The 72,089-nt window shown below is 36.5% G+C and overlaps 2 protein-coding genes across 4 annotated transcripts; both read right to left on the reverse strand.

Moving 5' to 3' along the window:
• Window positions 1-19,279: 19,279 nt before the first annotated feature.
• LOC149209779 (uncharacterized) lies at window positions 19,280-36,406 on the reverse strand. 3 transcript variants are annotated; one of them, XM_089396510.1, is made up of 4 exons: window positions 36,211-36,406; window positions 30,994-31,237; window positions 19,965-20,041; window positions 19,280-19,648 (listed from the first exon to the last, which is right to left on the reverse strand). In XM_089396510.1, exons 2-3 carry the CDS (start codon window positions 31,219-31,221, stop codon window positions 19,982-19,984), a joined length of 288 nt encoding a protein of 95 aa, XP_089252636.1. In that variant the 5' UTR covers window positions 31,222-31,237; window positions 36,211-36,406; the 3' UTR covers window positions 19,280-19,648; window positions 19,965-19,981. The 3 variants fall into 3 exon arrangements, with proteins under 3 accessions (XP_089252636.1, XP_089252635.1, XP_089252634.1); XM_089396509.1 differs by having other exon boundaries at window positions 19,280-19,553; window positions 36,211-36,405; XM_089396508.1 differs by having other exon boundaries at window positions 19,280-19,722; window positions 36,211-36,405.
• Window positions 36,407-50,072: 13,666 nt separating this feature from the next.
• Window positions 50,073-53,759, reverse strand: LOC149209780 (uncharacterized). Its single transcript, XM_089398741.1, has 2 exons — window positions 51,926-53,759; window positions 50,073-51,763 (listed from the first exon to the last, which is right to left on the reverse strand). Exons 1-2 carry the CDS (start codon window positions 53,757-53,759, stop codon window positions 50,073-50,075), a joined length of 3,525 nt encoding a protein of 1,174 aa, XP_089254867.1.
• Window positions 53,760-72,089: the final 18,330 nt, after the last annotated feature.

The following is a 72,089-nucleotide window of genomic DNA, read 5'->3' on the forward strand; positions in this document are numbered from 1 at the left end:
TCTTTCCTTTTTAAAAAAATCGTTCAATTCCCATGCCAGTGATTTCAGAACCTCGGCCTCTATAAAAAAAAAAACAGTGTCGTCAATTTCTTGTTGAACTTCAACATTGACAATCTCTGCGTAGTCACCTTTCACAACGCCTTCATGATACATTCAGATCCAAAATCCAGTTAATATTAAAATTGATTTCATCATTCATAACCATACATTTGATTCAAACCTTCAGGCTTTTACACGGTTTCAATCAATCAAGTATCACAGTGTAAGTGAATTCAAAACCCCTCCGTTCATAATTCCACCGCGCTAACCTGGAAATCGACCTTCCAAGCCGATATACGAATACCAACTTGAATCGAACCTCGATTCAATCCTCCTCCAGAGTGATCAGTCCCTTTTCTTACATCCCCTTTAGCATGTGTAGATTTAATTCCATTCAATACATAATTTGATATTAATTAAGAACAACGCTTCCCTCATATGCTTTACACAGTAAATTAAACATTCTCTAAACAGAACTTAACCAAGAATATATATATGATTCACACAGAATTTCCAGAACAAATTCCTCGTCAATTTAGCCAAATGTAATCAATTACAAAAACTCACTTGGTTCATGGCCAGATTGTCGGATCGATGGCCCTTTTCAAATGCCCCCAGGCTTACAAACTTCTTGCCATCCAAAACCTTACCTCCCTCTCCTCCCCAAAAGGAAGTTATATCTCAGTCATACCTAACTACCCCTTTCCATACATGAAATAATTAGTTGCAACTCATTCTTTATCATCTTTTAACTAAACTAGACCACTTTTAACTACCTACCCTTATTGAAATTAACACAAATTTAACAACTAAGCCTTCCTCAAGTCTTGCGTTTAGCCACAATATGTGACCATCCCATCACATTGCTGGCCCGGTCTAGATGCTCCTGCATCAGACTCTCACGCTTGAAAACATTCATGATCTCTCGATCATGTGCTTTCAAAAAGAAACAAAAGGAAAATAAAATTCCTCCTGGATCCCAGACTTGTCTTGGAGTTGTCCATATGCTCTGCTCCTCCGTTTAGGTTGCATCTTCCCTCTCTGGTCACAATAGTTTGGTGCCGAAATAAGTTTTCCATCATGTTCAATCTCATAATCTTCTTCTTAAATTTCATGAGTCCTGACCACCTGCGCAAGATTGTTTTCTTGCAGAAATCTTTTAGTCACGTCTTCTCCAAAAGACAAACCAACCTCTCGTTTGCGGGGTCCACGCTCTGGATTGCTACAAAGTATTCCACACATCAAACCCTCTTTAGGGGGCTCGCGGAATCGAACAATTTCTTTGATACCTTCCAATATTATATCATCAACGCTAAAAGGACTTTTGCGGACAACAAAAATCTTATCATTGAGGACATGAGCCAAAAGCATGCGGCAAAACACTTCAGCGAAAAGCTCAACCATGCTTCCACTATACTTGGACTTGACTTCGCCCTTAAAGCTATGAATCTGGTTCATACTCTTGCTTTCACGGTTTCCTCTTGCAAGATAGAGTCCAGTTGGACACATATACTTGAATAGCGCAAGCATATCTTCAACATGGATGTCATCACAAACAGTGAATCGCTTTCCGTTCAGAATGTTGATGTCAACCAACGATGGCATCGCCTCCAGCAAATCTTTTACTTGTAATAATATTTCGGATGCACATCTTCCGCGCATATTTTCCTGATTCCTTAAGTCATCCATTACTGTTATATTTTCTCCTTCCTGCTCTAGCTGGTCGCTATTGTCCAGTTGCATCTTCCTTTGTCTCACACATCTACACTGTGTGTCTCCTTTCAACAGAGTTTCAACTTGTTGTGCTGGACTTTTTCCTTTCATCAACACTTCAGTGTGTTGATTTAACTCTTTCAAAGAGTTTTCAATTTTTTCCCCTGCATCATCTATTCCAATAATGCTCCTTTGCCTTGGTTCACAGTTGTGAACTTCCTCCCCTGCTTCTGCTTCTTTTACTGCAAACTTCTTGCAGTCTTCATCAGGTACTGGTGCTTTTAGCCATTTCTCCAGCAACTCTAACTCCTTCTCCCATACATTAGCTTCTTGATGGGCACTGTTTTCTTTTCCTCCTTGATCCTGTCGTTGACTTCTTGTTATTGTCAGCACTTCTTCCTTTTCTTCTCCAGTTATGTGAACAACAAAAGCTTTCATCATTTCATAAATAAAAAACTTGATTGCAGATTCAGGAGCTACTTTCAGAAAATTAATTCCATTCCCTCTGAAAAATCCTTTAAGACCACCTTCTCTAAAAATATTACTAATAGCTGGAATAACATGAGCTCCTGATGTCTGCACCTGCAATATCACCTTCAAACGGTCAAGAGGAGTTGTGGCGGTTCGAGACAAAGCACCAGCAACCCCTCCAGCAATAAGATAATTGGACGCTTGTGTGTACCTGTCAATACCTTCAGGAATAACTGCTTGCTCCCCAATATCTATGGGGAAAACCCTTTCCCAATACATGTATATGATTTCTATGGTTGCCTCATGTGGATATAAAAGGAGAAAATCCCGACACTCTTCAAATGTTATGATTCCATTATTATCCTTATCTATGTGCTCCAAGAAACGCGCAAGTTCTTCATCACTCATTTCAATACCTTCTCTAACGAGTGCTTCCCATAGCTCTTCAGGTAAAATGCAGCCATTGTGTTCCACATCTATCGCCTAAAAAATGCGATAAAGCTCGAGTTCCTTGTCATCCATATACCGCCGAAACTCCTGGTACTCGACACAGCCATCCTGATTAGAATCGCTAACTTGAAGCAGATCCTTGGCATACTTATATTCGGCCGGTATCCGCAATGCCTGTAGACCCCGCTCAATTTGCGAATTTTCAAGGTGCCCACTGTTCATTGCATCAAAGAAATTAAACAGACTCCGGATCCTCAATTCTCTCTCCTCTTTCGTCTCCCTCAGGCTGCTCTTGGAAAGTTGCACCTCCTCTGAACTTCCTTCGAGCGGCAACATCGTAGCCAAGGGCTTATGCAACAAATGGTCATCAAGCTATTGTGGAGCATCAATTATCTTATTTGCGTCTTTCCCACCAGTTTTATTTTTTGTCACCTGTTTCTCTAAATCTAGTCTTTGTGTCAACATTTCAGTGCATTGACGCAAGTTCTCTTCTGAACTTTTGAGACCCCCACACGATCTCACCACTTCCTCATCATCCAGAGATATTCCTTCCTCTGGCTTGCAGATAACTTCATCTGTTTCATCTGCTTCCCCTACTTCTTCAAGCATTTTCCTCTGAACAAATTTGCCTGCAGCATCTGCCATTATCTTTGTCTTCATCCTTTCTTCTTGAGCTCCTCTCTCTACTGCAACAGCTTCAAACGCACCGCTGCTTTCTTCTTCCGAGTATTTATCTCCTGAAAGATTCTTCCCCATACTTGTGACAGCTTCACAAGATCGCGCATCTTACTCAGTAAAACTTGTAGTCACAACACAATTGTCAGCTACAAAAATACAAGGTTTTACATTATCCAGCCGATCTGGATTTACCCAATAGTTCAAGAAATCATCAATGATCTCTTCTTCTGTTTCACCAATGGAAACCTCCGCTTTCAACTCAGCTGCTCTGAGTTCTTCACGACTCAACTGTATACTCATCATCTGCTCGAGCTTCCTCAGCTCTTTTGTTAACTGCATGTTCATCTGTTGATCTGCTTTGTGTTGTAGCCTCTGCCACTTCACTCTCTTCCTCATGGTCCAACCATGTCTCTAGTCTTTCATATTCTCCTGTAACAACTCCATCAATAACCCAAGTTGCACTGCTATCTCAGTTGTCTCTTTCTCATACTCTTCATCCGTCAACTGTTGTCTTATGCCACTTACCTTGGCATCCTCTTTCTCCCTCTTTCTACTGTGGCCTATTTCTGAACCTCTGCTCTCTCCTTTATGACTTTCAATAGTCATCTTCCTCACCATGAGTTTCTCACCCATGAGTTGCACCAAGCCTCTGCAACAGCAAACTCTTCTGCTGCCATTTGCCTCACTAATCCCTTCCTCCGGATCTGGTCTTTTGGTAATCACTGGTCCTCTACTGGAACCTTTCGAGCATTTCCCCACTCCTCCTTCAGGCTTCGCTCATCTGCAACTTTATTCAACCTCTATGAATCTTCAGGTTCTGCCACATTCACTTAGAATCCTCTGTTGGACTCCTCTATCACTTCTCTACAGCTGTGATCTGCTTCTTTCCGCTGAGACTTTCTTCAATCTGCTTGCAACCTGAACTCTGCAAACATCTTTCAAACCAGAGCAAATATCATCTAACAACTCACCTTCAAGATCCTGTTGATCTTGCTTCACTTCGTCAACTGCACTTGCATATCTGCGCTGCAATCTTCATCAGTTCCAAAATCTGGCATTCATTCATCACATGCAATTAATTTAACTGAAAACTTAAATCTCCACTCAGAGCTATTCCAGCTCGGATACCACTTGATGCAGGTCTACCCCTGCAAAACCCAGAATCTCTACTCTGCTATGCATACAAAAATGTATTTCCTGGCAATTCATAATAATATGAGAGCTTATCTCTATTAAATTCAAACACCCAGATTTCATATGCGCTCTTCACTGTTTATCACCAATCACAAGTAACATTTGTCTCATGGTAACCATTTTCCCGTTGTACCTATTATGCACCCAATTTTCGTTGGCTCTACAGCCGCTTCAACTCACTATGCACCTCTGACATTTCAATTCAGTCAAACTGCTCTTCGTTCTTCGATCATTCAATTGATAAATACCAGTCTGCAACTTTCATTTATAGCAATCACAGCGTTCAGATTTATAGATCAGTAAAACAAAAATAAATGCTTACAGATTGGTCTTAATCTCAATGCTACGGGTTCTGTCCTTTTTTTAAAAATAGTTCAATTCCCATGCCAGTGATTTCAGAACCTCGGCCTCTATAAAAAAAAAACAGTGTCGTCAATTTCTTGCTGAACTTCAACATTGACAATCTCTGCGTAGTCACCTTTCACAACGCCTTCATGATACATTCAGATCCAAAATCCAGTTAATATTAAAATCTATTTCATCATTCATAAACATACATTTGATTCAAACCTTCAGGCTTTTACACGGTTTCAATCAATCAAGTATCACAGTGTAAGTGAATTCAAAACCCCTCCGTTCATAATTCCACCGCGCTAACCTGGAAATCGACCTTCCAAGCCGATATACGAATACCAACTTGAATCGAACCTCGATTTAATCCTCCTCCAGAGTGATCAGTCCCTTTTCTTACATCCCCTTTAGCATGTGTAGATTGAATTCCATTCAATACATAATTTGATATTAATTAAGAACAACGCTTCCCTCATATGCTTTGCACAGTAAATTAAACATTCTCTAAACAGAACTTAACCAAGAATATATATATGATTCACACAGAATTTCCAGAACAAATTCCTCGTCAATTTAGCCAAATGTAATCAATTACAAAAACTCACTTGGTTCATGGCCAGATTGTCGAATCGATGGCCCTTTTCAAATGCCCCCAGGCTTACAAACTTCTTGCCGTCCAAAACCTTACCTCCCTCTCCTCCCCAAAAGGAAGTTATATCTCAGTCATACCTAACTACCCCTTTCCATACATGAAAGAATTAGTTACAACTCATTCTTTATCATCTTTTAACTAAACTAGACCACTTTTAACTACCTACCCTTATTGAAATTAACACAAATTTAACAACTAAGCCTTCCTCAAGTCTTACGTTTAGCCACAACATGTGACCATCCCGTCACATTGCTGGCCCGGTCTAGATCCTCCTGCATCAGAAAATTATTGAGATCACATTGGGTTGGTGCTTCAGTGATCCTCTTGCTTAGTTGATTTTACATTTAAGGTTGGATTTAGTGGGTCACTGATCCTCTTATTTGGTTGGTTTTGTATTTAAATTAAGATTTAAATTTTTGAGTTAATTTAGTTGTTCTATCAAATCAAACTATAATTTAGTTTTTCTAAATTTTAGTGGTGTCAATTTAACTCATCTCTAATTTAGAGTATTGAATGGAACAAGTTTTTTTAATAAAGAAGAAATGTATTGCAATAAATAAAGGATGTATTTTGTTTTGTAAGATAAAAAGAAAAATGTATGTGTATAAAAAATCAAAATATAATTACATATTTTTACATTGTTATGTCTTTTTTAAATAGTCTCAAATGTAATCTCTAATCGATTACTATTATATTTGAGAATGGTATTTCCTTACTTATATTTGGTGTATTTGTAACTTCTCTTTGCTTTATTTTAATAATTTAGACTCTCATGTGTTAATATTAAATTTGTTTTACTTCAAAAAGGGTGACAAGATGGTTTGAGGACATTCCCAGTGGTAGCACATGTAGCATGATCTAGTAGCCAACTAACAGTAGGAATAGGCAATGAAGGCTTACAAAAGGACATTTTAAAATTGCCCATCCACCACTATTAGTTTAACATTGACCAATGATATTTATAATATTTATTTTTCAAAACCAGATTGTCAATGGTTAGGAATAAAAGATTGAATCAATAACATGGTTAGATAGGTCATGAATTATTAATAGAATGTCTTAAAAATAAATAATTGAGTGGTTGAGGATGGGAGGCCATTTCTTAGCAAGAAAGGAATCAATGTAAGAGTTCTTGGAGTGAGAAGACATTATAGAAGGGTAGGGTTGTTTAGTTTTGTAGCTCGGAAGGTACTTCTAGTCTAGTGTCTTGACTAGAAGGACCTTGATTTGCCTCTTTAGGAGCTTGCATGCGACATGTAGAGTGTGTAAGTGAGTTGCAAGCATACAAATGTGTTGCATGTGACATCCACAAGATATGCTTGTAAAGAAAGCTAAATTTGTGACTTGTACTTGAGTTAAAGTAGAGAAAGCTAAAGATAGGATAGTTAACTAAAATTAAGTCACTTATCTTCAGTTAAGTTGATGAGCTAATTTTGGTCGTCAATATTATCTTAGGATAGTTATAAAATGAGCTAAGTGAGGAGCTAAGACACAACAAAAGCACAAGATTTAGAGAGGCTTCTCAATGAGTGTGTGTTGGGTCTAAGATAGTGCAGTTAGGTTGGTGATCAACTTTGTAGTTTGTATTTTCTCAGTTGGGTCATCGTATTAGGACGGGAGCCCAAGTAAGTTACGTGATTAATTTATTAATGAAGAACTATTGATTAAGCATAAATATGTTTATGTGTGTTATTCAGATCGAGTAATTTTGCTTCCATTGAAAATTTTTGGTTAGGAACTTATTCGTGTATTCATCGATTAATAATTGTTGGGAACCGATTACGAAGTGTTGGGTTCAAGAAATTATAACATAGTATTAAAGCCCCAACTCTGAATCAATCTCGGAATTATAAGTGTCGGGGTTCATGTCAAATCGTCAAATCCAGTTGGCTAGGTTCATATGAACCAAAATTCTTTTTTAAAGGCCGAGAGGAATTTCCTTTTTATAAGGGCAATCTTAGGCAAAAAAAGGGGGGGAATTTAAAAATATATATATAGGAAAAAAAGGGGGCCTCATTTTTTTTCAAAAATTATATATATAATTAAAAAAGGAGGGGCATGTGCTCGTGGTAGAATGGAGAGGTGACCTCACACATAGTGGAGTGTGAAGGGTCATAAGGGCGACAGTTCAATGTCCTATAGACAGGTATCATAGGTGGCTAAGAGAGCACAACTACCAGACCATATTTTCGAAGGGAGTGGTTGTGGGTCGAGTAGTGTCGAGCATCGGTGGATTCCGTTAGTTAACACACATTGGCAAGTTTAGCGTTGACAACAACTTGAAGGTGTGCCACGGGTTAATAGAGAATTGATGGAATGATTTTTTTTCAAACGAAAGCTAGGGATAGTTACAGGGGATCATGTTGCGAGCAGGGTGAAAGGTTGGGCATGATCGGAGAAACTACGAGATGCGATGACCAACAAGAGTCGCTAGGCAGGGAATCTACCGACACGAGCATGAACCAACAGTTGCTGGAAAAGCTAGTAGTAACCAATGGCATGTACGAAGGATGATACCAGTAGCCATTAGGATTGGCAAAGGTAAACCCTCATAGGGAGAAAAGGAGACCACACTAATTGGGGGATTGGAAACAAAACTTGTGGGTGTCTTAAACGACCGAGACAGACCCACAGTCGATGCTAAAAGGACTTAGCACAAGATCGAGCCTGGTGGACAATAGAGCTTTGAGTCACATGAAGGGGATGAGGCCATTGTTCCATAATGTTTTAGAGACATGCTTAGACTATAGTGTGTTTATTGGGACTAGTACCATGCATGAAGTGAAGGGGGTTGGATGTATCAAATTCTAGCAAGATTCAGGGGGATTTATGGAGGTGACAGATATGTTGTTTGTTCCAGCTTGATTGTACATGTGCTCTTCATATCATCCTTGGATTATGTTGGATATAGAGTTTTATTACAATATGAGCATGTGCTTTTATATTAAAAAGGAGTGACATTGAATGTAGTTGTAGTGCTTGGCATCAAACAGGGGCAATCATACAGGTTGTTGGGACAACCTATGGTTATATCCGAGGGGATCTTGGATACAAAATCTATGTTAGAGTGTTGAGAGGGAGAAGGTGGTGATGAAGAGTGATTTTTCAAGTACTCCCAGAAGCCTCAATTGGTATGATATGACATTGTTAAATGCTCAGGATTAGGTCCTTCGAGCATGGTTAGAAGGAACAAGTCTTCAGATCGAATTCTAAAGTAGGTAGCATGGAAGTCTTATAGTTCAAAGGGAGAAGCTACAACAATGGATGACATAGTGGTGTTGGAGACAGGTCTCTGTGTAGGAGGATTGAGGGAGTGTTGAGTTTTGTAGCTCGGAAGGTACCTTAATTTTCCTCTTTAGGAGCTTGCATTCGACATGCAGAGTGTGAAAATGAGTTGCACACATGTGAATGTGTTGCATGTGACAAGCATGAGATGTGCATGTAAAGCAAGCTAAATTTATGACTTGTGTTTGAGTTAACAAAAGTTGAGTCACAATCTTTAGTTAACTTGTTGAGCTAATTTTGGTCATCAATCTTAGCTTAGTAACGTTATAAATTGAGCCTAAAGTGAGGAGCTAGGTCACAACAGCAGCAAAAGATTGAGAGAGGATTCTCAATGACCGTGTATTGGGTCCAAGATAGTGCAACGACGTTGGTGATCAATTTTGTAGTTTGTATTTTCTCAGTTGGGCCATTATCCCAAGACGGGAGCCCAAGTAAGTTTTGCAATTAATTAATGAAGAACTCTTGATTCGGAAAAAATATGTTTATGTGTGATTCAAATCAAGTAATTTTGCTTCCACTAAATATTTTTGGTTAGGAACTTCGTCGTGTATTCATTCAATTAATAATTGATGGGAACCAATTACTGAGTGTTGGGTTTGGGAAATTCTACCAAGGATCATAAGAGGAATGGAAGTTGTCATAGATACATAATAATCGAAAATTATAAATGGCTTTGTGGAAAACTCACAACAAGGGGTTTTAAAATACAAAAACATGGTGTTAAACAAAGACCAATAAAAGCCACCAATATAAAATTATATTCAAAAGAAAAGATGTCAAACTAAATTATAATATTTTCGTAAATTTCAAAATAATAATGGTGTGAAAGTTGACAAACAAGAATGGTTGGTGGTAGAATCATTTCCAACCTAATTAATCTCACTCAAATACATGCATCTGGATATGTGTTCGTAGCATACGGCTTCATGTTGGTGACAGATGCTCAAGAGAAACCAAAATGTCTTTGAATGCATGTTGTGTATTCATCAAAGAATTAATATTTATAATATGTATTTATCATTGACACTTTCATAATGATGTTTTTTTGGTGCACTCCATGTTACTGCGATTATTTTGCAAGTGACATGGATAATAGTGATAAATTGCACAAACCAAAAGCCTTTAACTATACAATCACTACATGCATTTCCAATTGAGGATAACCTGATAGACTTCACTCTAGAGGCATGCATGATAATAAATTTTTATTTTCTAAAGTATCGAAGAATTGTATTGTTATTCAATTAACTAATTTTCAAGATGCTTGTGTTGTGAGAAGGTTTTTTTTTAATATTTTTTTTATTTTTTTATAATTTTATTTAAAACAAAATGCATATCAGCGAATTAGAAAATAAAATTTTAATTTAAAAAAAAAACAATTTGTAGTTTTCAAAATATTAAGGAAATATTTACTAAACTTTCTAAATTCTTTTGAAAAAATTATCAACAAATTAAATTTAAATTAGTTTTAGCTAGCAACCGATTACATCACTTGTATATAGGTAAATGTAATAAAATCTCAATATCATCTAGTAATTACACCCAATCTTCCATTTTAATTTGTAAATATATATATAAAAAGAGGTCATATCTCAACTAAAGCACATGACTCTCCCACTTAAGTGTATATATGGGGCCCTCAATTGTAATCTTAATGATAATATTTTTCATACATTTTATATATTTATTGTCATTGCATATTCATTTAATTTATTTTTTATATATATATATATATATATATATATATATATGGCTCTCAATTGTAATCTTAATCATAATATTTTCATACATTTTATATATATTTATTATCATTGCATATTTGTTTATTTTACAGATATTTTTTATATTTAATGGACGAGCAAAGTTTGATTATTACATTTGGTATTAGAAAATCTCGACCATTTACCACTTTATTCATGACACTATCTAATAAGAAAACAATAATACTACAAGATGTTACACTAAAGTCAGATTCAAGTGACACCAAAAGCCCATAAAGATATCTCAAAATTATCCTTTAGGATAATTAGAAAACAATATAAAAAATGCAAAATGAATTAAAAAAAATTCTCAACTTCACAATTATAGTCAAAACTTCATCCCACATATTAAGAAGTTAAAAAGTGGAAAGAAATCACAAGAACCAGTGATGCAAATTATCAAAAAGGATTCAATGATTGATAAAGAAATAATGGTCAATCTTGTTGAAATAGAGAAATCATCACATGTTAAATTATCAACTATGAAAAAAAAACCAATATAAATCTAGTTAATATCACAATTCAAGAATATTTCAGCCCAATTAAAGTAAAGACATACTCAAATGTTTAAGTAAAAGCGATAGAATTCCAAGTAAAATTCCAATGATAAGCAACATCAGTGCATGAAAAAGATTATTATACCAAAGGAAAGTCAAAACGGCACTACAGGTATAATATGGTGAATTCATGTTACAAAAATACTTTATCAAAACATCTCAATCACAAGATTTGGTATCTTAACCAAGTAGTAGATTATCTCTCAAGACGAAAACAATTAACTTATCTAATGAAGAATATGGTACCAATATTATTAAGTCGCGTAAAAAATGTCTTGAAAATCTGACATTACACAGAAGTTTACAAAAAATTCTTCGGCGGAGATCACATGAGACATCATTTGTCGACGCGTTTTGAACCAACCAGTGTGGTTCATCGTCAGGACAAGTTGAAGAAACAGATCCAGCCTAGCAGTTTAAATAGACAGAGCAAAGCCCCCAGCGGTTAAAAAGACTAACAGCTACTTTTGACTAGGTACCTTAAAAAATGCTACCCGGGGGGACCAGTCCTATAAATAAATTAATATAGTGATTAAAAATATATAATAGTTATGCTCAATTATAACTATCTTCATGCCAGTTCCCATCATTTCCCGGCTCAAAAGTTGGGTGTTCTCAATACCCTGGCTACTCGGGCCCTAAGGATCTCGGATAAGGAGAGTTTGGAGAAAGAAAAATCCCATCTCCTTGATGTCTTTGTTGAGAACGGTTATAGTAGATTCCTGGGTCAGAGGGCTTTCGTTAAAGCTTCGAAAAATTCGTTATCTCATCGAGAACCAAAGGAGCGAGTTCCTGGTGTCCTTCTTCCTTATGTGCAGGGGACCACTGATAAGATTGGTAGGATTCTCAGGTCGCATAATGTTCCGGTGACCTTTAGGCCCCTGAACACCATTCGCATGTCCCTCAGATCAGCGAAGGATCCTATCGACCCTAAAGATATGAAAGGTGTGTAGTTGATCCCCTGTTCTTGTGGGACCCCCTACATTGGGGAAACTGGTCGCTCCATTAATCAGAGGATTAGTGAGCATGCAGCTAATCTTAAGCATAGGCGTACTAAGTCTTCCGCTTTGGCTGAGCACGCCGAGAAAACCAATCATCATGTTTGTATTGAAGAAGCTAGTGTTATTGCTAAGGTTTCGCACTTCCATCATCGGAAATTTAGGGAAACGCTTGAGATTGAAAAGAGGTCGAGTAATCTCAATAGAGATGATGGCTAGAAAATCAGTCAGTGTTGGGTCCCAGCACTCTCGTCCTAGTCCTCCTTTTTTTCTCTGAAATATTTTATTATTATTAGTATTATTTTTATTTTTTATTTTTTTATGTATTTATTTAATTATTTAATTATTTATTTATTTATTATTATTATTATTATATATAGCAGTTGTCTATAACGTGACTTTTTGAAAGTCTTTCCGGCGGGTTTTTCCGGTCAAAATCCGACAGGAATTTATTGGAATCGCAAGTTTGATAGCTAGTTTCTGCACAATGAAAGCGTCCAAGGGTTTTCAAGGGTGCTGAATCCAAATATGCAGTTAAAAAACCATTTTAACTGCAACAAATCAAGATTTAACCTCCATTTCTTCCGTCGGATTCCGTCACCGGAATCTCCAAAAAGTCGCATTATAGACAACTCCTATATATATATATATATATAATATATATATATATATATATATATATATATATAATTATTTATTTTTTTTAATTTATTTATATATTTTTATATATACATATATATCTTTCTCATATTGTTTTTCCTTCCTATTTTTCCTTCTTATTTTTAATAATTCATTTGTAACAAAATATTATCACTAAGTATTTTTAATTACTAATTTAACTTAAAAAAAAAAAAATGAGCTATATATTATCATTAAATCATTTTATTTTGTAATATAATTTTAACATAATTTTAATATAATTTTAATATAATTTGATTTTAGATATAATTTAATTATATTTTAATTTTAATTTTAATATAATCTAGTTTTAATTATATTTTAATTTAATTTTAATATAGTTTAATATAATCTTAGCTTTACTAACTATTATCATATTAGTTTCATTAATAAAAAAGTTTTCACGTAATTATTTTTCTAGGGGATTGGTCCCTCTATAAGAAATATTTTTTCCTTAGATATGATTTTTTAATTTATGTCTAACTAACTATTCTTATAAATTATTTTTACTAATTGAACATTTTGTTTATTTATTTAAAATATATATATATATATATTATTTGAGGCCCTGTCCCCCTCTAGGGTAATTTTTCCCCTTAGATTTGATTTTTATTTCTTGGTCTTTAACTAACTATTAACATAAATTATTTTTAGGTTATAATTGAGCATAACTATTATATATTTTTAATTATTTTTAATCACTATATTAATTTATTTATAGGACTGGTCCCCTCGGGTAGCATTTTTTAAGGTACCTAGTCAAAAGTAGTTGTTAGTCTTTTTAACCGCTGGGGGCTTTGCTCTGTCTATTTAAACTACTAGGCTGGATCTGTTTCTTCAACTTGTCCTGACGATGAACCACACTGATTGGTTCGAAACGCGTCAACAAATTATGTCTCATGTGATCTTCGCCGAAGAATTTTTTGTAAACTTGATATGGATCACAGAAGCCTAAACTCTACTATTACACAGAAGATTGAACTAGGATCATTTTATGGAAGATTGAATTAGGATGGTCAATTCCTTTATGGTTTGATAATTTTGCTTCTTAGGCAAAGATTCATATCATTTTGTATCATCAATTATGACAGCGCCAAGAACAAAGAATGATGTGAATGCATTACAAGCTAGGGAAAAAGACGCCGATATATATATATAGAGTGTCACTACTAATAATCAAGCCATGCCTCACATGACTCTTAATGAAATAGCACTCCCATATATATAGATATATGTAGAGTATCACTACTAATAATAAAGCCATGCCTCAACAAAACAACATGACGCTTAATGAAATAGCACTCCCATGATACCTCTTTTGTAATCATATTCATACCATTTCTTATTCATTTTAGATATATATATTGTCCTCATGGATTTATTTATTTTCTAAATATCTTAGATATTTAGTTGTTGAGCTAAGTTTAGTTGTCATAAGATGACACGCTTCTATTGGGTCACCCTTCAACCAAGGAACCCTTTAAGAACGCTATTATACATCCAAAAAAAACCACAACCCTTTTCTTCAATACCCTTTAATCACTTAGTGTGTTAGGTTTCCAGAAAGGTTGCCTCCCCTCATAGTATCTAGTGGCTTCCCACACTCTAAATCCATCAAGACGGATCTTATGAGCAAACCTTCTTTCTAAGTTAGACATCAAGCTAGGTTGACGGAATTTTACATATTTTAAGCTTCCAAGTTGGGTACCCTTGCTCCAATAAGCTCTACAACACATGCCTTTATACATTCTCCTAGTATTGGCAGCGCCAAGCAAGATTCTCAAATCCATAAAAAAAGTCTTCAAAGATCCTTTGGAGAGGCCCAAAAAAAGATAGAAAATTGACCTTAGTGGCTTGGAACAAAGTTTGTCTTTGTTAAAATGCGATAGGGTTATGGGAAAAGGGTCTTTAAACTTTTATTAGGGTGTTAGCAGCAAAAACTTGGTTGTCATAGACAAACAACAAGGGGTAATCACATAGTCAAATATGGTGCCAAAAATAAGCAAAGGAGGAACAAGACATAATGGGAAGAAATGGACTCAAGTCAAGCTCATTGATATGGAATAATGCATGGAAGAACAAAAGCATAGTCCAAGATCATCGTTTCTACAAAATTCGAGAAGGGGCTTATCCACTCATTTGTGATGATTCTTAACAACAAGAAGCCAAATTAAGTGAGAATGCCACACATATGGAAACAAGGGACTCTTCCATGCCCTAGGGAAATATTGGGAGGATAACTAGATAGGATAGCCCAAAGGATGTCATTGGAAAACACAAGACAAATGGCCACCTACCATTCCCGAAAAGGCATTGACTCTCTTAGAGAAAGAACAAAAAAAATTAGAAGAAATTGATTCAAACATATGTAAGACACCATTATCCGTAAACAAGTGAAGGCACATTCTCAATCAAAGAAGCCTATAACTTGGAAGTCGTTGCAACTCTCTTGAGAAGATCTTGAAACAAATTTGAAACCCAAGGATATGGCCAAAAATATCTACATTCCTTTAACTATTGGCTAGAATGAAAATGCTAACTTGGGACAAAATTCAAATAAGGGGGTTTGAGTAACCATAATAATGACAAGTGCAATTAGGTGGTAGAATCATTAAAGCACATATTTAGTCAATGTAAATAAGTTCAGATGATGTGAAAGAGGGGTTATAACCTAATATCTTTTAGATGGATGAATAGAAGAAAGAATGACATTCTTGAAATTATGAAAGAACCAAGGCCCTCCCCCTTTAAAAATTCTATATTAAACAAAGTTTTGCTTTCAAGATTTCCCCTCTAGGGAATTTGGAAGAAGAGGGATCATCACATCTTCAAAGATAAAAAGGGAGATGAATGATCTATGAAGGGCAATATCCCAACACATTAAACAAAAAATAAAATCCTCTTCATGGTACATCTCAAGCACAACAAATTCTCTCCATTTAGGACCTAGATCTAAGGTAAACTCCACATTTCTTTCTCATCAATCCCAATCTCCAAAAGCTTAGCATTCACCTCCATCTAAACTTTATCAAACATAACTTCAATGGAACCTCAAAGGGAAAAACAAGGCCAACAAGAAAATTAGGAGTTTTCAAGTATCCCTTAAGAATATTCTAAGGTTGTATGCAAGGTTCCTTGGAACAAGCAAAAAAAAAGCAATTAAGTTTGTAGAACAATAAAATGGCCTTCATATTGCCATAGCCCAAAGATATGAAAGTTAATGGTGGAAGGAGATTCATTCATTGTAGTGTATACTCTCAAGTGACTATAGAATAGACCTAGACTTGAAAAGTTAACTAGTGTTGGATGTTCGCCTTTGGATGAGAGTCCACAATTCATAGCACCAATCATATTCTAGCTCTCAAACCCCTTCATGTAAAGTGGACCATTACATGGATGTCAATTGGGAGATTATGTGTCAAAGCAACCTGAAGGAGGAATCTCTAAGTATACACGGACCTTGTATATGGTGACAAGGACATGGACACTCAAACAAAGAGACACTTATCATACCACATAAAAAGTAGTGACAGGTATGCATGATAATGTTGGGTGATCCCAAGTAGGTAAGGGATTCATAATAGAATAATTTGGCCTCCTCATCCAAAGCTCTAATTTCCACCTATTCAAATTCAATTGTATCTAGTTACAATAATGTAGATGAATGGGGTTACCCCTTGAAAACACCATACTACTTGCTCAAAACTCTAAATGGAAGGTCTTAATAGTCTTCAATTGTATCTTGTTACAATAATGTAGATGAATAGGGTAATTGTATCTTGTTACAATAATGTAGATGAATGGGGTTACCGTTGAAAACACCATGCTACTTGCTCAAAACTCCAAGGGAAGGTCCTAATAGTCTCGAGGACAGTAAGAAAGGTTAGTAGGATTGAGAACTTTCCTTAGTTCTATTTGTGTTTTTAATGTTCCATGGGGTAGAGCATGGATTGCATGTAGCCATGGGGTAGAGCATGGATTGTTTGTGACTACCACTCCAAAAATGAAGTTAGTTATCAAAGAGATTAGGGACACCAAGAATTATAAACCTAAAGCTCACTGGAGCCAAATTGAAAAATCCAAGGCAACAAACACTGCACCAAGCCAAAAAGGAAGATATGGAGGGAATCAAACACTACCAAAAGCGGTTTCCAACCTCTGTCAAGGTTAAAGATAGAAATTGGGAAAAAGATTAGGAAAGAGGTAATACATCAACTAAGGAGGTAAGGGAGGAGCTTCTAAACTGGATTCTTGATACAAATTATAGCGAAGCCAAAATACCAAATTCTTCAAGATGGTTAATTACACTGACACAACAAAGCCTTTAATGTTCAAGTTGTGGAAGAGAAAGGGATGCCACAACGAGCAATCCTAGCAAGCGTGACTTTCTAAATAGAAAATATGAGACACTAGTAAAAAGTGTATGTGGGATAGAAGTGGTGGTTGATGAACATGTGTTATGAATAAAGTGTTGACTCATGTAGAAGCCACTCAACTTCCCAAGTAATCAATCCACATTTGTGTAAGCTCTGTGACAAACAGAGAAAATTAACATCAATGTGAGGTCTCAACCTTCTTTTTTGCATTTTCAATTTATCTTTGATGGAGAATATCTTCTTCGTGTCATAACACAGTCTAGCTTCGTGCCCATAACACAGTGTAGCCTCGTGAAATCCATAGTTACTAAGGTTAGCTTTTGTTTTTGTATGATGTTATATTAACACTATTAAGTACTTAAGGCAATGGTTACTATTTACAAGGGCAATGGTTACTATTTACAATATTGTCATATCAAGGCAAGCTATTGTAGTCATTCATATGAAAAGCTTTGATAACCTTTTAAATGGCAACTTTGGTCTAAAAGTGATGTAACAATTTGTATTTTATTAACAAAAGAATAACTAATATACCAAAAAAAAGGATGACAATCTATCAAGGTCTCACAACACACATTCTATAAGAGGGATCAACAATACATCTCCCGGACCACAAGGTCTCATGGCACATAGCCTCTTCAACAATACATCTCCGAACCACAAGGTCTCACAACACACAACCTACAGGGAGAATCAACAATACATCTCCCAGACCACAAAATCTCATGGCACACAACGTACAGGAAGAATCAACCATACAACTCCAAATTCTAACCATTTTAGACAAAACCCTAAAATTAAGGTATTAGCCTAATTTGACAGCGAGTGATTGATCATATGCAATTCATTTCCACAAAAAAGAATTTATGACACAAATATGTAGCAATATTCATAGAAACTAAGATGCCTGAAGAGGAAAACCCTTCAGTAAAGCATCGATTAAAATTAATTTAAAAAGTCCGCTATATAGAGGATCAAAGTGTGAAGTGTTTTTTTCCAAGGGAAATCAACTTCCTTTAATTTGAACCCGATCACCTATTAATAGCTTTACTGACTGGTTTTCCAAATAAGTCCAGACAATAAACCAGTTTCACTTTGTCCGAAACATCACACACAAATCTGAAGACTAATATGCGAAACCAATCAACTTAGAAAACTTAATTTTTATGTTTTAATAACTTTACTGATTGGTTTTCCAAAAGCATCTCAAGTCCCGACAATAAATCAGTTTCACTTTGTCCGAAACATCGACACACAAATCGGAAAACTAATATGTGTGATGAAAACCAATCAACTTAGAAAACTTAACCAGCTTCACTTTGTCCGAAACATCGACAGACAAATCTGAAGACTAATATGTGTGATAAAAACCAATCAACTTAGAAAACTTAATTTTTAAGTTTTGTGGATCTGAGAAAAAACGAAGCTCCAAATTCAACATAAGCTTTTAATACAGTTTAGAGCATAACATGAAAATATGAAATTATGTCAACTTTACACATCTCATTAATCCGCATTTAACTCCCTTTCATAATCATCCAAAGATCAGGGACCGGCAATCTAAGCCAGTCAAAACATTAGAATAATATAAGATTTTGATAAGTGTAAATTCTAAAAAAATGTTCGGTATGAAATATGAGAATGTCACATGGGAAAAGTAAAAGTGCAGAGATTTTTCCAAATAATCATAGGTTGGATATTGTTGATGAGCTATAAAAGAATAAATTCCGATGACTTAATTTCATTCTCAAGATGCTCCCAATGGTAACAACTATTGAAATGCACTCATGTGTTTCATGTTTAGCAATATTGTTCAAAATCAGCACCATTTCTAATAACGGAAACAAGAACTCCAAGATATTACAGTGCCTGCATCCAATGATGGGATTTTCATCCACATTAACACACGCTTTCCCTTTTGCTCCAGTCAATGCTAGGTCAAGGTGGCACGCTCATGAGTCACTATGATTTATGTCTAAGTATTGATTCCATTAAAATATAAGCATAAGAAAACAAAGTCTAAAATATTTACTACTACAACCTACGAGAGAATATGATCGCATTGAAACATACAATAAGCATATGAAAAAGTTATCATCAATTAAACGATGGCATCCTCATTATTTTACCTGGTTAATGCCGAAGTCCATAGCAAATAAAATGTCATGCTATACATCATCTAGTTCATTTTGAATATTCAACTCCAAAACACGCAGTACAAGGTTTTACCCTTTTCTAACTGTCAGTAGTACCACAAGAAGTTACTCCCAAGACTGCTGTTTTAACAAGAGTCGTTGCACTTCATAGTTGGCCTGGTCAAGCAACTCTTGAAGTACAATATTTCTATTGAACTGATACATATGGCAAGATCCAATACTGTCCTATTAGCGACAACAATGGGATCCCTGGGAATTATCTCCCAGCTACCTCTATCATAAAGAGCGTTCTATCCAAATGCATCCACAATATTAGACATAGCATGCATCGAAGTAGCATATATTTAGCAAAAAATATCTCTTCCTAAAAGTAAGAGACATATAGAAAAAATTAGTGTCCAACAAATATGTTATTTCTTTACTAAAAATAGTGAAAAGTACTAATTTGATTTTAGCTAATGGCCTCTTTACAATATATAATAACGTACGTTTTCCTTCTTGGGGATTCTACAAGAATACAATGACAACTGAATACCCAAATGATTTTTCACGAGATATTTAAACAAAATAAAGAGATTGCAGGGACGAGGAAGCTTAGTAACTTACTTCAAAGTTAATTATTCTTACAATGAAAGCCCAGAAAAGAGTAGCTCCAACTCTTCATTCTCTGAACGGGTTCTCATCTGTCAGAAATCAAAATATTAATAGTGAGGTTCTATCGATGACTTATAACAAGCTTAATAAGCAATTAGTTCTTTTTGAATCTAGGATATAATTAAGGTGCTCAACTTAGACGTATGATCTAGTTAGATATCATTATCCCTGCTTTGGGCTAGACGTTGATATTATGATGATCCCAGGGGCTTGATTGTCAGATTCTGTCTAATTGGCATCTTATACCAATTGTTTACTCAGAGCTGTTTACAAAGAAAATTGTAAGGATCCACATCCTTTCAAACATAATTGAATTTTAAGGATTTTATATAGTTTCTAGAAACACTTGCAAATTTTTAGTTGTAAAATAATTTCATTCTATAGAATTTTGGCAAATCATTTTTGAAAGTTTGGAAATTGTTGAATCATCTTTTGAAAAAAAAAAATATCTAAAATTAGCCTATTTGCAAAATTTAGCTGCTAAAATTTTTCTAGTTGTACCCTGAAAAGGAATAGCTAAAACAAAGTCAAGTCATTTTGTAATACAATATTTCTATCTGTAACCTGAAAAGGAATAGCTAAATGAAAGTCAAGTCATTTTGTAATACAATATTAGGTACTGACTGTCTAATTTGCATCTTAGAACAATTGTTTACTCAGTTGTTTAGTTCTACCCTGAAAAAGAACAGCTAAATGAAGGTCGGTTCATTTGTAAAGCATATTATTAAATACTTACCCAAATAAACAGAAACAGATGCAAACTTTAGGGAAGTCACTGGATATACCCCATGTAACCACAGTTTCTCACATGTTAGGAACTAACGACCTAGCTAACTTCCAAAACCGGAAAACAAAAAACACAAAAAGAGTTCTAATTGTAAAATTGATATATTGATATAGATGTTGACTTCAAAGTTTTAACGTATCTTTTAAATCTAATCTATTTTTTAACGTTGACAGATACCAAAAGTCCTGCAGCAAAGTAGACAGGGTTCATACGTGTGCAGGGTTCATACGTGTGGGTGGAATTCTAGGTATGTAGATGCCATTTATTAAATCAGCATGCATAGGGTTGTATATGTCTTTTATATATACAAAGCATGAAAGTAAAAGTTCTATGGAATTGTATGCTCAGTGTGTGTACACACACAGAATGCAATGTAGTAAAACTATTCCTTGCATGGTTAATAACCGTTGCCTATATGGGGCTGTGCATATATGCAAACAAGGGATTTGATTACATTCTAGTTTTGGGCTCTAAGTGTTTGGTGTGTTATATTCTTCGCACAATTATATCCATACACTACCACATATGTGCTGGGGACTGGGAAGCCCCTCTTGCTCAGGGTTCAAGGGCCCCATTTGTTTGGGGGAGGTGAACGCGGAGGTAGAGGGTGGAACCCTGAGACAAAATGGGTGGGTTTGGTCCATTTTTTATGGTTTTCAGCACACAGTTTCATCTCATGGTTAATCTAATCCAGGTTGATGGGTTAGGATTTTGTATGCCACAAGATCCTATATATTATATTGTAAATTGTAAAAGTTAATACAATGAGTTAAAGGCTCTAAACACTAGTTGATTTTCCCAAAAGGTTTTCAGGGTAAATCTCTGAATACTATGCATGAATGCTATTGCTTACTTTTCCTTTTTGTTAAGAATCCATGTGCATTGCTTTACGTAAAGGTTTAAAAATTAAAACTTACACTAGGAAGTGCCAGTAAACATCAGCAATCCTACTCTAAGGTTCCAAACTGTTCTTTGACTGTATATTTTTTTGTCTATAGAATTTCCTAGGTGCAGTCCGGGCACCTAAGAACCCCAAATTCCAAAAAGGTTGTTCCCTCTGAACCTGCAGTAGCACCCAAAAACTGCGATAATTATAGTTTGTAATGAATATTTTGCTTTTTGTTCAATGGGTTGTGGTTTGGCCGCAAGTCAGAGCACTTGTCATCAAGATGACTCAGGTTCAAAATTCAATTTCCTAAAAAGCTTAAACGATCGTAAGTGGATAAGTGTGAAGTGTGTGCAGCACTGAACTGTAAAGTGGATCTGATAAATGTGCAGAGTGGAACACTGAATTGTAAAGTGGCTCTGACTTGTCATCAAGATGACTCAGGTTCAAAATTCAATTTCCTAAAAAGCTTAAACGATCGTAAGTGGATAAGTGTGAAGTGTGTGCAGCACTGAATTGTAAAGTGGCTCTGATAAATGTGCAGTGTCTGCAGCACTGAATTGTAAAGTGGCTCTGTGGCTCTGATAAATGTGCAGTGAGTGCAGCACTGAATTGTAAAGTGGCTCTGATAAATGTGCAGTGCTAGGCCAAAGCATTTTTATAAAATGTGTGTGTTACACAAGTTTTAGGAAGGCGGGTAAAGGTGATGTAAGCACAAAATAGCAATGTAACTACATACATACAATAAAAGAAAACCCAAAAGAGAGCAAGCATGCAAATACAAAAGAGATTGCTGCAATGTACACTTGTGTGTCAGTTGGGTCTAGGCCAAGTGTTGTGGGATGGAATGTTATCTTCTCAACCCATGTTCTATTCCCATAAAGTGACATGTCAAGGTCATAATGAATATTGTATCATAATGGCTTTGAACAATGTTGTTGATGGCATTGTGACTTGAGAGTTTAGTGTTTACTCTAGGTATTATCCTCGAAACGAGTAGAACTGCCTAGCGATTTTCCCCGAAATATGTTACTTGGAAAAAAAATGTACACCCATGTATATTATCTATATATAATCTATATATAGGATTATAAAATTGTGGACGAGCAAGCAAGAATGCAAGTAGAAAGCAGATTGCCGCAATGTACACATGCATGTACGCTAGCATGTATTATCTACGTATAGGATTACAAAATTGTGGACGAGAAATCAAATTTGATATAAAGTCTCCATAAAAATGTCGTAAGATCAATTTGGACCAAGTCACCCAAGATAGTAGTACATTGAAGCACTACTTGCCTCTACATAATCTTTGGACACTATGATACATAACAATTGTGTTTATGACCAATGAAACACATTTTACTCGAGTCCTTTTCTAACTATGAGGCTGACTCCTCACTCTTTCCCTTACACTGGCTAGGACCTTTACCTCCATGTGTATTTGTCCCTCAAATAGGGCTAGGTTCTCATCACCACTCTTCTTGTTGGCCTTTATCTCCATCCAAATCTCATCCTAGATACAATCATCCCATAGCCTCTCATGGTTATGAAGGTTCTTATGAGCACAAATACCTTTGAAAATGGTTCCCAAGAGGCTGGGAATCCATTTAGTGCCATGTTCACCAACTCTGCATCTGCAATCTTCTTCCCAACTACAAGTTGATCATAAAACTACAACCACCTCAATAAGGTAACTAGTTACTATATCTGATTCGGTCATCTCCATGGATCTGAGTTTGTTTTGGAATATCACCTTTTTTGTTTATGTTCTCAAACTAGTACGCCAACTAGGGCATAAAACATTTTCTTAGCAATTTTCCTTTAGAATATGTGAGGAATGAAATGACCATTTGCAGCATCCATTATCATCCACTCAACCTTCACTTCCTATTGTGAGCTACCAACTACTAAGGATCTGTAGGCAAAAGCACAACATCCTTGACAATATCTCAAAGATCATTCTCTTCTAACAAGAGTGTAACCATCACTTTCCCTGACAAGAAATTTATTTTGTTTTAATTAATTATAGAAGATAGTTGTTACTAGTCCAAAATGCCAAAATGGTGAAAACACCATATAGTTTTATAATGGAAAATGCCCAAATTAAGCTATCAATTATTGCTTGCTTGAGGGTGAATTTGCCACATTTTTTGTGTTGTTGTTCACTCAAACAATGGCATGCCTTAACTGCATGGCCAATCAACCCCAAACATGCCTTAGTTACCCCTAAATATATGTCCATGTGTTGCATGAGTAGCATGGCATACCATTGTTCTCAACTCTAGTGCGCATATTGCAACAAAGTATTGTTTACATTTGTTGCTTCTCAAGTCCTGCTTAATAAGAGTAGAAAATAATTGTCAAGCTGATGTCATATGATGAGATGCCCCACTATCCATAGACCATGCATTACTAGAAATTGTGCTTGTAGAGAGGCAAAATACCATCAAGAAATCCTTCTTGAACTTGGAAGCAAACTAATTCATCTAAGTTTTGTGGAGGCTACTACTTGCTTCCGCATAATATGGACACTTTGATGCATAACGATTGTGCTTATGAAACATATAGTTTTAAACACCGGCCAGCTTAAACCAGAAACCAGTCAAACCGGTCGGTTCATTATGCGACCGGGTCAAACCGGCCAGCTTAAACCAGAAACCAGTCAAACCGGTTGGTTCATTATGCAACCGGGTCAAACCAGCCAAAAAAACACAATTTAAGGGTGCATTTTCACCAAATTTCACAAAAAAGGACCAAACCAATCAATTTATTGTCAGGGCAGCTATAGACCCCACAGAATGCAGTTTTGTGAGTTTTGAAGTTGTTTTAAGGGAAATTTGGGGATGGATGTTTTCCTCCAAAAATAGTCCCTCCAAGAAAAGCATGCCTACCCTCTTATTTCCCTGACACATCTCAACCCTAAGAATGTTGGAAATTAATGGTAATGTTAAATTCTTAAAGTAAAAGGATGATATTAAATGTCACTTTTACTTAAATTTTTAACATTACCATGAAAAGACTCTGGATGTTTGAGATTGATTTCGACCTCATTGGATTTCATATGGACAAACTAAAATTTTAGATTTCACTCAAAATACAGCAGTCTTAATGGTTTTCCCGATTTCGTGATTTGGGAGTTTGCAATGTTTCCATTTGATTCTATCATGCATGAGGGTATAAGATTGGCATTTGATCAAGAGAATAAAGCCCTTTAAGAACCTTGATGTTGGTGGCATTGATTGTTGAACTCTGTTAATTGATGTGGTAATACTGATTGTTGAACTCCTCTACCATGGTTTTAACAAGAATGTACCCTTCACTCAAAGGAAAAAAATTGGTTAGGCATGCTAATATTTTTTTGCCACATTATAAAGTTGAGGAGATGAACCCTTCACTCAAACCAAAATCATTGGTTAGGCATGTTAAACCTTTTCAATTTCTATTAGGTTATAAGGTTGAGCAATCCAAGTCTGAAGACATTGAGCTAGATGATATTTATGTATCTCTTGTTGATGATCCCATTTCTAGTAGCATTGAATCAATGATGAGTTTCATGAGTGACCATGTTGATCAATGATTTGTAGTTTTGATCAATGACTAGCCTTGTGCACTGAAGAATCTAGGGTTTACCTTATGTACCATCCTTGAAATGAAGGGAAGTAGTTGAACTTTCCCAAGCATGTAACCTAAAAAAAAGCAAAAAAGTTTTCCATTTGCAAAAGGTTTCAAAGATAGACTTCAAATTACTTCAAAAAATGCAGATTACTATAGCTTCTTATATCTTCAAAAATAATAATTGTGTTTAAAAATGTGGAAAACCCTGTTATTCTTTTATAACCAACGTTTCAGACTAAGTGAGTCCATCATCAAACTAACTAAGTGAGTCCATCATCAGGGGCAATGTAGTCTGCATTTTGAGAAGAGAGAGTGTGAATGCATGGAGCAATTAATAGTTAATAGTTTATTGAAAGAAATGTTTATTGACACCTTTTTATATGATTAATTCAATATAATTTAACGAGTTTTCAAAGATAGACTTCAAATTACTTCAAAAAATGCAGATTACTATAGCTTCTTATATCTTCAAAAATAATAATTGTGTTTAAAAATGTGGAAAACCCTGTTATTCTTTTATAACCAACGTTTCAGACTAAGTGAGTCCATCATCAAACTAACTAAGTGAGTCCATCATCAGGGGCAATGTAGTCTGCATTTTGAAAAGAGAGAGTGTGAATGCATGGAGCAATTAATAGTTAATAGTTTATTGAAAGAAATGTTTATTGACACCTTTTTATATGATTAATTCAGTATAATTTAACGAGTAAATTAATTATGGTTAATTTCAATTGGTGGATTATTAATAATATTATATATAAATGTTATAAATATTAGTTATGATTTAATGATTAAGATAAAAGAATATATCAATCTGAAATTAAATAATTAAAGAAGATTAAATTTCTTTTATTACTTTTAAATTTAATGTTATTAATATTGGCTTATTTATGTAGACTTTAATTAATTATATTTAAATGAGTAATTTAAATAAGGTAAGTTATTAATTATGATTAGGATTAATTATAATATTTATTTATGAATGCTTATTAATCATTAATTATGTTCTATTTATTTTTTGTTTTTAATAAGGGTTTCCAGGGATTATTTAGCTTTAGACCATCATCTCTATTCATAATGTTGGATGATTTCTCAATTTCAATGGCTTCTTTCACCCTTCTTTTTAAATAATAGTCCTCTTTGTGAATTAATTTTACATGTTCCATGCAAATGTAGTGTGAGGAGGAACATGCATGTTCTGCTAGGGCTGATTTTTCCGACCTATTCCTTGTAATATCATTTATGTGTTCTTTTAACTTTATGCCCAGAGATCTCCCTGTTTCCCCTATAATAATTGTGTACCTTCATAAATTGCCAATAGACAAATCGATTAGTAACTAGCCCACAGTTTTTTTTGGGTCAAACTATCGTTTTTTGGGTCAAACTATCGTTTTGTATGCTATACTCCTAATTAACACAAGTAGAAGTCATTGAGACACAAGTCTTCTATGTCTTTTTCTATAATTAGCCACCTCAAAGTTGCCAACATACATAGGTGTTGGTGCAATTCTTTGATTGGATAGTCGTTGTCTTGCATATCACCCACCATACATATATCATCAACTTTAATCAACTTTAAGGTGATATCATTATGGTTCTATACTACAATGTTAAGCTTTGAATATACCAGGCTATCAATGGACTATGTTATCGAGATCAATCTTAAGTTTCGCTATGGGTTTAGCGCCTTATTATTCGTTGTTGAACCTTTTTCGTACTCAAGTCAAAGCTCTATTACCAATGACAACCACCGAATGAATGTCTTCACAACCCCAGATCCTTCAATACTTTGTACCTATTATAATTCAATGTCTTTAAAGAAAACGTGGGCTCAAAGGGATTGAACTGTTATCAATTTCGTTTTGCCATGAGGTTGAGTTATTCAACCATTTTTAATAAATGTTTCATGGCTCCTCTTTGTATATGTCTTTCTTCAAATGTGCCAAACTTTGACTTCACATGATTCTTTGCAAACACCCAATGCCAGGTTCACTATGGTGGCTCTAATAACATGTTAAAATAAAATGTGGCGAATATATGAAGGGACAAACAAGATGAAAGGAAGATTCATATTACATCATGACACAAAGAAATGACATATATATAGAGCAAAGTTTTGTTATTCTTGTGATATCATATTATATCATGACACACACATGGCAAAGTTTTGTTATTCACGTGAGGAATCACTCACCTTGTATCATTAATAAAACATTAACTTAAATGTCACTTATATGTATAACGTATATCTCACTTCATTTCATGGCACCATTACTCTTATAGATACATTACATTACATTTATTTACCTTCAATAAAATAAGCATTACAATGTCTAGCATATCTTAGACAATATGGCAAAGGAATATAGAACATCATGAGGTTGATAGGAATCTCCTTGCTATGGTAAAGGAGATGTCCAGGTACAATCAGTGAAAGATGACTGTCCTTTTTGTTGAAAAATGGTAGCTGCAGTCGGTATTTTCATGGTCAAAATCAAAGGAGAAATTGATTTGTTTCTTGCTGTCCAAGCCAACCTCAATTGGCCAAGTCAGCCCCACCATATGAAGGGGTTTGACCTTTCATGGTCAAAATCAAAGGAGAAATTGATATGTTTCTTGCTGTCCAAGTCAGCCTCAATTGGCCAAGTCAAACCCACCACATGAAGGGGTTTTGACCCCTCTTCTTGGCTCATATATATTGGCATTCATTGGACCTCATTTGACATCATCATACACTCATCTATTATCTCTGCTTTGACCAACGGGTTTGACAATCTGTTGATCAGCATTGACTTGATTCATTTTTCTCTTGTTTGACCAAGCTGTTGACTGAAGTCTGGAAGCCAAATATTCCTTGGTTCGTTAACTGTTCATTGAACAAAGATTCATCTATATTCTGGGTCGTTGACCAAAGTTTGACGACAGGTCAAACCTTGAGATTTGACCAAATTTCTGTGAAAGTTGCAGGACCAAATTTCAGCCCTTTAACTAGCTACCTCAGGCTGAAATTCAGCCACTTGTTCAGACTTTGCCTGTGAACAGTTTGTTGACTTTCTCTCTCCCCCTTGACTGGTTTTGACTTGCCAATTATTGAGGTCAAAGATTGGCTTATTAACTGGACTATTCTGATTAATGATTGAATAAATAAGTCAAATTGTATCATTGGAGATAGTTATCAGTTTGAAAAAAATTGTACTCTTGTTTGTGCTAGAAAATCAACACTTTTCATTTGATCAAGACTAATAATGTATTAAAACAAAATTGGCAACTCAAGTCTCAATGAAAATTGGCATTTTCCCACACTTTTCATTTGATCAAGACTAATAATGTATTAAAACAAAATTGGCAACTCAAGTCTCAATGAAAATTGGCATTTTCCCACCATATGTTGGTGACTAGTTGTAATCCATTGGCATTTTCCCAATGGATATGTTTGTGACTAGTTTTAATCCATTGGCCTACTCTTCAGTCAATTGTGGACATTAATAAAATTATCTTATCTTATGTTACCTTGATATTGGGCCTAACGTGGATATGACAGCAATCCTTGCCTATGCACAAGGGGGCAATATGAACAGTCATAATCGAGATCAAAGGTATGTACACATTGATGTACTTTGTTTTTGTGCAATGCACACTTTGATGTACTTTATTTTGTGCAATGCACACTCTGATGTGTTTTGTTCTGTGCATTATGCAATACAAGATGCATTTTCAAAGGTTCACTATTGTCTTTTAGCAACAAAGTCCTAAATACCAAAAACCTGTCATTCTAGAACCGAATGTAAGGAAGACAAACAACTGTCATTCTAGAACCGAATGTAAGGAAGACAAACAAAAATCTGTTCCCATTTGTTGAGCTAAAAGAATGGAATAAACATAAAGATAGCCAACACCAACATATTGTGGTGGTTACATTGAGAGGATAGGGGCAATAAATGGATAACTATGCACCTAATCCACTTTAGTAGTTTGTTCAGCTAAAGAATGAGCTAAACCTAAAGATAGCCTGCATATCGTGGTGGTCACAATGGGAGAAAAGGGGCAACAAATGGATAACAAACGCAATTAGTGTTCAATAAATAAACATTGATAACATATCTAGAGCATAAAGATTACTAATCACTTTTTACGAACTACTAAAGTGGACTAGGTGTATCTGTCTTGTTACAAATTCAAAAATTAGTTGGCTACAAAGTTATAAAGAATCAAATATTTTGCACTGGTATTTCCATCCCTTTAAGACATGACTATATAGGAATGATATGAAAACTAGAACATAAATACAAGCATTTTCTTCAAAAACAGAAAGGTCGCCGCTGAAAACATGTAAACCTACTTTTTCATACCAACAGTTACAAAATAGTATGAATGCTAAAAACCTCACCCAACTCCCTTCCCTTTCCTTAGATGTTACGGTTTACAAGCTACAAAGTAATCTTCCCAATGATATATGAGACATCCGATACAAAGTTATAAACCATGAATTAGGATAGAAAGGATGGCATGTTGAAATTTGACTCAAAACCACTCTGTGTAGAGTAATGGCTAAAATGGGATTATCCATGCAATGTTAAGATGAAACTCCCATTAGTCTAGCTTCAAAAACTGTGCTTCTCTTCCTTAAGATCATTCCATCCAGCTTATACATTTTCTTTGTTCTTTCTTTGCAGCTATAACTCTGCTATGAGTTTCCCACTGCTATTTTCTCCAAAAGATTTACTTCATTCACTGTATGCCAAGTAAAATCTGTTTTTGGAAAGTGATAGTCACAACAAAAAATTTCATGCATCTACAAAACATATAGATCAAGTTCTTATACAATGTTGAATGTATAGAGAACTCAATTTCTGATGTCCCTATTGCAGGGTATACTGCATAGTATGAGACATCCAATACAAAGTTGTAAACCATGAATTAGGATAGAAAGGATGGCATGTCGAAATTTGACTCAAAACCACTCTGTGCAGAGGAATGGCTAAAATGGGATTATACATGCAATGTTAAGATGAAACTCCCATTAATCTAGCTTCAAAAACTGTGCTTCTCTTCCTTAAGATCATTCCATCCAGCTTCTGCATTTTCTTTGTTCTTTCTTTTGCAGCTATAATTCCGCTATAAGTTTCCCACTTCTATTTTCTCCAAAAGATTTACTTCATTCGTTGTATGCCAAGTAAAATCTGTTTTGGAAAGTGATAGTCGCAACAAAAAATTTCATGCATCTACAAAACATATAGATCAAGTTCTTATACAATGTTGAACGTATAGAGAACTAAATTTCTGATGTGCCTATTCCACGGTATACTGCATATTTATATAGGCTCAATTGTATGATAACTGGGACTAGTATGAGATAGAAACTATTTTACAACCCACATATTTTCTTATTTCGAGTCTAAAATGGTTCGACAATTTGTAAACACATTCGAGAGCATAAATGATATGGCTTTGTGCATTTCACAATCCATCTCTGCCGTGAGACTCGAGAGTGTAAGAATTTTGACTTTCTTAATGGTTTCCATTATTGAGATCATAGTGTAGACAATATCTCAGCTAGAAGCATCAACGTTTAGTTTGAATTGGACTACAAGCTCCAAATCCTCAAGACCATGACCAGGATGACGTGCAGTCAATAATCTCAAATAAATAAAACTAACAAAAGAACTTCAGGCAAAGGAGATTGTAATGACCTGTTTCGATACAAGTTCTAAAACTTTGTTGAGAACCCGAATGCGATGTGCTGCATAGGTACTATTTCCTGGTAGCACCTTCATACGGTCCATCTCTGCATTAAGTGTCGCTTTCTTCTCTGCATCTGCCATTTGCTTCCATTGATCACCGAATCTAGAATAGCTTTTAAGTCCCCCGTTGGTGAGATCCATGGTTTTGTCACCCCCTAAACGTCCGTCTGAATCCATCCGTTGGAAAACCACACTGCAAACAGAAGTCAAGCCAGATGAGCGTAAAGCACTGGTGCATATAATGCATCAAACAAACAGGTTCAAAAACTATTTGGCATTCATCTTCTTTCATAAATTCATTGCAAATGAAAATTGTAACACTGTACAGTGTAAGGGGGAGCCTCCCAATGTTAAAGAAGGAGAAATGTTAACTCCTTGCCTAATTTTTGCATGCCAAATATATTGCACCATTGGATTAACGTCGTGTGATCTTAACTTTGACCACTATTTTGCAATCACTGCCCAAAAAACTTTACAAAACCCACTAAACTAGGTTGAAACTGCTTTCCAATGAGGTATTTGTCTCATATGCATGTGCTATAATTCAGGGCCTTGTCAATCAAAAGCCCTAGATGTTTTTTAAAGAGGGAAAAGGCTTTAGTAAACTAATTGGGAGCTGTTCCCCTTATAAAATACATTTTATCCAACTAGTGTGATTTTCAGTTAAAATTTGAAAAGTCAAGCTCAGAATAATAGTCCGTTCGAATTTAAAGCCCTCATAACCTCTGGCGAAGTCCAAAAAAAATGCTTACCAACACCTCCTTGTCTTCTACACTATTCTAAGTAATTAGAAGCAAATAAAATCAACATGGTCACTTACCTTCACAGATGGGGCCACTGTCCACTGCTTGTTTGAGGCCTATCTTTGAGGATGGGCATGATTAGTCCGCTGTTAGTGAGAGTTGTTCTTTAACATCATATAGCCTTCAGCGGGATGATCTTAAACTTTCAAATTTGAAAAGCCTATTTGAGAATAGTTAGCTGCTTGGATGTCGAGCAGACCCTATATTAAGTACATAAATAATAACTAGAGGAGCTCCTTATAATTCAAAAACACTAACAATCAAATCAGCCATGTTTATAATGTTTTTGAAACTCGAGATAAAGTGAGATCAGCACCAATTGCTCATGCCTATGTACAATCTTAAAATTGTTAAAATTGGCAACTAAGACCAAACTCCACATTCGTCATCTTATTTATGACAGCTGATATTTTTCTTGGATTCCTCTCTCCGAGAGGTGTAGGATTAATCTAAAGATCATGATTCTGACATGTACAAATAAAGTTATGAATTTATTTTGATTATGGTCAAATTGTCAAGGTCTGTCAGCAAACTTATGTAGGCTCAAAAGCCCAACAGTCACATCTATTCATCCTCAACGTTGCATATAAATAGAAGGTGGCTTAGCCTCATTTGGACACACTCATCTTCACACTTCTCTCTCTCTCCTCATTGATTGGGTACGATTTCTAGCCCTCTCTCTCTCCACACGTCTAAAATTTCAAGAGAGCAAAATTTCAAGAGGCCGAAATTCTGGACAATTTGACCAAGCATTGACCAACATGCGTTGACCTCCTTTGACTGTGTTTTTGTGAGGGCTATCTCTGTTTGGTCAGGCCACATTTCTGGGAACAGACAGAAATAGAGGCTAAACATTGATTGTTGACCAGCATTGACTGCAGCTAGGGCTGACCACAGGTGGGCTGTTTGACCAGACTTTGACTGGGCTAAATTTCACTGTTTTGAGGGCTGTTTTATATCGCCGTTTGGAGGCTGAAGTTGACTGATTTGCTGAGGGTCAAACCTGCCCTGTTGACCAAAGTTGACTTTTCTGATTAAGACTCTTTTGCTGCTGTTACAAATTATCAGATTTGTAAATTGTACTATCTCTCTCTGCTGAACTATTGAAGACTAAAAGAAGATTTGATCAAGGGTTTCCCCACATTGGGGTTTGTCCCTGGCTGGTGCCACATCTTGTGTCCTCTTGTCTTGGCTTGTCTTCTACTGTTTATGTTTATGTTCTATCTACATTTTACTATCATGTTGATGTGATTGCTAATCTGAATATTGATATTGGGCTAATCAAGAAATTGAAGTAAAATTGCTCTAAAACATAGAACATACCATTGTTGCCCAAAATTAACAGAAATATTAACTCCTTGCCTAATTTTTGCATGCCAAATATATTGCACCAATGGATTAACATCGTGTGATCTTAAATTTAACCACTATTTTGCAATCACTACCCAAAAAACTTTACAAAACCCACTAAACTAGGTTGAAACCGCTTTCCAATGAGGTATTTGTCTCATATGCATGTGCTATAATTCAGGGCCTTGACAATCAAAAGCCCTAGATGTTTTTTAGAGAGGAAAAAGGCTTTAGTAAACTAATTGGGAGCTGCTCCCCTTATAAAACACATTTTATCCAACTAGTGTGATTTTCAGTTAAAATTTGAAAAGTCAAGCTCAGAATAATAGTCCGGTCGAATTTAAAGCCCTCGTAACTCTGGCGAAGTCCCAAGAAAATGCTTACCAACACTCCCTTGTCTTCTACACTCTTATAAGTAATTAGAAGCAAATAAAATCAACATGGTCACTTACCTTCAGAGATGGGGCCACTGTCCACTGCTTGTTTGAGGCCTATCTTTGAGGATGCACGTGATTACTCCGCTGTTAGTGAGAGTTGTTCTTTAACAACATATAGCCTTTGGCGGGATGATCTTAAACTTTCAAATTTGAAAAGACTATTTGAGAATAGTCAGATGCACTTACATATGCTTGGCCACAGAAGACTATTTGAGAATAGTCAGATGCACTTACATATGCTTGGCCACAGCTTGGATGTGGAGCAGACCCTATGTTAAGTACATAAATAATAGCTAGAGGAGCTCCTTATAATTCAAAAACACTAACAATCAAATCAGCAATGTTTATGATGTTCTTGAGCCTCAAGATAAAGAGAGGTCAACACCAATTACTCATGCCTATGTACAATCTATCGTCAAAGGTAGTCCTATGTTCTCTTATCAATGACAGCCCCTATTGATCATCAGATAAACCTGTTACTTGTCATACTGTAGAGCGTTATGACAAAGGATACATGGCAATCATGTTATATGATTCTTAGGCACATGACAGCCCTTATTGATCATCAGATGAACCTGCTACTTGTCATATTGTAGAGCGTTATGACAAAGGATACATGGCAATCATGTTCTATGATTCTTAGGCACATGACAGCCCTTATTGATCATCAGATGAACCTGTTACCTGTCATATTGTAGAGCTTTATGACAAAGGATACATGACAATCATGTTCTATGATTCTTAGGCACTGCACATGTTAAAATCCGTGAATACTTCTTTTTTGTGACTAGAGGTGATTTGAGCGTTATGACCAAGGATACATGGCAATCATGTTCTATGATTCTTAGGCACTGCACAGGTTAAAATCCGTGAATATTTCTTTTTTTTTATCTTTTTGTGACTAGAGGTGATTTGTGGCTAGAAGTGTTGCGGGGATCACATTTGCATGACAGGGTCAATTCCAACCAACCACTAGCACCACTATGACCTGACCTCAAGATACCATATATGGCCCTTCCACGATAGGGATAAGTCAAGGTTTGGGACAGTGACATTTAAACAAGGAGTACCTTAACACACCCCATCACCAACTCATCTACACCAGAGCACTCTTTTATTAAAGTTAAGACCAATTTTAAATTTACAGCACTCTTTTATTAAAGTTAAGACCAATTTTAAATTTACAGCACAACATTAAATTTACAGCAATTATGTGATCAATTATGTGGCAAAAGATGTTACCCTCCCATCTAGGTTCAAATCCCACAAAGTTCCCACTTTATGACAAATTTCTTCTTAATAAACTATTTTTGAATGAATTATATACATTGTGACATGTTTCCTCTTAATAAACTATCTTAATAAACTATTTTTGAATGAATTATATATAAATCTCATTTTGTGACATGTTTCCTCTTAATAAACTATTTTTAGATGAATTAATTACAATCCATTCGTATTTTTGAATGAATTATATACAATCCATACCTAGGTTCAAATATGTTAACTATTTTGGGATGAATTAAATACAACCCTTTTGGATGAATTAAATACAATCCTTTTAGATGAATTAAATACAATCCATTCCTAAGCTGTTGACCTTATGTACAATCCATTCGTAAGTTGTTGGCCTTATCTTGTGGTCCAAGTCTAGGGTTTACCATCCTAAAATGAGGGAAATGCTCACTTGGGAAATGTTACCTTCAAAAATATTTCCCATCATATAATGAACATGAAAGTGCTCTAACTCTGAGTTACATCCCACGTTCCTAACAAGGTTTCCCATCCCATCATGTAATAGGCATGGACTTGCCTTCCTTCTGAGCTACATGTCTGTTTCATTGGAAATCTTCTTTGGAAACCTTTCACGGTCTATCTTTCTTACCCTGTCATTATTCTATTACAATTGAACTCAAAGTCGCTAAGCAATATTCCAAAGCCACTTTATTATCCTAGTTCGGACCGGAGAGCTTCATTCGCAGGCACAACCAACCAGCAGCGGTAGAAATCTAACCTGGCGGACAAATAAACCTAACAAATACTGATAACAATGAATCTAAACCCGAGTTCGCCCATATGAAGTAAACCATTCAACAAACAGTCCAGTGCTCTCAAATCGTGAAAATCAATGAAATCGACTGAGAGAAAGATAAAAGAAAAAAAACAAAAAACAAAAAACCAATAAATAAATAAATGTGCCAGAAACCCGCATCAGAACCCCTGATATGATGAACTTTGTGCAATGAATCTAAACCCAAGTTCGCCCATATGAAGTAAACCATTCAACAAACAGTCCAGTGCTCTCAAATCGTGAAAATCAATCAAATCGACCGAGAGAAAGATAACAAAAAAAAACCAATAAATAAATAAATGTGCCAGAAACCCGCATCAGAACCCCTGATATGACGAACTTTGTGCACTGACAACAATCCTTGGGTTGCAAAATGACAGCAAAATGACAGATGTATTTACCCGAAATCAAATAAATGCAAAAATCCCTTGATCTCAAACTCACAGAAATTTGTATAACCTATTTAAAAATAATGCAAAATCACGCGAAAAAAACAGAAACCCACCTGGATAAATCCTGTTCGAACAGCCCCAATTTTTTCAAGTTGTAGAAAATATGTTGGATAAGGCACGGCGATGATCCAGAGGGGTTGTAAAGCAGTCCCTCGGGTGGAAACAAAATATTATAGCAATTTAGCTCTAATGGACCTGTAAAACATTGAAATCGCGCAAAAGACTAATGAGTATAAATTCAATAGGGTATTCGTTATTAAAGAAAGTAATTTTAAATACAAGGTGGGAATGTTTTTTTTCCCACTCGAGAATGTGGGAATAAAAATAAAGAGTTACTGAGGGCTTCGGGGTAAGGAAGCAAGTTGTAAGTTTTTTTCTATTTTGGTTTAAATTTTAATGAGTTATTGTTAGAGATCTATTTTGTCTCGCTTTTGATATTCTAACTTTGTTAAGTTATAATTTCGGTATAGTAAATCTATTAGATACATTATTTTTAAATTATAGTGGTAGTTAATTGGAGTTACCGAAATCTAATTTTAATTTTTTTAATTATAATTATTTATTTTTTAATAAATTATATTAAATAGATAAATTAGTAATTTCAAATCTTCCACAATTCTATAACCAATTAAATAAAAAACATCCCAATTGAAAATTCAGATGCATTCGTAAATTTAACTAATCACAAATGGTTTTTGGTTAAGTTTGAATGGGGGTTTAATTTTTTTTTACCTTTAATTATAATATAAGTTTTTAATCATTTAATCAAAGATTGTTTTTATTATAATGTAATTTATATAGTTTTAGTATTATAATGTAATTTATATAGTTTTAGTAGTCAAATTGTTATATAGAGTTGGGTTTTTTATTTCATAAATAAGTGGATGTGGGTTTTTTATTATACAAATAAGTATATCAATTTGTTGTGTGGCTTGGTCATGATTTTAAAATTAAATTAGTGTCATCACTAATATCATTTCCTTGTGGGAAATTGAGTAGTCAACACAACAAGATGTTATTCCTTCTACCTAGTTTCAAATCCCATGGGGAGACATCTTTGGCCCGTAGTTGTATCTCACTTATGGGCTCTTGGATATACTCTTTGTTTTATAATGGCAGCCACTAGGTTTGATCTTAGGCTCACCATGGTAAAAAAGTGTATGTGTGTGATCTTGGGCCTTGCCTAGATTACTCCAACCAATTACCAATTCACCATGGTAAAAACGTGTGCGTTATAGTGGCTACTAAGTTTGATTTGATATCCCGAATTACTCCAACAAATTACTGATTTACCATTGTATTTAAGTTAAATGTCCCTTAAGAGCAATAAAATTTATTTAATAACTAATCAATATTTTTCATAATATCATACATATTTGAGGATGGTGGATATGAACGTGCCAAAGTCATTATAGGGTTCATATGCTAAGAGCTCCTATAGATTAATTAAGTTATGAACTAAGTAAATTTATGTTTATATTATTAAAGTAGGGCATATTGAAAGAAAGTGATGTTTATCACTAATCTTCTTTGTGTCACATATTTTATACACACACTCATCCCAAGGAGTTTTTGGCTTAGTCCATTAACCAATTTCAATGTGGAGGACATGAACATCTCTCTTTATTTTGGCAAATACTCATTTTGTTTTTTAAATTCATAATATTATAAAAATGATTTGGATAAACCAAATTAAGATTTATAAATTATTTGTTGCATTTTAACTTCCTCGAAGCAATACTCAAGTTTCTACCTGGTTTCCTACCCTAGAACCCACACTCTATTTTTCTTAGCATTTTCTTAATGCCAAAGATGTTTAGCGAATATGGTAACTCCATCAAACCTACCCCCCTTGCAATATAAGTTGGCAATGAGGCACAAAAGCTCAACCATAATTGCATTAAGTGGAAAGTGAAGGAGACCAATTTAGTTCTGCGAAAAGACATACAGTTAAACGACATACACAAAATGGAGAATTTTGTCGTCGTCCGCAGGTTTGCAAGTAAAAGGTTATCCATTGTCGTCCTCTGTAAATGGAATGAGTCAATTTTCTCCCCTCTTCTAGGTTATTTTCCCTAAGGTCTTATTTTGGCTAAGGGATGGATGGGATAGATTGAAAATTGTTAAAATTAACTTGAGAGAAATAAAATATTTACCGAGAGAATTATTAAGCCAACTAACAACAATCATAAAAAGATAAACACAATATGCACACAATGTTTACCTTGGGAAAAAACCAGCTAACATGATTCCATTAGATCCCTTGGCCAAAACTCGTCCATGATGACCAAGTGAACCTTCACTACTCACATCCCCTAGTCCATTACAATAGAGTCTTCACCTAGCCTTTACAATAGAGTCTTCACCTAACCTTTTACAGGTTTCATTACATGAATTTCACAGGCACAAAATCTTGTCCCCAAAACCACCATTGTTTGAGTCAATTAACTTTAACTCTTTCCCCCAGTTAAGTTTACCTAACAATCCCCCCTTAAACCTTGACTTGGGTTTCCCTTGACCAAATTTAGCCAAACCAGCCAAGTGAGTCTGCACTGCTTACTCTAGTCCTTAGCCCCCCTCAAAGTTTATACACATGGTATCTTCATGCCCCCTATCACCTAGGTCTAACACCATACTTTACTAGCAATTTTCTAAGGGTATGCATGCCTTACTAGTTCTTATAATAGTATGCCCATTTACATGCAATTTAAACTTTGACTCTATTATAATAAAAAAAATTATAACTCTGGTATTACACACAATACAAATCTAAACTCAGTTCTCTTACTCATGCCACAACCAATGCCTAAAGACCAATGCTCTAGGAAATTTCCATCCACTAGATTCATTCAAGACATTAAAACTCTTGACCATTCCATGTCACAAACTCACATGGCTAAGGATAGCTCGAAATGCCATCACCCTGCCATCGTTCTAGGTGTTATTATTTTGTTGTTTTGATCCCTACGAGTAGAATCGCGCTCCCACCAATGTTAATTCCCTCGATAACCCATAGTACCAGTGTGACGCTACCTTGAGGGCATTATACTTTCATTATGCCTCCAACAATTCCTATTGTCACCGCCCTAAGGGGATTCTACTCCCACTACGCCTCCAATAATTCTAGCCACCACCGCCTCTTGGAGGCTCAAGAAACTCCATCATCCCTTCCTTTTCCTTTTCCTTCATTGAGGTAGAAATCTTTATCTTCATGTCAGGAAGCACATGCATGGTGCAAGATGCCACAAGCTTAGAACTCTTCTCGACCTCAATGAGACACATATGGAAATTTCTAGTGATGGAGAGGTAGGGATAATAGTAGAAGTGAGGGATATCGACCCCTACTAACTCATAGACCTGGAGCACCATGATTCCCTTTGCAATCTTGACCACGTGGCCATTCACAGTCACTTCAAGAGATTCATCTAGCTCAAGGATCTCCACCCTTGCTCTTAACACTGATTTTCTCTTCTTTCTGCTCACTTATGTTTCCCTCATTGTAGACGAAGATATTGCACACATCCACACACCAGCATTGGGCCCTAATGCCTCTCACTTTTGTTTTTGTACAAATAAAAGCACCCCACTAGGGATTTTGATCTCCCCATGGATGAACAATGTTGTGTCACCATCATCATCAAATATTAGATCAGGTCCACCACCTAGACCCTAGTCAAGATCCCTTTTAGTGCACCGCCAATGCTCTTGTAGCATCTCCCCCTTCCAAGAAAAATTGCAGCATTGTTGTGGGTCATAGTCATGGTAACATGATCATGCATGGAGAATATGTTTCAGGAGCATTATCTCACCTCAACACCCAGATCCATGAACATCTCAATGAGAACCATAGTGTACAAACCCCGAAGTGACAACCACTAGTGTCTCACTCTTATCAGTGATTTCCTCCATCTTTACAAGAATCCCTCTTATATTATTCAACATACAACAAAATTTTGTCCCTTTTGGACTTCTCATGTCTGCAACCTGCAACTACCACGTTGCTTAGAGCATACCACTGGTCTTCAAAATCTCCCAAATACGTTGCTTCGAGCTCATAACAATCTGAAAAACCTTAATGTTGCCAAGACACACTTTGCATCTTCACTAGGGCCATAACTTCAACCTTAGAGCCATTATCAAACCACTCTCATTAGAGAGTCCAGGCTAACCTTGGCCACAAAGGTGTCCCTCTAAATCCAAACCTTGGCTTTGATACCAATTGTTAAAATTAACTTAAGAGAAATAAAATATTTACCGAGAGAATTATTAAACCAATCAACAACAATCATAAAAACGTAAACAGAATATGCACAAAGTGTTTACCTTGGGAAAACCCAAACTCCAAGGAAAAACGTAGCAAATGGAATTCCATTAGATCCCTTGGCCAAACTAGCCAAGTGAACCTTCACTAGTCACATCCCTAGCCCATTACAATAGAGTCTTCACCTAGCCTTTTAAAGGTTGCATTATATGCACAAAACCATGGGTCACAAAGCCATGTCCCTAAAACCACTATTGTTTGTCTTGGTCAACTTTGACTCTTTCCCTGAGTCAATTTTACCTAACACAAACTTAGTGGAAGATGCTCGAAAGATCACGTAGGGACGTTGGTTTTGGGTGCTAGCTCTATTTGCAAAGAAATTGACTATTAACTTTGATGCTTGCTCAAAAAAAAAAAAAAAACATTTGTTTCGATTTGGGTTCATTTGCCAAGGTTACCACCGATTTTCTAGTTAAAGGACGTCTTCAAGGAAGTTGGGAACATTGTAGGTTTATTTTATGAGGTCGAACTCTCCTTTCAACAAATCGAATATATGGGCATGGCTCAAATTTCGGAAGGACTAAATCTATCCTCAAGCTATCTAGACTCAATATCTATCAACTTAGGGAAATTGGTTCATCAACAAATCCTAGACTATGAAGCCATTTTGTATAAATATGGTCATTGACATGCTCATAGCCATTTGGACAAGGAACTGCCCCTGGGAAAATAAAATAATAAGTGGGTCCACAAGGATGCTTGATCTGCTTCTCCTCCCATTCAAATTGTGCAGTGACCAGTACCCTCCCCTCTAGTCTCCCTGGTGGCAAAACACATCTCTCCTCTAGTGCCTGTAAAAGAGGTATTTCACTTTGAGGATTATCCACCTAGTCTAATTGCTCATCAGAAGGATGAGCCCTTAGTGTTGATAATTTATTCAGGGGGGCTTGATGGAAACTTAACTAAATTGAGAAGGCGGGGGGGTTGAATTGGTTTAGTACATTCTGTTGGAAATATTATTGAGAGGGGGTGGGGGGGGTGGGGGTGAATCAGTATTAGCAAATCAATAAAACTTTTTCATTTCCATACTTAGATACATATACGCTACTTCAGTTAATGGAACCCACGTGTCTACGCAACTGTGTCTAATGAAACTAGCATATATCCATAATACTTATGATTCAGTTAATCCATTAAATGTTGATCTTTAGTTAGTGCATCAGAACTTCATTAACCATATGAACAGTAAGTAGGTGCAATAAAACAGAACAGATCATCACACACAAGAAGCACACATGAACACCATGATATAAGGTGGAAACCCAATGTGGGTGAAAACCACCTGCTGCAAGTCGTCTCTATCTTCTTTTAATAAGAAACTTCATTTTACAATATTTTTGTACGGGTGCAGTCTTATACTAGTACACAGGTTTCTTCCTGCAGAAGGCTACAACCTTCTCTCGTTCTCCAAACCCTCCTAGAAGGGAGCTACAACCCCCTTAGCTCTTGTACTAGCTGATCCATTTACTAGTACGTAGGTGCCGGCCTACAGAAATGCTCCAACCTTTACTCGTTCTCCAGCTGCTACTGGAAGGGAGCTACCACCCCCTTTGCTCTTGTACTAGCTGATGTACTAGTACATAGGTGCCAACCTACAGAAGGCTACAACCTTCTCTTTCTTCCTCCAGGTACCACGTTTCATAAATTTTCAGACTGGATACTCATGGAACACAACATCATAATCTAAAGGCCACGTTTCATCTAATTTTCATACTGGACCCATCAATATCATTGAAGCACACAATCAATCAACACTAGCATCATCAATCTCTGAATCACCCAATACTGAATCACTGAAACCCTGTCAACAACACAATCACCAGAACACAGAACAGACAACAGAACTCTGCAACAATCTCCAGATCATATCTCATAATGTATACGCTACTATGATGAACCAAACCGGCGTACATACGCGCTTTTACCAAAGCCAACCGCGTAAAGATCTGCAAATTTTTTACTCATAACATTCTAGCTGTTCCAGACATCAGTCATACCCAGATCATAACATTCATATAATAAAACATGCGTCAATAATTCAGATCTAGACTATCCATGATTAAATCACATAATGATAATACATTCCAAGCCTCATGATCATGATCTATCCTTAGATCTCGTTCTCCATCAACTGCTGAGATTCCTCCTTAGCTCAGATCAAGCAAAGCATCATGAACCCATAACCTGCATACTGGATCTCATACATCATCAGATATTCAAGCATTTTTGAATCCTTTTCCTAATGATCTTCTTCTCCTTTTATAGTCTTAGGCCTTACTCAATACCATGGTCCAAAACCATTGAGAATCAATACTAGGGACCCAATACCTGGGTTCAATCCTTTGGACACAATACCAAGGACCAAAACCATAGGTCTAAATACCACGGACCCAAAAATAAGCTTTCCCACATGTACACACTTTTCCGTGCATGAAAGTGTGTGCATACGCATACGCGACTTTTGATCAGCAATCCCACGCGTATATGCGCCTTTGTATATAGTGAACCTGCGTGTATACCCTACTTGTTATGTAGCGAACCTGCGTATATACGCGACTTGGTACATAGTGACCCTGCATATAACCTGCATATGTACACGACTTGGTACATATTGAACCTGCGTATATACTCTTCTTTCTTCAATCTTTGTAGTCTGATCATCAACTCTTTGATACTGACCTGCTGCACTATGATCTGTCATATGTGAGAGTTTCCATCCAAGACAACACTTGTATCATAATGCCAACAATCTCCCCCTTTGGACTTGATGGCAAAGCTAACTTGTCATACTGAGAACTGTCATCTGATTCCTTTGAGTTGTCCTACATCCCATGTATTCTGTCACATCTTATATCTCTTCTGTAGATTCATCTAGTTATATATAAGTGAGTTGTTCTTCGACGTGTGGGTTGCCATCAAGTACAACACATGCATCATAATGCCAACAATCTCCCCCTTTGGACTTGATGGCAACAACACCAAATCACTCTCCCCCTTTGACATCAAGGGCAAAGGGCGGACCAAGATATTCTCTTTCCTTGATAAACATTCCGCTGTCCATACTCCCCCTGAGTACCTGCTGAAATCTCTGAATGAGCTCCCCCTTTGTATATGCCAAGGTGTACCAATCTGTCCATGCTCCCTCTGAGTACATGCTGAAGTCTCTGCTCTGCTGAAGTGTGTTGTTCATGCTCCCCCTGACTGTAAGCAAGGTCTGCAAAAAGATGTTCTACAAGAACATGACTCTATCATAAATGACCTTCCTATCACCAAAGACTCATACATACATCCATCTCCCATCAAAGTGGGGATATACCAAAAGTTTACACATGATAATACAAGAGTATAACATCCTTCATCCCAAGCATAGTGGGGAAACCAACATAGGTCGTTACATGACCTTGATAATAAAAGAAATACATGACATAGAGACCAAATATCAAGAGTATGATAGTATCAGCAACTATCATCAACAACATTTGTCAATCATCAGCAATCATAATGAACATAATTGTAAGGATAAAGATTAATCGTAAACTAATTAAACCTAATTAAGAAAAGATGAAGGTGAATTAAAATAAGATAATAAATTAAATTTAGAGAAGCTCCATGTGGCAACAACCAACATAAGAATATCCATCTAAGAGATAAACCTGAGTTAAATTAGGGAGTAGATTGGGGATAAAATCTTGACTCAATAATTGACTTCAAGTAATAAACACAATTTAAGGAATAAAAGGGGGGGGGATAAAGAGACAACTAGGAGAAGAAATAGGAATCTTGTGAGGTGAGGAAAATATTAGTTTTAAATAAAAAGTTAAGTAAATAATTTTGGGTGACCCTTGATGAGAGAGTGACACATGGGTAGGTGAATAATCAAGCTATTAAATTAAAATATATATATATAATTATGCATGACATGCCAAGTGTCATCTATCAGGACTCTTATAAAAGAAGGGGAAAGCCATGGGAGAGGGGACTTTTGGGAACCCTATGGTGGGATGGATGATATGATGGGAGAGCAGTGATTACGAAGCTATAGTGAGTTTGGTGAGGTAGAGGATTTTTAGAGAGGGGACTCTTGAGCCAAGGTGTGCTCTCCTCTGCCAGCTAGAGCTTTCCTCCATCATACAACCCCATTGCAGCTCGGGGGTTTGTGGGGAAGAAGAGTACCCAAGGAGTAGGTTGGGAGGTTAACCGGTGGGTCTTCGCATTCGGATCAAGTGCGTCATCATTCACTCGCAGAAGTGACCGACAACAAGGGAATACTAGTACCAGCAAAACAAGCAGAGTCTCCATTACAAATTGATCTTAGTTAAAGTATGTAAATGTTATGATATGTTTCCTAAAATGAGCGTCAGCTATGTGTGTGTTGAATAAATTTGAAATCTCAATGCGTTTCTTTCTGGTCGTATTTGCTGTTAAAAAAAATAAAGCCTTCCTAGAAGTCTTTGAGAAGAATGGTTACAATAGGCGCCTAGGTCAAAAAGCCTTCCTTAGGGCCAAGAAAGAGCCTTCAGTCCGAAGGGCTCCTAATGATCGTATCATGGGTGTGAACCTTCCTTACATCCAAGGAATCACGGACAGGATTGCGAGGATTCTGAAGAAGTATGATGTTCCTGCAACTTTTAGACCTCTCAATACTATCCGTGGCTCCCTCAGGTCTGTGAAAGACCCGATAGACCCTAAGGACATGAAGGGCGTCTATGTCATTCCTTGTTCCTGTGGGACCCCTTATATTGGTGAGACTGGTCGCTCTATCAATCAGCGGATTAGCGAGCATTCGGCTAACTTAAGACATGGTAGGACCAAGTCCTCGGCCCTGGCTGAGCATGCGGGGAAGACTATGCATCATGTATGTATAGAGAAGGCTCAAGTCATTGCCAACAGTTTCACCATCGCAAATTTAGAGAGGCCCTGGAGATTGAGAAAAGGCCGAACAATCTTAATAGGGATGATGGCTGGAAGATTAGCAGTTGCTGGGTCCCAGCCTTATCTTCCTAGCCTCCTCATTCTCCCTTTTTGTTTTTGTTTTGTCTTAGGGTGTCTGTCTCCCCCCTCCTTTAATTTTTCTTTTAGCAGGTTTGTCAGATTATTTTGGAGTGTTTAGTCTTTATTAAATTAGGAATTGGTTTCGGGCTAATTATTGTATTAACCTTAACCTGTTTATGATGTTATTGGGCTTATTATAATTAAATTTGATTTTTCCATTATTTCATTAATTATACATCTATAATTACTTCTATTATAACCTTAGAATTAAGTTTCCCTTTAACTAATGTCTAACCTTTTAAACCTTATTAATAATAATACATTTACCTAATGACATAGTTAACTTCAATATTTTTGGAATAAATAAATATTGAATATATATTGATTATTAATAGAAATTTGATTAATAATATACATGGACTTTATCAACCCTATAGGTATTAATATAATTACCTAAGGACTTAGTTACCTTAATATTTTTTTGGAATAAAAATATTGATCGAATATTGATTATTTGACCGGTAGGTTTAAAGGATAAATTAGGATAATATTAGTTATACTATGGGACTTTACCCTAAATTATGATATTTTCCTATTTTAACTAAATTCTAGGAATAATAAAGTTTTAACAAGTTGTTTGGAATTATAAATTAATTAGTAGATATAGAATATTAATAAACATATATTATTTTATATACCTTAGTATTTTAATGGACCATTATTTTAAATAATAAATATGATATATTTTAAAGAACTAAATAGTAAGGACCTAACTTACCAATGGACCATTAAATAATTATTACTCATTTACCTAGTGTAACTAAATTATCAAAAGAATAGTGATTTATTACCTTTCAATTGTATTTAAATAATATTGGAATAATTTATTTAATATATATTATGAGATATAATGACCATTATAATTAAAATATTAATATTATTTTTGGGATATTAATAATAATATATCTATTTATTTTTAATTAACAATTGAATTCCCTTATTTGCCTATTTAGCTATTTTCAGAAATATTAATTTACTAATTTAGTGGTTTGACCAGGAGCATTAGGTCAAATTAGCCGTTAGCTGTTAGCTGTTGGAGTCCTTGCACGCTCTATTTAATCAAGTTAAACCAGATTGGTTCTTCAACTTGTCCTGACGATGAACCACACTGGTTGGTTCGAAACGCGTCGACAAAAGTTTGATTATGTGATTTTGCCGAAGATTATCTAAACAAGATGTATATAGTCCTTACACTTGGTATCAGAGCCTAGGTTCACACACTGGGCCTAAGAACGGTTATTATATGATAGCAATTTTTTTTTTTATAAATTTGGGAAGAGAATTACTAAGTTTGATTACGAGTGAAACTGAAACTAAATCTATCTAGGGTTATTAGAAGTATGAAATTTCATTTTTAAATCTCGATTTCATTTTCAAATTTTTGTTGTTTCATTTTTAAAGTCCAGATTCTTCATCACCAAATTATGTAGGAGAGAGGGAGGTTCTAACCTGCAAAAATCCTTCTGAACTCAGTATCTATAAATGAAAACTACCGGACATCTGGAAATGAACAATTTAAAGTACCTGACCAAAATTGGTTGCTGCCACCTGAGCTCTCAGTTTTTTTTGGGACATTTTTTTTCTTTCGTCATGTCATGTGAATTTGGGAAGCTTTTCATTTACTGACTAATCTCAAAATCTTTGCGTCGAGAGGCAATAACCTCACTGACATGATAGTATTCAATTTTCCAAAACTTATGTATCACAAAGAATTTTGACAATGAGAGAACTTGTTAAATATAATATGAATCTCTGGCCAAAAACGACTGTGAAATTAATTCCCAGAATTCCATCGTATCCCTCACAATGGAATCTCATTGTACATTAATACTCTCCTTAGTCCTTACTGACGCACGCATAGCCTGCAATACCCAGAATCTTTCTTCAAATGCATTTGAACATGCATCTCGGCCTATGCTCAATCAGTACCTCAATGTCTGGCAAATTTCTACCACTGGCAATCTCAATTAATATGCGGAAGCTTACCTTTCAATTCCTGGCAAGTTCACATTTTATCATTTGCATGCATAAGCTTCTCAAACACCTGTTCACATATTTCATGGTTCATGAAAACTCAATAAAAATCAATCACTATATGTGAAGTTTCCTTCATCCTCATTCATATTTTAACTATCAATCCCATCAACTTCGAATGCTCTCATAATTCAGATCCATTACCACAATTACATTCACATATGCTGGATTCAATCAAAAGCTTGGCATTTCACTCACTCTTGGCCATTATCTATATGGTTTCCATTTCACATTAAATTGCACAAAGTTTTGTCTCAACCAAACCTCAATACAATAGCCCTTTTAATTCTGGTTTTAAGCCCAAAATCTTCTTCTTGAATCATTTCCACAATCATTTATATATGGATTTCAGTATCTGATTTCATATACTCAGAAGTCAATGAGACAATGCCCCATCATTTAATTTAAATGAACCAATATCAAATATATAAGTGCGCCCTTCCCATTCTGCTTACCAGCTCTTAAAATTGAATGCCAGAATTTCATACCTTGACATTAACATTACAGTTAACCTCATACGACTACTACAATACTGCTGTTGAGACTTTGCCAGATTGTAATCTTTCAGCGCCTTCATTTAATAACTTTGCCAGACTCGTTAGCTTGTGGTCTTTTTCTACAATTTCAAATGTTAATTCGTTGTCTAATGGCTCACAGGCAGAATTTGGATGGTGTTACCAACGCTTTTAGCATTCCATGATTCTGGATTTAGAATAGTGTTAATAGCAAATGAAATTTGGAACATTAAAACTTCATTTACCAAATCGATACATTCTTCAGCGCTGTCCAATCGAATTTATTCGATTACAGACCACCAAGTATTGTTGAAGTCTTCAACCCAATTTAACGCCTCCTCCATCAATCCTTCAAACGCTCTACTGCATTTCTTAACATTGTAATTCGATTTGCCAATTAACTTCTGCAATTGCCGTGGATATTACATCCCAATTGTGCGCTGTCTGTAATGTTCAACATCACATTATTTAAATAATATCAGAGTTTTGCCTATTTTTTTTTTTTTTTGACAAGATCGGCTGCTATATATTGATTGAAAAAGGGAATAAGGCATGAAGCCATACATAGATTGCTTCGAGAGCATTACAAATCCAAGGAGAAAGCATGAGGTTCCTGTCCTTGAATTGATTTCTATAACTTCTAGCTAAAAAACATCTATTGCTACTATAAATTCGGACATATTGGTGGCACCAAAACTTGCATTTACAGCACATAGTTAATCAATGTCAATACGACTGATCTGTCTCGCTGTGGAATCCTCTGGGTTCTGGTCTGCTTCCAATGGCTTTGCACTTGAGGATGATGATTTATCTTTCTGCTTTGCTTCCATGATTTCCCTTAAGATTGACAGCGATTCCTCAGCGTGTATGCATCTATTGCTGAGTCCGTTGAACTGCTCATGAAGTGAATGAACACGGTGGAGAAACAGGTTCATTTCTGTGCGGTATTTGCTGTGTAAAATTCTGAACTGCTCGTCAAATTTGGCTTCCAGGCTCCGGATCTGTTCAGCGTGCCTGGCTTCCATGTTCCGAACTTGATCTTCCAATACCCTTTGTTGAGCTCTGACCTCTTCGAATTCGGCCTGAAGATCGCGGCAATGAAAGCATTGCTCAGGACGCTCCATCACTACTTGGGCTTGGATTCTCTGAGGGGCGTTTTCACTGTGGTGGGCTGCTAACTCCTCTTTGCTGCGGGGGATGTGCTGAACAACAATGGAGAAGAATAAGAAGGGCCGGATGATGATGCGTAGGGTTGAAGGAGGAGTACTGAAGGTTAGGGAGAATAAACAAAAGGGGGTCGTGCTAACAGCTCTCGCTTTCTGAGTGAGAGAAGGGGAATAAAAGAGAGGCTGGATGATAGCGCGCAAATTTGAAAGGGAAATACTGCAGATTAGAGAGAATGAACCAGAGAGGGGCGTACTGAAGGGGCAAGTTTGAAAGATGGAGGATGGCCAGCAGAGGTGAAGTAAATAAAACAGAGATTGATGAAAGAATGGAGCAGTAGTTCTCGCCTTCCCACTGAAACTATTCCTGAAAAGCACCACGATAAAGATTAGAGAAGAGATAATCAAAGCAAGGAATGGCGATACCAGAGATTGATTTCGTCTTCGACTCTGGACAAGTGCGCCTTCTTCATTCCAGCGAAGCTGCTCTTGCTCATAGCAATGAATGACAAGTCTTTGCTTTCCTCTGCCCGTATTTATGGAACGGAACCAACCATGGCCTGAAGGCATTGCAGAAGTCGGATCCTCTGTATTATTAAGATATTTTCCTAAATCTCTAAGTCGATTTGCTGGAGCAGTGCAATCGTTCTTCCGTCCTTCGCTGAGGTGATTGTTTTTTCTCGGGATGTCAGTTATTCTTTGAATCAAGGCCTGAATGAGACTGTTTATGCATTTCATACTCTCTGTCAAGTGTCCTGGGACTGTTGTAACCATGCCCGTCACACACTTGCTGGATCTGCGTGCCTGGGCAATGTCAGGGTCGGCCTGCTTCATGGCAGAGGCTGGAAAAAATCTCTGTGATTGTGCCTCAATGCACCTTCCGGATGTCCAACTGCGTTATTCGCATGTTTATCCACTTTCCCATTGAGCGTGCGAAGGATATGGCAGAATCTGATTTTTTCAAAGTGTTTGGTGAGGAGATTGATGCGTTGGATATGTTGCTGAAGATTACTGTTTGGAGATCTCCGGTGATGGTTCATGAGGCCAATGACTATGGAGGAGTCTCCTAAAACTAGAGCTTTTCTAATCCCCATGCTTTTTAATTGCAACAACCCTTGATACAGTGCGAGAGCCTCTGCATTATTATTTGTTTTTTCCCCCAAACTCCATTCGTAGTTGCAGATTTCTTCTCCTAATTCATCAATGATAACACCTCCTGCGCCTGCTGGTCCTGGGTTGGACTTTGAGGCGCCATCAAAGTATAAAATTGGGCAGTTGTTACTCTGGATCCACCTCTTGAATTCCTGGGTTGGTAGTCTAATTTCCCATTCCCTGGTCTGATGTTGATGCTGTCTGTCAGTTCTCTGAATACTCTGTTGATGACCTGAACGACCTAGAATATGCTTGATCATTAGCCTCTCCTCAACTGAATAGTCTTTAGCTATAATTTTCCCTGAGTATTTGGCTGCCATCGTCTCCTGCGCCAAGAGGTGAGCATTGTTGCATGTCTTCCAAACATTGCCCTCTTTGTTTTGAAAGATTTTCTTGTTTCTTGTGAGCCAGATTTTCCATAGAAGGTTGTGAGGTATGATATCCCAAGTTCTTTTGACTATCTTGCTCCTTTTATCTTTCCAAGGGCAATTCCTTCTCCAATCTTGGATTGTCTCTGCAATGTTTTGCTGAGGTTGCCATGTTATATTGCCCAAGTTGGACATGATGGTCCAGCATTTCTTCGCGAAGATGCAATCAAGGAATAGATGGTGGATGGTTTCCTCCTCAGAGCAACAATTAGGGCAGATTGAAGGTCCATGTATCCCTCTCTTTCTTAGGTTTTCCGAAGTGAGGATTCTGCCCTTTAACAGCAACCAGATGAAGAATTTGACCTTGGGGATGGCCTCACATTTCCATATTGTTCTCCATTGATTCCAGACGGGAGTCTGGTAAGTGTTGTTGCAAATGAATTGGTAGCCAGATTTGATGGTATAGCTTGAGCCCGTGGGGTCCCATCTAAACCCATCTGCTGCTCCTTTTTTAATGGGGGCTCTGTTCTGAAGATTTTTATGGAGGGCTTGATAGCTTGATTCCAAGTGTGGGGGAATAACTGGAAAGTCCCAGCTAGTCCAAGCTCCAGTATCAGCATCCCATTTTGAAATTTGGTCCAGCCTCTGAATGCCTTTGCTGTTAAGATAGAGGATGAAGGGAATGGCTTCTTCAACAGTATTTAGAGGTTGGAAACCCATAATTTTATCAGTGGCATAATTTATACTGCTCCCTTCCCCCGGAATCTTTGAGGTGTTTTGAATGAGAGTGGGGATTGCTTTCTTACAGAGGTGCCAGATTTTGGTAGAATCTCTATTGGGAATATCAGTTTCAAGGAGTCTTTGTCTATTGTCAGAGAGATATTTGCATTCAATGACCTGTTTCCACCAGGCTTTTGGTTCATTAATTAGCCTCCAAGCCATTTTAATCCCGAAAGCGAGATTTAGAATTTTAGGAGCTCTGATTCCCAACCCACCTCTATCTGGAGATTGTATTACGCTTTTCCAATTGACCAAATTGAATCTATTTTTTTCTTTTTTCCCTCCTTGCCATAAAAAATTGCGGAGGGCGGTTTCCAGCTTATAGTGAAAAGAAGCAGGAGCTTGATAAAGTGTGAATCGGTATAAAGGTAAGGAGGAGATACCTGATTTGAGCAAAATTAATCTGCCAGCTGGGTTAAGCCATTGAGTTCCCCATTGCTGAACCTTCCTTTTGACTTTGTCTATTATTTCATTCCAGGTGGTGGCTTTTAGAGAGCCCATGGTGACCGGCATCCCAAGGTAGGTGAAGTGGTCCCAGGTTGCTTTGAAGGCAACTCCAAAGATGTTAGCAATACTGTGGGTTGTTTGATTGGAGATGTTCCATCCATAGATGCAACTTTTTTGGAAGTTGACTTCTCCTCCTGAGCACGCCATAAATTGATCGAGGAGGATTTTGAAGCGCCTTGCTATAGTAGTGGATGCCCCACCAATAAGCAGAGTATCGTCAGCAAATTGTGAGTGATTGATATTTTTCACTCCGTTTCCAAACTTGATACCAGAGATGAGGCCAACTCTTCTGTTGTGTTCAAGGGTGCTGCTAAAGGATTCAGCCATCAAGATGAAAAGATAAGGGGAAAGAGGGCAACCTTGCCTTAGCCCTCTTGAGGATTGAAAAGCATCACAAGGGCGGCCGTTTATGAGAGGCGAGATCCAGGGGCCAGAGATACAAGCGGCAATGGTGCTGATGAAGGCAGAATTAAATCCCATTTTCCTCAAGACAGCGAACAAGAATGAGTGTCTTACTCGATCGAATGCGTTGGCTAAATCTAGCTTAAGAACGAAGCCTTTCTCCTGCCTAGATGTGCTGGAGTGGATAGCTTCTTGAACCAAGGTGATGGTGTCATGAATTTGCCTGTTGGACATGAAGCCTCCTTGATTTTCAGATATAAGGGAAGGGAGAAGAGGCTGGAGCCTGGTTGCTATAATTTTTGCAAAGATCTTGTAAGAAGTGTTACACAAAGAAATAGGTCTAAATCTGGAGAAAGAAGTGGGGCGGTTTTCCTTAGGAATGAGGGCGAGAAAAGTTGAATTTGTGAAGCCCCCCATTTTCTTTTTCCTTTGGATTCCTTTCATCATTTTAACAAGATCTTTTTTTATCAAATGCCAATGGTCCCTGTAAAAATTTATTGGGAAACCGTCTGGACCTGGGGACTTGTCTGGTTGTAAAGTCCAGATGGCTTTTCTGATCTCCTCCTCTGTAATTTCACTGTTTAACCTGTCATTCTCCTCAACAGAGATTTTTTCCGGAAGATGCTTAAGGAAGGCCGAATAGTCAGCGTCTCCTTGGGTTTCTGTGAGGAGACATTTGTAATGGAGGAAGGCAGCTCTTTTTATAGATTCTTGGTCATTATGCTGGCTGCCTTGACTATCAGTAATAGTGGTAACATTGTTCCTTGTTTTTTTTGCTGTGGCCTGCTTGTGAAAGTATGTCGTATTTTTATCACCTTCCTTTAACCATAATTCTCTTGACTTGATCCTCCATTTGATCTCTTCCGCTCTCTTTATTTGAATTAGCTGTCCCTGAACCTCCCATTCCTTACTTTTCAGCTGATGAGTGAATCCATGGTCCTCTATTTGTTGGTGGATCTCTTCCAAATCCTGCTGTATTTTTTTCTTTATTTTTTCTGGCTCTTGATAGCTGGCTTTTGCCCAATCCTTGAGTGCCTTCCTTATGTTTCGAAGTTTTGTTTCCCAAATATGAATTGGGGAACCTTCAACGTGTTGCTTCCAAGTTTCTTCTATGATAGCCTCGGCCTCAGCGCTGTCTCTCCACAAGGGATTGTACCTGAACGGAATTGGTCCCAAATGAGCGTGGGAGTCCAGCGTTAAGAGAATGGGGAAGTGATCTGAGGCTGTGGTACTGAGAATTTTGGTGTGGCCTGCGGCAAAGGAGGAGAGAAGGGAAACATTGACCAGTATTCTGTCCAACCTTTCCATAATGTTGCCTGGTCCCAATCTTCTGTTGTTCCAAGTATATTTCCTATTTTTTGGAATGATATCCATCAGTTCATGTTCAGCCATTATCATTTCCAGCTGTCTTCTGGAGGGGTCGGGGGTGAAGGTGCCCCCCCTTTTCTCATTCGCATGAAGAATTAAATTGAAGTCTCCAGCAAGAATAACATTTGGGTTCTGCTCCTTGTCTATTTCTTCCTTCAATTCCTTCCAACATTGTTCCTTTTCCCGGTAATGGTTGGGGATATAGACATTATAAATGATGAAGTCACAGCTCTCTTCCTTGTTGGTAAGGTTGGTCCTGACCCAGTTTTGATTGAGGACAAAGGATTTGCAGTCCCAGTACTGCTTATTCCACATGGTTGTGATTCCTCCAGAGGCTCCTCTGGAGTTGCTACTGGCCCCTGAGAAATTTTTTTGGGCTTCTATAATTATTTGCATTTCGCTCTGACTTTGCTTGGTTTCCTGTATCAGAACAATTTCAGGTCTTTCTGTTTGAAGAAGATCTCGTAGGGCAGCTGATTTGGAGGGGTGCCCCATACCCCTGCTGTTCCAAGATAAAAGCTTCATCATGAGGCGTTCGAGCGAGGAGGTGCTCGCCTCTCATGTTCTTTACCTGCTGTTTCTTTCTCTTGTGAACCTGTAATGAAAGATTCCATAGGAGTTTGGATCCCTAGGGCTATGTCCTTTTGCGTGCTTTCTTCCCGATGCTGCTTGGCTGACTTTCTGCCTGGTCCAGGTTTCTTGTGGATATCACCGGAGGAGCCAAAGTCTTTGGAGGAACTTCTGGTGGTTCTGAAGGGGGGAGGATCAATGACGGGCTGAGAGGGGGTCGAAGAAATCAAGGGGGGCTCAATCAGATTCGGAGATGGCTGATCAGTCTGAGGATCATCAGAGGATAAAATAAGGAAAGGATTGGAAGAGGAGGGGAAGGAAGAGTCAAGGGAAGGTCCAGGAGGGTTAAAGGATGGAGAGGTGGGGCGAGGAGAGGAGGGTCCCGGTTGTTCAGGAGGTGGATCTTGTTTTGCCTGAGGTGCTGCTTTCTTTTTTTTAACCGTTTCCCACTGATCTCCTTGACCTTCAGAGTCAAGATTAGTATTTTTAGAGCATCTATTGGCAAAATGGCCATATTCATGACATACCTTACATTTAAATGGAATTTGCTCGTAGTCCAGCTGCTGTATGTAGCTCCAGTCATCCACCTTCAGCTTGATGGCTTCTGGTAGGCCTTTCCCAAGGTCCACTTCTACGCAAATCCTTGCACAAGCTTGCATGTTATCTTTAGGCTCGCTTCTGTCGATGTACTTGCCGATTGCATTCCCTATTGCTTTTACCGAGTCATCTCCCCAGCAGTGCAGGGGGAGATGGGGAAGACGGACCCAAACCGGAACCGCATTCGGAATATCGAGTTCAGGGTCGAAATCAGGGGTCCATTTGTTCAGATATAACCCTCTAGAGTCCATAAAATAGGGCCCGTTTCTAAATATCAGATCCTTATCTGCTTTGGTTTCAAAATGGAAGGTATAATAGCCTTTGCCGCAGAATCGAATCGATATCTTTCCTTGAGTTTTATCAGACCAGTTCCTTTCCACCCATCTCTGGACTGTCTTTGGTGAGGGCCATAAGCCTGTGAACTGCCCAATGAGCCCTTTTTCTGCTAGAGATAAAGCTGCCATTCGTGGAAGAGAAGGAGGTAACTGAACTTCTTGGAGTGTATCAAGTTTCTTAACAAATTTGGATGTTGCTGGCTTCGGACGGACGAGGGGCAGAGATTTTACCAAATCAGAGAAAGCTTTCTCTGCATCCCCAGATGATGGATCAGAATGGGCCATGGCGGAGGCCAGGCCCCAAAACAGGCCTCGCGGCCCAGGCCAAGGCGAAGCTGCTGCTGCTGCGATTCTCCAAACCCTCGCTCCAGCTCCGCGCGCGCTGTCCTTCCTTTGCCCAAATATAATGGTTCACTGTCAATCCAGAGTTTTGCCTAATTAACAACATTGATTTTCCCAATTTATGTGCAGAGTCTCCTTACAAAGATTGAACCCTAACGTATTCATACAAATCGAATTCATTTCTGAACAAATTACGGCAATAGAACTGGTTCAACATAAAACTACAGCCACTCTGGGCATACCCTGCAATCAGCGTGGTCCATGAAACTGCATTACGTTCAAGCATTCTATCAAACTATTGTTGCGCATCCTCTACTCTCCCATTCTGTCATTATCTTGTAATAGCCACTGTCCCTGAGATCATTTCAGTTTCGGCACCATGACTGCCCTTAGTCTTCTAACTCTAGATTCGAGTTTATGGGCTTGGTCTAGACCCTCGTTTAAGAGCGTGGGCAAATGTCTCTGATGGTAACATTTGAATAAACCTTAAGCACAGGACAACAATAAAGTGTATCGGTATTCTCAGTTTAGAGTCCTAACTGAGAACAGAACAACAACAAATAGCATGCACGATACAACAATTTATATGCATATTTATAGTTTTGGGTCACAATATTCTGCTAGTTGAAATTCAGTGCTTAAAGAGGAGAATGAGATTTGATAACAGCCACAACAACATTTACCGGAATGAGATTCGATAACATTTATGAGATCGCATAATCTAGGTGAGAGGAGAATGAGTTTAGTCCCTTTTATGCACAGAACTAGAAGACGCCAATAACCCTCATAGGGATTAGAGCAAGAGTAATTTGGGTGTGTGTGCTTTGTAATCTATCTCGAGGTGTGGGATTCTAAGAGTTTTCACTAATGGTGTATGTTCTTGAGTTGAGCAGTAAGCCGAGATTCGGCAAGTTATTGAAGGATCACATCTGCTTTTGACTAGAAGCATTCCCAGCTTATCCCTGTTGTGAGAGCTGAGTTGAGGCTCCATAAGTGCGTTTGGCATGGAAGAGTTGATTATCTGTAATATTCATCCCTATCTTTGTGACACAATTATGAGATAATTTATGTGCATTTCAATTATAAGATAGATCAAAGAAGATTGATGCAAATGTAATTGTATGTTTTCCCAAATTAGATTTATTAATAATTGTTGTCTATATTTTATTGACATGCATTATGTTACAAAGAGCAGTTAGTTCCCTTTGCAGCTTTTATTTTGATACTGCCATGTCTTTGAGAAAATTAGAAACATATGAAACAAAACGAGACTGAGATTGTCTAGACTTTAGCCTTCCTTCAATTCAGACAAATTTCTCCACTTTTTCTCATTAAAGGATTTATGTTTCCAAGTGAATCATAGAGATGGAGAACTAAAACAAAAAACAAAATATAAAATTATTCACTTTAAAGTTTAGATTTACATTGTGTCTTGAGGCTTGTATTTTGGGCCTTGGCCCAAGCCTATCTTCTTGTTGTGAAATGACATAATCTGAGTACCATTCACAGCTTTGCAATCAGAAGCTCACTCAAGCTCCCTTCCTCTTTAACCATCTTTTCCCAAATAAGATCAAGGACAATCTCATTCCTTTTCAGTCATTTTGTAATCATAGTTGCAAAGAAAATCCAGTAGTGGGGGCTCTAGATGGAATTTCTGTTATAGTCCACCTTCTGTTGTATGTGGATTGTTCTTTCTGCATTGCCTGCTAGCAGCCTTTGGGCCTCCTGCTACCATTTCTTTGTCAATGTCATACTCATATACATAGTTGAATGCAATGGTTTCAACACGGTTTTCAGGTTGAAATTTTATTTCAAAATCGATTGAATATTACATCCTTAGAGTTTAATTTGAAAGTGAGCAGCTACAAGCTCGAAAGCCATAGAGTATCAACACTAAGTGCATATATATATATATACATATAATAAAAACAAACTGAAATGATGTCCAACCATTTTCGGTTTAAAAAAAAAAACAAATTTCACGACAACCCTCCGTATCTTTGTCATTGTATTTTAGAAGTAAAAGTTAGCCAAAATTAATTTCAAAGTAATTGCTACGGATTTGGTGGAACCTTTAAATCGGTCTCAACGTGCGTGATCCTACAACATTTCTTGAACTGATATGATACATTGTGTTTTGTTTGGAATCCACACTTTGCATTGTGCATGATAGCCTTGCGTTCGGACATTCATATCAAGCACGTGCTTTTATGACAATCACAATTTTATTTTCGTGATAGATAGGGCAGAAGGTGAAGCTTTCATTATTGTGTGTGATCATATGCATAATATTATTTGGCATAATTTTTGTTTTCCCATCACATTCACTTGACCCTTACAAGATTTGATGTCAACTCGATACTTGTTATCCTTTGTTATTTTCCCCATGTTATTTTTTCCATCCATCTAGGACCTCAATGTGATAGCAATGCATGGTAACTCATGGCATGGGAATGTGTCATTAATCACTAGAAAATATGGCATATTTGTAATAACTTTATCCCATTTTATGAGCGATGTTCTTTTCTCCCAATCAAGGTGTCAACAACCTTGTATGGTTCGATAGTCACAAGAGATTTCAATAGTTATGTTTAACACAACAATCATCGATATAAAGCTTTGATCATTTTCAACATAAGTTTATTCATATTTTACAAGCGAAGTTTTAGTTTAAAGAGATCAAAGGCATCAATTTTCACTTTGGTTTGAATACATGACATTGGTTGGGTTTGGGTAATCTTACGATTAAAGTAAAAAAATAAGTAAATAAAAATAAAAATCTATCTATTAAATTGTTGGTATAATTTTATGACCAAAGAAAAATCAATTATTAATGGTTAATTTAATAGTATGGTTTTGAATTTTTGAATTAAACCTGAGTTTACCTGGTAAAATATAGATAGGTATTAAAAAAAAAAACTTATGATATTTGATTTTAGCAATGTATAGAATTTATATATAATGGGATGTATTAATACTTAAATGTTCATTTCAAAAGGATTTTTTTTTTATTTTTTATTTTACATGTGTACATGAAAAATTATGAGTATATTTTAAAATATTATTAAATTAATTTGTTTTGAAGAATTTAATAATAACTTGAATTAAATTATAGTTTTCATAAATATAATTATTGATATAAATATTTTTCCACTGGAAAAATCCATAATTTTTCATTAGAAAAATTACATATTGTAGATGCTTTACGCATATGTGATTCCCACTGTGTGTATAGCAGTGTTCCATATTTACATAAATATGTCGAGCAGAGCACTGTGTAGCTCTCTGAGAGATAGTTCTGTCATATAAGACTGTTTACATTTTGCCATAAAGGCACAAAATTATGCAATTTTCTGATCATCGTAGATAGACACTGTCTGCATGACAAAAAAACAAAAATCCTTTCAGTAATTAAGATTCTGGTGCGTGCTGGTATTCTTGGTCTATGTATGGCCGGTGAATAATTATTGATATAAATATATATTACAGTTTGAATATAATAATTTTAATTTGTTGTCATGATAATTTAGCAATTTATTTAGTTATTTATGTATGAGTGAGTGAAGTGGAGTGGTCACTGGTCATAAGTTATGACAACTTAATAGTATCTTTGGGTTTTACTTGAGAGAGGCTATGATTTTTCTTTTGGGATGAACCTTAGTGATAGCAGGGGATGTCACTATCTCTTTCTTTATAGGTGAGGTGTGGTAGGTGTTATAATCAATTTGATTCATCTCGATAGTTTCTATGTAGCTAAAATAAAATTTTCCCACCTTTGCAAATAGAAGACAACTTCCTTGGATTGGGAAGTATGCTTTTCGTTTAATTGGCATAAGTTCCTTATTTAGAGTATTCTCGTTTATCTCTCAATTCAATGCTCGATATATTATCAACTGCATGATTAGATCCTTCAATTGTTAGGTCATGTGTCACATCATCTCTAACCAGTTGAGACACTAGCATCGTCACTTACTAGTTGGGGTAACAAGGATATTATCGGTAATCAATTAATGTGGTGATGTTTCTTGGTTGGCTGAACTCATAGGAACTATTCCTTAAACACTACATACACCAGATATAGTCCTTTAATTTATAATGGAATCCATGGTATAGATACTTTGGGAAATTCTAACCTGCCCTCTAGAAAGTAAATCAATTTGGATATTCACTTACTAAAGAGTCATTATTTCTTGGAATAACCCATATTCAGATCCCAAGTCAAACTAAAATGGTAGATAACTATGACATCGACCAATGTGAGCTTAGATTGGAGGGATTGCATACCTACTATTAATTTCCTTGAGAAATGGCCAACAAGAACGAAGAAAATGGGGAGCAAACTTTTGATTAAAAAAGAAGAAGAGAGAGACTTGCATTATGAACATAGTATGAAGGATGATCATAACAAGGACAATTGTTGGACATTACATCTCAAGCTCATGTTCGAAGGAACTATACTAGAAGGACACTCTTGAATATTCAAGAGGTTAATGGAATGAAAATGAGAAGCATTAGATTTTATGACAATGTTTCATGAGGGCCTAATAGAACTGATTAGGTAAAAAAAAATGATAAAAATAATAATAATAAATAAATAAATAAATTAGTTGAGAAAATTACTTAATCCAGAAGATGAAAACGATTTTGTTAATTGATTTTAATTCATTAAAAATAAAATAAAAATAAAAAATAAAAAATAAAAAAGAAATTGCTTAATTTAAAAATCAGAGATACCTGTTACTAGAAGGTTAGCAACAGTTTCAGGAAGGATTCCTAGGATATGTGTCGTCGTTTTTCCTTTATGTTCTGAGGACTTCGAGACGAAGTCCATTGTTAAGAGGGGGTGTATGTAGTGCCCACTCTAGTTTCCTGACCTTAATATGACATTATCTTAGATACTTTAGTCTTTGAGGAACTCAGGTTGAGGATCCAGAAACATGTCTCTATTATTAGTGAATGTAATGGTTATGCATGTTCTCTATTGATATTATGATGATTGTGGTATAAATGGTTATGTTTTTTATCTATTTGATGTTATGATAATGATAGCCATGATGGATGTGTCCCCTATGTTACCTATTTTCTTTAGTCCAGGCTTACAATGGACAATGATGTGAATGACTAGGAATTGTTAATGATGCTATTATGTAAACCTTGTTACTGATGATTATTGAGTATGGCAGGAAACCATCAGAGGCACTCGCATATGACGAGTTGATGACAACTGGTTTGATGAAAATTCATATTATTTCATCTTTGAAAGTCTAAGTCGATCTTGAAATCTACCACATATGTTTAATTATATTCTGATGATATGTTAATGGTTGCAGGCACAGATTAGTTGCTTGACCGAATGACTCACATATGGGTAATGGGGTTGTACAGGTGGATGGAAGTACATGGGAGGGGTGGGACAGAGTCCCTGATCTCACCCACTAGCACTCCCGCCGTGACTTGGGCTGGAAGGGTTGAAACACCTTCGCCTTGAAGATCACGATGCCATGAGGGCAGGTCCCAAAGTTGGGTCGCCCATGAGGAGTTTATCGGGGGGCGCGCCCCATCCATCCACGTGGGGGCAGAAGGGCAAGATGAATGGCCCCCTCCTAGCGTGTGCTCACTCACTCAAATGATATGCGAGTGGTGCGCTGGGCGTGGGGCACAGCAAGCAAAGTGGCGAACGGGTGCATAACGCGTGGGAATTACAAGGATATACTTGGCATAGATCCCAAGTTGGTGGTGTACAACCTCTTGCTCAAGGCCAACGCCAAACCTATAAAGCAAAAGCTGAGATGCCATTGACCTGAGGCTAATACCATAGTGTACAAGGAGATCCAAAAGCTTATTGAGGTAGGTTTTCTCAATCAAGGCAGATTCCTTGATCCCCGACACCATTAGTCTCACTATAGCAGGCAACATAAGAGATGATAGTGGTCTATGACGTTGCACTATACTTTCCCCTCGTAGTCACTGGATGCTTGAAGGGCAAGTGGTGTGGCACCCTTGGAACTTCAGGGGAATTTCTTGAAGGGCACGACCAACTTGGCACCCTTGGCATCACAAGTAAACTATTAGGTGTGGCACCCTTGGAACTTCTAGGGAAATTCTTGAAGGGCACAACCAAACTTGGCACCCTTGGAATCATTAAAATATATATATATATATATATATATATATATATATATATATATATAAGGAATGAAAACTAGGTAAATTTACATCAAGGGTAAATGATGATTAGAAACCAAGGTAATTAAATCAAAAATAAAACTTGGAATAAGGAGGATCATAGGAAGAAATAAAATAGAGTACCTTAAAAACTCTACCCTTCTCATATTGGGAAATACTAGGTAGATTAGGTGGTTTAATTAGGTAAAAGGGGAAAGATGGACATAATTGTAAGGATAAAGATTAATCCTAAACTAATTAAACCTAATTAAGAAAAGAGGAAGGTGGATTAAAATAAGAATAATAAATTAAATTTAGAGAAATTTAGAGAAGCTCCATGTGGCAACAACCAACATAAGAATATCCATCTAAGAGATAAACCTGAGTTAAATTAGGGAGTAGATTGGGGATAAAATCTTGACTCATTAATTGACTTCAAGTAATAAACACAATTTAAGGAATAAAAGGGGGGGGGGGGGGGGGGGATAAAGAGACAACTCGGAGAAGAAATAGGAATCTTGTGAGGTGAGGAAAATATTAGTTTTAAATAAAAAGTTAAGTAAATAATTTTGGGTGACCCTTGATGAGAGAGTGACACATGGGTAGGTGAATAATCAAGCTATTAAATTAAAAATATATATATATAATTATGCATGACATGCCAAGTGTCATCTATCAGGACTCTTATAAAAGAAGGGGCAAGCCATGGGAGAGGGGACTTTTGGGAACCCTATGGTGGGATGGATGATATGATGGGAGAGCAGTGATTACGAAGCTATAGTGAGTTTGGTGAGGTAGAGGATTTTTAGAGAGGGGACTCTTGAGCCAAGGTGTGCTCTCCTCTGCCAGCTAGAGCTTTCCTCCATTGTACAACCCCATTGCAGCTCGGGGGTCCGCGGGGAAGAAGAGTACCCAAGGAGTAGGCTGGGAGGTTAACCGGTGGGTCTTCGTATTCGGATCAAGTGCGTCATCATTCACTCGCAGAAGTGACCGGCAACAAGGGAATACCAGTACCAGCAGAACAAGCAGAGTCTCGCCTTCTGGTGAACGGTACATATGTATTTCATTACTAATTGATCTTAGTTAAAAGTATGTAAATGTTATGATATGTTTCCTAAAATGAGTGTCAGCTATGTGTGTGTTGAATAAATTTGAAATCTCAATGCGTTTCTTTCTGGTCGTATTTGCTGTTAAAAAAAAAAAAAAGATGTATATAGTCCTTACATGGTTAAATTGATTTTACACACTAGTGCGATCATGGTTCTAGTGTTGGATGCTTGTCCACCGGGATGTGGCAACCCTTCCCACCAAAATACCTCTCACCGCCTAATTTTGTTATATGATGCTTTATAGTAGGCGAAAGCATGAAGGTGTGGGCACTCTGATGTGACATGGAAAGAGATTATAGACCTCGCGGGGATGACATGTTAGGTTCACACAAGCCTAATGGATACCAGTTGGATGCCATGTGGGAAATGTGGTGAGATGGGCTCTTTTAGCAATTCAAACTTCAGACAAGAATTACTTTTGATTCAGAAATTGGATTGAGATAAAATTTAAATCGTCAAAAAACTCTCAACGAGTTGATCATAATGGCAGTGTCAAAATCAAATTCCACATACTTGCAAATATGATTTTCTTGCTAACCTTATCTTCATAACAAACCGTGGAGATTAAGAATAAGTAACACCTCCCTTAGGTTAAGCATCTTCAAGGGAGTGGAAAGAAGGTGGCTACAACAATCCATACTTCAGTTGGTAAATCCCCATTTAAAACTTGTTTTGGATATTTTCCATCTTCACCATTGGATATTGCATATCGACAACAAGGAGGAGTGAGGGAGGATCTTATAGGGGATGTCTTAAGGGATTTGTTTTTTAGAAGATTAGGTAGATCCATATAAAGGTATTGGATACACTGCAGAAGTCATGGGAAAAATATAAGGAGTGCATGATCAACCCAGTTCGGGTGCCATGAACCATTCACGATCCCTTTTTAAAATGTAAGTGAAAGTTGACAACGAGTCATACCAAGTTGATATTGATGCTCTAAAGTTAAATCATTGGTTGTAGAAATTAGAATTTTATTTGAGTGTTCATCACATAAAGGAAGAACATAAGATTTTGTTTGCTCAACTGAAATTATATGGCCACGCCTTGACCTGGTGGGAAATCCACACAGAGACCTTGAGTTTAGGGGGAGATCCTCTAATGACTAAGTGGGAGGATTTTAGAACCCCCATAAAGTCACAATTTTACCCTATTAGGTATGTATAGAACTAGTGAATTTGGTGTCATTACTTCACGTATAAGTAGGGGTAGAGTGTATTGGAGTACAAAAAAGAGTTCAAATAGATGGCCACGATGTTGGGTATCTCCCCAGAGAACCCAAACATACTCCTCTAATATCTAGGGGATCTAAACAACCATCTATGAAAGAAATTAATTAACAACCATCTATGAAAGACATTAATGTTTTGATTGATGGATGAGGATTGTGTACATACACAATACCTAGAGAACATAGCCCAAAATAAAGGGAAATCAAGTGGGTCAAAGAAAAATGAGTGCATAATTAAAACTTCTAGGAAATATAAGGTGCAAATAGTTAAAGCTTTTAGGAAATATTAAACTACCACAAGAGTGGATTACGTCTGTGCAACATGTCAAAGCCCCTCAATTAGTTTGTGACTCACATACGTGTGATTGGTTTTTTTGTTTGATATTTGACATGTAAAATGAATTTGTGATTTGCATGTAAATGATTGGTTCTGTGCTTTGTTGTTACTTTTAAAAATTAAGTTGGTTTCTGTTTTAGTTTTATTATTTTTCAGTTAATATTATTTATATAAATTATCGTAATATTTTAATAACCAACAGTCTTTAAGCGTGTATTTTTGAAAAGTTAGAATTCCATAGTCTTTAAGTGTGGATTTTTGAAAAGTTAGAATTTCGTAAGGATTCATTGAAATCACAAGTTTGACGCATGAATTCTTCGCAATCAAAGTTCCCAAAGGGGTTTTTGAAGCTACCGAATCTATATATACAGTAAAAAAACCAATTTAAATAACACAAATCAAGATTTAACCATAAATGTGTTTACTAAATTCCAAGAAAAAAATCACTAAAAACACCAAAAAATCACACTTAAAAACTATTTTTTTTAATAAAAAAATTAAACATAAATATGGGGCACCAATGGGGTGTAAGGTTAATAAAATTCATTTTATATAAATTATTGCCCATTGTTGAATAAAATTAGTAATTTTTCAAACCTCAGACCTTTTCAAACAATATAACCTTGATTAAGATTATCTACATCACCTCACAATAGTTTATTTTTCTTTTTAAAATTTCTTTTTTAAGAAATGCTAAATACTTTAAAGGAGAGTGTCAATACAATGGTTGCATCATAAAAAAACTATAACTAAGTTAATTTTTGTTAGAACTAAATGGAATGTGTCCTTTATTTATGTAAAACTAGATGGAATGTGTCGTTTATTTAGAATTTATTGTTCAAATGAAATTAAAGTAACAAATTCATTCCAGATTTTCATGATTATTTATATCATTGTACAATAATTTTTTTTTTTTTTTCAAAATTTCTCATTTAAATTTAGTGTATTCATTGTTTTCCAAAATTAAACTTAACTCGATTTAAATTCAAGTCACTGGTAAGTTTAGTAGCAAAATGAGTCATTGACTTTTTTCATTAAATATTTTCATGACTATTAATTTTTGGTAGAATTAAATGGAATTTGAGACTATATGTCATTCAATATTTTCATGATTATTAATTTTTAGTAAAATTAAATGGAATTTGAGAGTATATGTCATTCATGTATACTGGTCTAGATCATTTGCAAAATTTATTTGTGAAACGTTTCCATACTAAAATTAATTTATTTTTACATTAGATTAATTATACATATAAATATATCAATTATTAGTTAAAGATAGAAATTCTATCTTAATCTCACAATCATTTAGTTGAGAAAATATCTATATTAGTAGGAGCTATATTAGTTGGACTAAATATCTCATATCTAACTAATTAACAGTTAAACAACTCACAAACAAACATTTCAAATATAGAATATAAGTATTAATTCCAAGTAGATCCATCTTATCTCTGGATCTACCAAGCGAGAGATCCATCTCTTTTCACTCTAAAAGAGGTTTATACCTCAAGAGAGATTTGATCATTATTAACTCTTGGAAGATTCAGAGTTAAGATGGATCTAGGCTAGTTACAGTTATTAATTATTTTATTTTTTAATTTAATTTATCTCTATTTTTATTTTTATGTAATTTGATCAAGTCAAAATGTTTTAATCAATAATTATAATTATTAATTTTATTTTATTTTTAAATTAAATTTATTTTTATGTAATTTGACAAGTCAAATTGTTTACATAATAGTACAAGATAGGACAAGACATTACAACATCTCTTTCATGTTGGGCTTGGACACAATAAAGTCTTAATAAGTAAACACACTTAATCATTCCTTTTAATGAATTCAATGTTTCCAAAAATTAAACTTAACCTAAAACTAGTCATATTACTGCAAATATAAAACTAGTCCAACTTTAAAAAATCCTATAAATATTTAAAAAGAAGCTAATAACCTAAGTTCATTATCAACTCCCACATGGACATAAATTTTGATATTGCATATTAATTTTATGGTGACCACATGTTTGGAAATATTGATAACGCTGATTTCACACTATGGAATCATTAAAGTCCATGCATATCACCTTGTGTCTTCATGATTTCTTTCCACGTAGCGCAGATAAATTGTGATGATGCACATTGAATTACATTGACACACTAGCGCAGGTTGGCTATCTTGGACACACAATCAATTGGTTGAGAGAATATCTCAACCACACACCAATCTAGGAATCAACTAGATCTAAACAACTCCTAGAGAATAGGGATATACTCATTTACATAAAAAGAATCACAACTGAGACAAGTAGGAATTATATTTTCCAAGTCGCCCCCTTAATGACTACTTGTCTCGATTTCAATCTGCTAAGTCTAGTTGTGATCTTGGTGTTTACAAACATGATAAAAAAGAATATGTTGACGTCCATATAAAGGCACAACCATCTACTAGAATGCATGGGTACCAGCCCCTGCAACTGCCAGTCAACTAGGATGTCCTTTGTGTACATGGTTCAATCAACCATTATCTGCATACATGTACTCGTACCTGCAAATCCCCTTCCATCATCGTCATCATGGATTTTTTCAGATTACTCATAACCATGCTTTGGGTTTTATCGGCTTACCCTAAAACATGCTTAGTGTTTTGTCAGATGACCCTAAACCATGCATACAGGAATCCATGTCCACTTCACTATCACATGTGGTTTCTGGCTTACCACAAACTTACACTTACATACACTGTCACAAGTGGTTTCTCGCTTACCACAAATTTGCACTTCCAAAGTGGTTTCTGGCTGACCACAAACCTTTAATCACAAAGTGGTTTTAAGATTGCCAAAAAAATCATGGGGTTTCACATGCCTCATCAGGCTTACATTACATACTCCAACTCTTAGAGTTACCTGGTACATACTAGACAAAGACCACTACAAAAAATCTTAGACTTTTACTAATAAATGCCTTTGAGACATAATACACCATCATCATGAGTCTATTCCAAAAACTCACACAAAATTTAACTTAGCTGTCCATCATCCTTTAATATCTGATGTAGCTCCCACCACTATCCTGAAATGTCATCTTCACTACCATGTCTTCATTATATCTGGTAGTCAATCATTTCTACAAATAAATTTTCCTATTGTTGGAATGGCCAATTTCAATAGAGACACAAATACACAAATGTGTGATAATAGTTGGCCAAAATAAATATCACAGCAACAAAGCGTACAATTATTTCAACCATATTTACATTAATCACCTAACCAAATTTTAAACACTTAATCAAATTTAAATTCAAAATAGTGAAGCCTTTCAATAGCTCCAATTTTGCGTAACCTATTAGGCTTGTATTGGATTCTTTCACAATCTAATTTGCGCACTTTAACAACCTACTTGTTTTGACACTGCAAGCACGATTGAGGCACGTTCATTTGAGATAAGCTAAAAGCAGGTTGCTGACAAGCCTCTGTCTTTGAAATCTGCAAAACACAACCAAAGAGACTGCCATACCTTAGACTAAAGATTGTCGGACTTCCTACAACAACATGGACATCTCCAGCACTAGCAGAAGTTTCTTTCAACGTCCAACTTTGACAGTTAGGAAGATCTTTCCACTGAGCATTGTATGGAAACAACATCAATTCACCTGATGCAGCAGTTGAAGTCCTCACTTTTGCATAAAGTGTTGAAGGACAGATGAAATCATTTTACCAGCTTTCAAAGTGAGCTCCATGCTTGGATTGTGCATTCATACAACAACACAAAAAACATACAACGTGCAACTTCCTGGACCCAACTATCTATGACTTGGATTTGGCCTCCAATAACCATCAAGTCATTTCCACAGGCCTTAAATGCAAGACCCCAACCATTTGTAAAGTTTGTTCTTACAAACTATCTTCCCAACACATCCCACACATTGGTAACCTTGTTATACTTCTTGACTTCATTTTGTGAGTACTCGACAACATAAAGATGATTATTTACTACTGCAACCAAGGGCGGTGCATAGGCAACTGCATTGCCTCCAGGAAACATGTCTGGAATCGTCCTCCATGTTTTTGTTTCAAGGTTATATTCTTCACCGCACGTAAGAGATTCTGTATTGCTTATCATCCCCTGATGACATAGAACTTGCCATCCATGAATAAAACTCTAGAGCAAATAATTGACAAACACAGTTATCAGGTTCAACACTTCAAAGTTCCTGTGGCCCTTGTCTAGGAAACCTTGGTACCAAACCATTTGGCTGGTTATAAATGTGACCCTTCGACGATCGTGTTAAAACAATAGAAAAGTTGGGTTTCTAATGGACTTGTACAAAATCATGTTGCAAACCACTGATTGATACAGTGCATAGGCGCATGAAGCCATTCAATTAAAGGTGTAAATACTTTCAAATAGGCATTCTAAAAGCTAGGTTTCCCACATAAGTTGAGTCAAATAACAAGATATAAAGCAGGGGAGGCAAGTGAAATTATGAACTATGAAATGGTTCCTAGAAGGAAAGAAATCGTGGATACTTACAAACAACCCAAAGTTTAGACCAACGACGACAGTGCTGGCAATGGAAATGGTAGCTAATTTCAAGTCGCCCAAATGCCCAACAAACACTAGAGTTATAACATTCATCCAATACATGTCTATTCGACTGAGGATGACATGCCTCACAATGGTCCATAGTTTATTTGGTTCTTCCAAAAATCCCCTCCCTACATCTCCTGAACATATTAGTGCCCACTCTTCATTGTCTTCCACATAAAATCTAGACACAAATCTACACAACAACAACGACCCACACAACAACGACTGCATAAGCTCAGGGCACTCGTGCTCTTTGCACAACTCTACAGAGAAGATCGATCCTCAACGCAAACTGGTCAATAAAGCTTGGATCTGTAATCGGAGGGCATAAAAAAAAGCAATACTTCACAATGCTCACTCACTAGTAACGACTCAACAACAGAGAAGGCACAATTCCAGTAACGACTCAACAATAACACTCACTCGCCAGTAATGGCTCAACAACAACATGATTCCACAGTGCTCACTCTGCGTTGTCATAGCCAAAGACACAATAACATGATCTCTTTTGTGCTTCCTCAATCAGCTCACGAGGTAGGTCAACTCTCCACGCAAATTGCTTAGCTGGATCTACAGAGATCTTCAACCATCCCGCAATCTCAATTCAACCTGAATCACATTCCGCATCAGTCGTCGACATCAGATCACAGAACACCAATGTCCCATGCACAAATTCAACAGACTCATATCAGGTTCACCAAGGCTCAACCGAGACTCCATCTCCTAACGCTCACAATGCTCAATGTTGGCTCCACAATGAAAACACTGGTTCGAGTACACACTTTATGGAGAACAACACAGAAAATTACATAACACATCTCGAACTCACATGCAACATTTCTCTGGACTGTAACTCACAATCAACGCTTGAAGCACTCCCCTGAACACATGTCATTTCCTTATATAATTGGTGGACAAACACCTTGTTGCAAACACAATGGTACACTTTCAACAAATACAAATACTCTTCAGTTTCCTCGGCCCAGGAGGGCCAAGGCCCCAAGCCTCTACGGGCTCTGATAGCAAGATAAATTTTGATGATGCACATATTTAATTTAGATAGATATATTATATTAGACATATAATCAATTGGTTAAGATAATATCTCAACCACACATCAATCTAGGAATCAACTAGATAAACAACCCCTATAGAATAGGAATAGAGAATAGGAATAGACTCCTTTACCTAGAAAGAATCACAATTGAGACAAGTAAGAACTATATTTTCCAAATACATTTAATATTACGCTTGGACATATGCCCAATTCCATTTCCATTATAAAAAAGGGTGAGTGCTATTTGAGAATTTGGATGTGGGATATTGTATTTTGTTGGGTGGGGAGGGTTTCAGAGTTCAGGTGTTGCTCTAGGTCATTTTTCTCTGGTTTTGTTTTTTCCTCTGGAGATGGCTATTATTGTGGACGTGGTAAAAGCGAGCAAAGTAGTTTGTGACGCTGTTATGGGCTATGTCGCCCAATTGAGTATAATGTCGTACAATTTTCCAATTTCATTTTTGCTTTCAAAGGTGTAAAAAGCGAGAAAACTAGGAAAGGAAGAATTTGTGACTGTGTGTTGATTTGTAACCGAATAGGGGAATGACTGATTTTTTGGGATTTTATTAAATTTGATTATATTTATTATGAAAGTCTTAAGATAAATAAGATTTGAAATTAGAAAAATATTTGAATTTAGGAAATAAGTTTCGAAATTGGAAAAGCATTTTAGATTTATGTTTAGGAAAGAATAGTGGTTTTGAAGGGAAATGGTAAGTATTTTTTTGTTTTTAATTGTATCCCTGTTTTGCATAAGGTATTCCTAATAAATATCTTTATATAAGGTATTGCTAATAAAGATCTTTATATATTGTAGATTTTTTTTGAATTAAAAAATATTCATCCCAATTTTTAACCTATCGGATCGGTATTTGATAACTATGTTAATTTAAGATCGATTCTACAATGCGGAATTAAATACTTAAAAGAATCTAAAAATAAAACTTTAATGCCCAAGAAAAATACCTCCGGCCATTGATGCTACTCACACTCTGTCACTGTTTCTCCAATTCTTAACAAAGAATGCAACCCTCTTGACTGATTAAAACCTGCTTCAGATGTCAACAAGTATGCTTGAGACCGAACAACCTTTCTGTGCACAAGTTCTGGTTAAACATTGATAAATTTGGCTGAGTGAATGACTTTTGGAGATTAATTCGTCCTCGCTGGAATGTTGTGTATGTGGCCTTAACCAGCAACTTGATTGAGAGCCACCTCAACAACTGGACTGAAACTGTTGTAAGCTAAGACGTTTCAAGCACCACTACTTGGATGAGGTGCATAAATGTACTGATTGCGCCTTCATCCGTCTGGTAACTCCAGCGGAAGATTAAACACTACACAGAAATCAAGAAGAAACTGCAGTAAACAACGTCATCGAGATTTCCCGCAGATTGTGTAGCCGCCAAAATAGTTCGATACTAGGTGCCCCATGTTAAAGTTGAAGAGGCGAGGATCAAAAATAGAGTAAAAACTACAAAGCCCTTAGATTTACCAAATTCACACAAAAACTCTCATCTGTATGGCACTTCCAAGCTTTGCTCACTCAACTTGATGGTGTAAGGCTAAAGGGGATTGAGTTGTGAGCTTGGGGACCAAACAGAAGTATATATAGCCAAGCTTCCATCAAGCTTCTGTTGGCTATGTGTCAAGTGTTCCACAGATCATGGTAGAGAACTGCAGAGGGAGTAATGGACCACTCCAGAAGCTCCCAACAAGAAATTAATTAACTGTAGTTGATTTCCGTAATTTAAGGAAATTACTGCAGTTGGTTTCCAGAAATTAAGGAAATGACTGCAGTTTACTTCCGTAATTGTAGGCAACAGTTGGGAAAACATAAAGGAGCTTAACATTCTCCCACTTGGTCCATACTTCCAATCTTAATGTCTCATCTTAAAACCCATTAATAATCTGTATTAAGTAATAGATACATGAATCATGC

Source organism: Pinus tabuliformis, chromosome 1_2, assembly GCF_031772625.1.
Source record: "Pinus tabuliformis cultivar Carrire ecotype Pingquan chromosome 1_2, CPIR1, whole genome shotgun sequence".
Classification (NCBI taxonomy): Eukaryota; Viridiplantae; Streptophyta; class Pinopsida; order Pinales; family Pinaceae; genus Pinus; species Pinus tabuliformis.

Coding starts and splice junctions, on each gene's coding strand:
- LOC149209779 (XM_089396510.1), bottom strand. CDS start 31,221: ATGGATTCAGACGGACGTTTAGGGGGTGACAAAACCATGGATCTCACC. Junction 20,042..30,993: donor TAGAACTTGTATCGAAACAG/GTCATTACAATC, acceptor GATTTCTGACAG/ATGAGAACCCGTTCAGAGAA.
- LOC149209780 (XM_089398741.1), bottom strand. CDS start 53,759: ATGGAAAGGTTGGACAGAATACTGGTCAATGTTTCCCTTCTCTCCTCC. Junction 51,764..51,925: donor ATTAATTTTGCTCAAATCAG/GTATCTCCTCCT, acceptor TACAATCTCCAG/ATAGAGGTGGGTTGGGAATC.